The 72,089-nt window shown below is 40.3% G+C and overlaps 2 protein-coding genes and 1 pseudogene across 5 annotated transcripts; 2 read left to right on the forward strand and 1 right to left on the reverse strand.

The window, feature by feature from the left end:
- The first annotated feature begins 21,081 nt into the window (after positions 1 to 21,081).
- Positions 21,082 to 30,419, forward strand: TAF9B (TATA-box binding protein associated factor 9b). 4 transcript variants are annotated; one of them, XM_059050763.2, is made up of 7 exons: positions 21,837 to 21,959; positions 22,602 to 22,683; positions 23,492 to 23,628; positions 23,706 to 23,840; positions 24,853 to 24,928; positions 26,896 to 27,006; positions 28,393 to 30,419. In XM_059050763.2, the coding sequence occupies exons 1-7, from the start codon at positions 21,909 to 21,911 to the stop codon at positions 28,551 to 28,553; spliced, it is 753 nt and encodes a 250-aa protein (XP_058906746.1). In that variant the 5' UTR covers positions 21,837 to 21,908; the 3' UTR covers positions 28,554 to 30,419. The 4 variants fall into 4 exon arrangements, with proteins under 4 accessions (XP_066879189.1, XP_058906746.1, XP_066879190.1 ...); XM_067023089.1 differs by lacking the exon at positions 28,393 to 30,419 and adding an exon at positions 27,480 to 27,540 and having other exon boundaries at positions 21,851 to 21,959; XM_067023088.1 differs by lacking the exon at positions 26,896 to 27,006 and having other exon boundaries at positions 21,082 to 21,959.
- A 3,310-nt stretch (positions 30,420 to 33,729) lies between these two features.
- Positions 33,730 to 55,017, reverse strand: PGK1 (phosphoglycerate kinase 1). The gene is made up of 11 exons (XM_059050752.2): positions 54,545 to 55,017; positions 48,661 to 48,711; positions 45,180 to 45,335; positions 44,922 to 45,066; positions 41,598 to 41,701; positions 40,836 to 40,955; positions 37,497 to 37,611; positions 37,065 to 37,244; positions 34,972 to 35,149; positions 34,593 to 34,691; positions 33,730 to 34,220 (listed from the first exon to the last, which is right to left on the reverse strand). Exons 1-11 carry the CDS (start codon positions 54,607 to 54,609, stop codon positions 34,180 to 34,182), a joined length of 1,254 nt encoding a protein of 417 aa, XP_058906735.1. The 5' UTR covers positions 54,610 to 55,017; the 3' UTR covers positions 33,730 to 34,179.
- A 12,568-nt stretch (positions 55,018 to 67,585) lies between these two features.
- Positions 67,586 to 68,136, forward strand: LOC131748612 (guided entry of tail-anchored proteins factor 1 pseudogene; annotated as a pseudogene).
- The last annotated feature ends 3,953 nt before the right edge of the window (positions 68,137 to 72,089 follow it).

The raw sequence follows: 72,089 nt of genomic DNA on the forward strand, positions 1-72,089 counted from the left end.
AAGCTCATCGATAAAGGCAAACATACAGTAAAAAAGGGAAATCATTCACAACCAAATATAATATCAAAACCAGCAATTGTGAGAAGAAGAGAGTACAAATGCAGCATATTGGAAATGCATTTGAAATTAACAGACCAGCAATTTAAAACAATCTTGCATGTATATAGAATGCTATATCAAAACCTCATGGTTATCACAAACAAAAAATCTACAATAGATACAAACACTAAAAAGAAAAAGGAATTCAAACACACAATAAAGATACTCTTCAAATAACAAGAGAAGAGAACAAAACACGAAGGGAAGAAAAAAGACTTACAAAAACAAATCCAAAACAGTTAACAAAATGGCAATAAGAACATGCATATAGATAATTACATCAATGTAAATGGATTAAATGCTCCAACAAAAAGGCATAGACTGGCTGAATGGGTACCAAAACAAGACCCATATATATGCTGTCTACAAGAGACACACTTCAGATCTAGGGACACATACAGATTGAAAGTGAGGGAATGGAAAGAAGTAATCCATGCAAATGGAAATCAAAAGGAAACTGGAGGAGCAATACTCACATGACAAAATAGGCTTTGGAGTAGCTTCATGATGGCAGAAGAGTAAGATGCGGAGATCACCTTCCTCCCCACAGATACATCAGAAATATTTCTACATGTGGAACAACGCCTACAGAACACCTACTGAACACTGGCAGAAGACCTCAGACCTCCCAAAAGGCAAGAAACTCCCCACGTACCTGGATAGAGGAAAAAGAAGAAAGAAAAAACAGAGCCAAGAATAGAGGTGGAACCTGCACCAGTGGGAGGGAGCTGTGAAGGAGGAAAGGTTTCCACACACTAGGAAGCCCCTTCAAAGGCGGAGACTGCTGGTGGCAGAGTGGGGGAGCTTAGGAGCCATGGAGGAGAGTGCAGCAACAGGAGTGTAGAGGACAAAGCCAAGAGATTCCTGCACAGAGGATTGGTGCTGACCAGCACTCACAAGCCAGAGAGGCTTGTCTGCTCACCTGTCAGGATGGGTGGGGGCTGGGAGCTGAGGCTTGGGTTTTGGTCGGATCCCAGGGAGAGCACTGAGGTTGGCTGCGTGAAAACAGCCTGAAGGGGGCTAGTGCAACACAGCTAGCTGAGAGGGAGTCCGAGAAAAAGTCTGGAGCTGCTGAAGAGACAAGGGACTTTTTCTTCCCTCTTTGTTTCCTGGTGAGGGAAGAGAGGGGATTAAGAACGCCACTTATAGGAGCTCCAGAGATGGGCGTGAGCGGTGGCTATCAGTGCAGACACCAAAGACAGGCATGAGATGCTAAGGCTGCCGCCAAGAAACCTGTGTGAGAGCACAGGTCACTATCCACACCTCCCCTTGCAGGAGACTGTGCAGCCCACCACTGCCAGGGTCCCGTGATCCAGGGACAACTTCCCCAGGAGAACGCATGGTGCACCTCAAGCTGTTGCAATGTCACACTAGCCTCTGCTGCCACAGGCTTGCCCTGCATCTATACTCCTCCCTACCCGGCCTGAGTGGGCCAGAGCCCCCAAATCAGTTGCTATTTTAACCCTTTCCTGTCTGAGAGTAAAACAGACGCCCTCAGGCGACCTACACAGAGGTGAGGCCAAATCCAAGGCTGAACCCCAGGAACTGTGTGAACAAAGAAGAGAAAGGGAAATTTCGCCCAGCAGTCTCAGGAGCAGTGGATTAAATCTCCACAATCAACTTGATATACCATGCATTTGTGGAATACCTGAATAGACAATGAATCATCGCAAATTGAGGAGGTGGACTTTGGGAGCAATTTTATATATATATATATATATTTCCCTTTTTCTCTTGTTGCGAGTGTGAATGTGTATGCATCTCTGTGTCATTTTGTCTGTATAGCTTTGATTTCACCATTTCTCCTAGGATTCTGTCTGTCCATTATTTTTTTCTTACTTAAAAAAGTTTTCTTTTCTTAATAATTATTTTTTTATTTTAATAACTTTTATTTTATTTTACTTTATTTTCTCTTATCTTCTTTCTTTCCTTCTTTTTTTCTCCCTTTTATTCTGAGCCATGTGTAGGACAGTCTCTTGGTGCTCCAGCCAGGCATCAGGGCTATGCCACTGAGGTGGGAGAGACAAGTTCAGGACACTGGTCCACAAGAGACCTCCTAGCTCCACGTAATATCAACTGGTGAAAATATCCAAGAGATCTCCATCTCAAAGCCAAGACCCAGCTCCACTCAACGACAAGCAAGCTACACTGTAGGACACCCTATGCCAAACAACTAACAAGACACAAACACAACACCATCCATTAGAACAGAGGCGGCCTAAAATCATAATAAGGCCACAGACACCACAAAACACATCACCAGACGAGGACCTGTCCACCAGAAAGATGAGATGCAGCTTCATCTACCATAATACAGGCACTAGTCCCCTTCACCAGGAAGCCTACACAACCCACTGAACCAAACTTATCCACTGGGAACAGACACCAAAAACAACGGAACCTACGAACCTGCAGCCTATGAAAGGGAGACCCCAAAACACAAAAAGTTAAGCAAAATGAGAAGACAGAGAAACACACAGCAGATGAAGGAGCAAGGCAAAAAGCCAACAGACTTGACAAATGAAGAGGAAATAGGCAGTCTACTTGAAAAATAATTCAGAATAAATGAGAGTAAAGATGATCCAAAATCCTGAAAATAGAATGGAGAAAATAAAAGAAACATTTAACAAGGACCTAGAAGAACTAATCAGCAAACAAACAGAGGTGAACAACAGAATAAATGAAATTAAAAATTCTCTAGAAGGGATCAAAGCAGAAAAACTGAGGCAGAACAACGGATAAGTGACCTGGAAGATAAAATAGTGGAAATAACTACTGCAGAGCAGAAGAAAGAAAAAAAAATGAAAAGAATTGAGGACAGTCTCAGAGACCTCTGGGGCAACATGAACTGCACCAATATTTGAATTATAGGGTCCCAGAGGAAGAAGAGAAAAAGAAAGGGACTGAGAAAATATTTGAAGAGATTAGAGTTGAAAACTTCCCTAATATGTGAACAGAAATAGTTAGTCAAGTCCAGAAAGCACAGAGAGTCCTATACAGGATAAATCCAGGAGAAACATGCCAAGACACATATTAATCAAACTATTAAAAATTAAATACAAAGAAAAATATTAAAAGCAGCAAGGGAGGGCTTCCCTGGTGGTGCAGTGGTTGAGAGTCCGCCTGCCGATGCAGGGGACGTGGGTTCGTGCCCCAGTCCGGGAGGATCCCACATGCCGCAGAGCGGCTGGGCCTGTAAGCCATGGCCGCTGAGCCTGCGTGTCCGGTGCTTGTTGCTCCACAGAGGGAGAGGCCACAACAGTGAGAGGCCTGCATAACGCAAAAAAAAAAAAAAAAGCAGCAAGGGAAAAACAACAACTAACACATAAGGGGATCCCCATAAGGTTAACAGCTGATCTTTCAGCAGAAACTCTGGAAGCCAGAAGGCAGTGGCAGGATATATTTAAAGTGATGAAAGAGAAAAACCGACAACCAAGATTACTCCAACCAGCAAGGATCTCATTCAGATTTAACTGGAAAATTTAAAGCTTTACAGATAAGCAAAACTAAGACAATTCATTACCAACAAATCAGCTTTACAACAAATGTTAAAGAAACTTCTATAGGCAGGAAATATAAGAGAAGGAAAAGACCTACAATAACAAACACAAAACAATTAAGAAAATGGGAATAGGAACATATATATCGATAATTACCATAAATGTAAATGGATTAAATGTTCCAAACAAAAGACATAGACTGGCTGAATGTACACAAAAACAAGACCCATATATATGCTGTTTACAAGAGACTCACTTCAGACCTAGGGACACATACAGACTGAAAGTGAGGGGATGGAAAAAGATATTCCATGCAAATGGAAATCAAAAGAAAGCTGGAGTAGCAATTCTCATATCAGACATGAGAGACTTTAAAACAAAGACAATTATAAGAGACAAAGAAGGACACTACACAATGATCAAGGGATCAATCCAAAAAGAAGATATAACATTTGAAAATATTTATGCACCCAACATAGGAGCACCTACATACATAAGGCAAATACTAACAGCCATAAAAGGGGAAAACAACAGTAACACAATCATTGTAGGGGACTTTGACACCCGACTTTCACCAATGGAGACGTCATCCAAAATGAAAATAAATAAGCAAACACAAGCTTTAAATGGTACATTAAACAAGATGGACTTAATTGATATTTATAGGACATTCCATCCAAAAACTACAGAATACACATTCTTCTCAAGGGCTCAAGAGACATTCTCCAGGACAGATGAAATCTTGGGTCACATCAACACTTGGTAAATTTAAGAAAATTGAAATCGTATCAAGTATCTTTTCTGACCACAACGCTATGAGACGAGATATCAATTACAGGGAAAACTCTGTAAGAAATACAAACACATGGAGGCTAAACAACACACTACTTAATAAACAAGAGATCACTGAAGAAATCAAAGAGGAAATCAAAAAATACCTGGAAACAAATGGCAATGAAAACAAGATGACCCAAAACCTATGGGATGCAGCAAAAGCAGTTCTAAGAGTGAAGTTTATAGCTATACAAGCCTACCACAAGAAACAAGAAACATTTAAAAATAAAGAACCTACCCTTACACCTAGAGCAATTCGAGTAAGAAGAAGAAAAAAACCCCAAAGTTAGCAGAAGGAAATAAATCAAAAATATGAGATCAGAAATAAATGAAAAAGAATTGAAGGAAATGATAGCAAGGATCAAAAAAAGTAAAAGCTGGATTTTTGAGAAGATAAACAAAATTGATAAACCATTAGCCAGACTCATCAAGAAAAAAAGGGAGAAGACTCAAATCAATAGAATTAGAAATTAAAAAGGTGATGTAACAATGAACACTGCAGAAATACAAAAGATTATGAGAGATTACTACAAGCAACTGTATGCCAATAAAATGGACAACCTGGAAGAAATGGACAAATTCTTAGAAATGCACAACCTGCCGAGACTGAACCAGGAAGAAATAGAAAATATGAATAGACCAATCATAAGCACTGAAATTGAAACTGTGATTAAAAATCCTCAAACAAACAAAAGCCCAGGGCCAGATGGCTTCACAGGTAAATTCTACCAAACATTTAGAAAAGAGCTAACACCTATGCTTCTCAAAATCTTCTGAAAGATAGCAGAGGGAGGAACACTGCCAAACTCATTCTATGAGGCCACCATCACCCTGATACCCAAACCAGACAAAGATGTCACAAAGAAAGAAAACTACAGGTCAATATAACTGATGAACATAGATGTCAAAATCCTCAACAAAATACTAGGAAACCGAATCCAACAGCACATTAAAAGGATCATACACCATGATCAAGTGGGGTTTATTCCAGGAATGCAAGGATTCTTCAATATATGCAAATCAATCAACGTGATACACCATATCAACAAACTGAAGGAGAAAAACCATATGATCATCTCAACAGATGCAGAGAAAGCTTTTGACAATATTCAACACCCATTTATGATAAAATCCCTGCAGAAAGTAAGCATAGAGGGAACTTACCTCAACATAATAAAGGTCATATATGACAAACCCACAGCCCACATCATCCTCAATGGTGAAAAACTGAAAACATTTCCACTAAGATCAGGAACAAGACAAGGTTGCCCACTCTCACCACTCTTACTCAACAAAGTTTTGGAAGTTCTAGCCACAACAATCAGAGAAGAAAAAGAAATAAAAGTAATCCAAATAGGAAAAGAAGAAGTAAAGCTGTCACTGTTTGCAGATGACAAGATACTATACATAGAGAATCCTAAAGACGCTACCAGAAAACTACTAGAGCTAATCAATGAATTTGGTAAAGTAGCAGGATACAAAATTAATGCACAGAAATCTCTTGCATTCTTATACACTAAAGATGAAAAATCTGAGAGTGAAATTAAGAAAACACTCCCATTTACCATTGCAACAAAAAGAATAAAATATCTAGGAATAAACCTACCTAACGAGATAAAAGAGCTGTATGCAGAAAATTATAAGACACTGATGAAAGAAATTAAAGATGATACAAATAGATGGAGAGATACACCATGTTCTTGGATTGGAAGAATTAACATTGTGAAAATAACTCTACTCCCCAAAGCAATCTACAGATTCAATGCAATCACTATCGAACTACCACTGGCATTTCTTACAGAACTAGAAAAAAAATTTTCACAATTTGTATGGAAACACAAAAGACCCCGATTAGCCAAAGCAATCTTGAGAACGAAAAGTGGAGCTGGAGGAATCAGGCTCCCTGACTTCAGACTATCCTTTAAAGCTACAGTAATCAAGACAGTATGGTACTGGCACAAAAACAGAAATATAGATCAATGGAACAGGATATAAAGCCCAGAGATATTCCCACACACATATGGTCACCTTATCTTTGATAAAGGAGACAAGAATATACAGTGGAGAAAAGACAGCCTCTTCAACAAGTGGTGTTGGGAAATCTGGAAAGGTACATGTAAACATATGAAATTAGAACACTCCCTAACACCATACACAAAAATAAACTCAAAATGGGTTAAAGACCTAAATGTAAGGCCAGACACTATCAAACTCTTAGAGGAAAACATAGGCAGAACACTCTATGACATGAATCACAGCAAGATCCTTTTTGACCCATCTCCTAGAGAAATGGAAATAAAAACAAAAATGAACAAATGGGACCTAATTAAACTTAAAATCTTTTGAACAGCAAAGGATACCATAAACAAGACCAAAAGACAACCCTCAGAATGGGAGAAAATAGTTGCAAATGAAGCAACTGACAAAAGATTAATCTCCAAAATTTACAAGCACCTCATGCAACTCAATAACAAAAAAACACAACCCAATCCATAAATAGGCAGAACACCTAAATAGACATTTATCCGAAGAAGATATACAGAATGCCAACAAACACTTGAAAGAATGCTCAACATCATTAATCATTAGAGAAATGCAAATCAAAACTACACTGAGATATCGTCTCACACCGGCCCGAATGGCCATCATCAAAGAATCTAGAAACAATAAATGCTGGAGAGGGTGTGGATAAAAGGGAACACTCTTGCACTGCTGGTGGGAATGTAAAATGATACAGCCACTATGGAGAACAGTATGGAGGTTCCTTAAAAAAGTACATATAGAACTGCCATACGACCCAGCAATCCCACTACTGGGCATATACCTTGAGAAAACCATAATTCAAAAAGAGTCATGTACCAAAATGTTCATTGCAGCTCTATTTACAATAGCCAGGACATGGAAGCAACCTATGTGTCCATCAACAGATGAATGGATAAAGAAGAACTGGTACATGTACAGATGGATGGCGGAGTACAGGAGGGGGGCGGGGCCGGCAGGCCTGAAGCTGAGTTCGCCTGTTGCTGGATTGCTGATGGATAGGGTTACACAGCTGCTGTGACCGGCTGAAGGATGTGAGGGGATATTTTTGGAAGTAAGAGTTTCCGACGCAGGGGGCCGGCGACGGAAGACCAACGGTTCCTTTTACATCTGGAGCCTCATTTAGATTGGGACCACGTAAAAGGCTCGTTCCCTCGCCAGCCGTTGGGTGCCGCATAGAAAGACCTTTCTTAGGGTAAGCTGTGACGATGTGAGAGAGTGGCAGGGACATATACACACTACCAAATGTAAATTAGATAGCTAGTGGGAAGCTGCAGCATAGCACAGGGAGTTCACCTCTGTGCTTTGTGACCACCTAGAGGGGTGGGATAGGGAGGGTGGGAGGGAGGGTGACACAAGAGGGAAGAGTTATGGGAACATATGTATATGTATAACTGATTCACTTTGTTGTAAAGAAGAAACTAACACACTATTGTAAAACAGTTATACTCAAATAAAGATGTTAAAAAAAATAAAAAAGAAAGACCTTTCTTCCACCTCCCCCAGCGCCACGAGTCCGCCGCTCGGCCCATGTAGGTTCAGCCCGCTCCTCTTTCTTTGCACAGGTTCACTTCACCGCTTGTCTTTGTATTTGGTTACTGCTTTTCCAGCCCAGCCTTTTATCTCTCTTAATCTCTGATGGGTCACTGTAGTTCGGTCTCCTTTCCTATTCGGAACGCACTGTCCTGACTAGGAACTACCTGGAGAAAGACCTCCTTCTGTAGTCATCTTTTTTTCTACTTTCTACTTTCCTGGACTTTGCAGCCACTATAGTTTTCTGTGCAGTTAAAGTCTGGAGCTCTTAGGATTGGAGGACTGTTTTCAGTAAATCTTGTCTATTTCGCCCAGTGATTGTAACCTTGCTCTTTTTTTAAGTTTTCCATAGACATTGGTAAGTGAACCAGGTGCTTATTTTATTGAAGGGAGAAATGTAGATTCCTTGCAGAAGGTACACAGGAGCGTTGTCCAGTGCTAGGCACTTTGGGTTTTGTTTGTTTGTTTGTTTAACTGCCTAAGGGATCAGTATTTGTGGCTTAAGGTGGAAAAGTTGATCTACTTGTGAATCATTGTTTTTTTTTTCTTTATCTCTGCATCTCACCTTGAGGATACCCGTTATCACTTCTGTCAATCATTGACTTTCTAAAGCTAAAAAGAAAACTAACTGGTAATTCCCTTGCTTTTTCTGCCTGTACTTTATTTTTATTTTATTACTATTAAAGACTTACTTGGAAAAAAAAAGACTTACTTGAGTGGGCACCTTGTGAAATCCTTTCAATCAAATTTGTTTGGGTCTCTCTCAGTGGTACTCGTAAGTTTTTTCTTTCCCACTTGTCCTTATATAAGCAATCCCTTGAAAATAGGACAAATTAATTGTTTTCAAGGAGTCTTGATCCCAAATTCATTTAAGAAAAGTAAATGATTTTATCAGTATGCTGACAAATATTCAGAAATTAAGGGTCATAAGCATTCATTCATAACTTACAAGATCTTACAGGGAGAAATCAACACTTTCCTCCCTCCGGTCTCTGCACCACTAGCCCTTGCTCCTCCTGACCCCACTCCACTCTTGCCCACACTGCTCCTGTTCATTCTCAGTGACAGGGCTTTCATTGCCTGAATGGGACTGAGGGCTCCTTCAATATTTATTTTTGTCTGTGTTGGGTCAACTATGCCTTTAAGCCTGCAATTAACGGAATATGGCTCTCCCTTCAGGAAAAAGAATAGACCTTTATCAGGACAGTTCTGCTCACACTTTTAAGGGGCTACTCATTTGAGTGGCCTCCGGGAACTGCTGGTGGATGACTTAGTGTTTCATCCCAGAAGTCTCTGATATGGGTGAGAAATTGCCTTAATTTAAATTAACTCCAGGGCTACTCATATCCAATGATCAGAAACAACTTTTTGTTCTACCAGCCATCCACAGCACAGCTAACCATAGAAAGTTGATGAGGTTAAATGACTAACAAAGATTAAATACATAAAAGCATCCAGTAATACAATTCAGAAATCGTAGAAATGTTGCAAATTTGAAAGTACACCTTTGCCAGTATCAAATTCTTCACAGAGAAATTAAAAGGGCACACATTAAACGCTCTTATGAATTAAGCTCCCAAAATATTAAAGCCCAATTTTGAAATCAAGTTTCCTTGTTACTGTGGGTTAAAAATCCAAAGTCCTTTCTTAGAAGGTTGAAAGCATAGTGAATATAAGTGAAACATGATTCTTAATGTAGTATCTGTTTCATAAAGAGTGGGTGACAGAAATACCAAGGAGTTTTCATACTTTATTTATGTAAGTGATCACTACAATTTTTAAAGTACTGTTACTTAAAAAAATTTTTTTGCAAAGAATGGAAAATTAAATACTTAGAAACTTTTGTTTAAATTTATCTCTGCAAGTGATAATATAAATTGTTTTTAATCATATATAAAGGCATAAAGTATTCAGCCAGGGAGGCAGATTAAAAATACAGCTAAGAAGTGTACCCCGAGAATACTTTGAAATAACTCTCATTAACAAAATTAGAAAGTTTTATTTTATACTGCTTTTCAAGCTCAAAAATAGAAGACTTATTTGAAAAGTTTCTGATAATTTTTCACTTGACACTAAATCGAAAACTGAATGGCAAAATTAGCAAAGCATGACTTTTAAAAAAATTTTTTCCACCTGTTTTTATGTTTATCTCAGAGCAAGGATGTGGTGAAATATTTCCATGCAGTTCATCACTGCTGAGCACCATATTTTAGCAGAAGAGTAGGTACCTTTGCAGCACTGACCTCTTTTATAACAACTTTGAAGCACTTAACTGAAAAATTCCTTATAGCTCTTAATACAAATTGCTCTGCTCATAAGTACGAACCTGACATTCTAGGTCCCCAAATCCAGTTTTAAGGTCTAGGCAAAATTCTTTGTGTTTTATTCTACTAGAATTAAATTGACAAAGAAATTTGAATCTCAACGGTGCTATAAATTAAAATTGCAGTTCATAATGCAACTTGTTCTGGAAATATATGAAGAAAAGTAAATTTATACTGATCTGCTATTAAACTTGCCAGCTTTCACGGTCTCTAAAATCTTAACAAACTCTGTGTGTGTGTATGAGTGTCTGTGTGTGTGTGTATATTGGCTTTTGCTACTTTTTGTTTGTTTTGCTATGAGTTAGAGTTTGGCGATATCACCAGTAATTTCTTTTTTTTTTTTTTTTAGTCTTATCACACTTTTTTTTAACATCTTTATTGGAGTATAACTGTTTTACAATGGTGTGTTAACTTCTGCTTTACAACAAAGTGAATCAGTTATACATATACATATGTTCCCATATCTCTTCCCTCTTGCGTCAACCTCCCTCCCACCCTCCCTATCCCACCCCTCTAGGTGGTCACAAAGCACAGAGGTGATCTCCCTGTGCTATGTGGCTACCTCCCACTAGCTATCTAATTTACATTTGGTAGTGTATATACTTCCATGCCACTCTCTCACTTCATCACAGTTTACCCTTCCCCCTCCCCATATCCTCAAGTCCATGCTCTAGTAGGTCTGTGTTTTATTCCCATCCTACCACTAATCTCTTCATGACATTTTTTTTCTTAGAGTCCATATATATGTGTTAGCATACAGTATTTGCTTTTTTCCTTCTGACTGACTTCACTCTGTATGACAGACTCCAGGTCTATCCACCTCATTACAAATAACTCAGTTTCATTTGTTTTTCTGGCTGAGTAATATTCCATTTTATATATATGCCACATCTTCTTTATTCATTCATCTGTTGATGGACACTTAGGTTGCTTCCATGTCCTGGCTATCGTAAATACAGCTGCAATGAACATTTTGGTACATGACTCTTTTTGAATTATCGTTTTTTCAGGGTATATGCCCAGTAGTGGGATTGTGGGGTCGTATGGTAGTTCTATTTGTAGTTTTTTAAGGAACCTCCATACTGTTCTCCATAGCGGCTGTGTCAATTTACATTCCCACCAGCAGTGCAAGAGGGCTCCCTTTTCTCCACACCCTCTCCAGCATTTATTGTTTCTAGAGTTTCTGAGGATGGCCATTCTGACTGGTGTGAGATGATATCTCATTGTAGTTTTAATTTGAATTTCTCTAATGATTAATGATGTTGAGCATTCTTTCATATGTTTGTTGGCAATCTGTATATCTTCTTTGGAGAAATGTCTATTTAGTTCTCCTGCCCATTTTTGGATTGGGTTGTTTGTTTTTAGTTATTGAGTTGCATGAGTTGCTTATAAATTGTGGAGATTAATCCTTTGTCAGTTGCTTCATTTGCAACTATTTTCTCCCATTCTGAGGGTTGTCTTTTGGTCATGTTTATGGTATCCTTTGCTGTGCAAAAGCTTTTAAGTTTCATTAGGTCCCATTTGTTCATTTTGGTTTTTATTTCCATTTCTCTAGGAGATGGGTCAAAAAGTATCTTGCTGTGATTTATGTCATAGATTATTCTGCCTATGTTTTCCTCTAAGAGTTTGATGGTGTCTGGCCTTACATTTAGGTCCTTAACCCATTTTGAGTTTATTTTTGTGTATGGTGTTAGGGAGTGTTCTAATTTCATACTTTTACATAAGACTGTCCAGTTTTCCCAGCACCACTTATTGAAGACACTGTCTTTTCTCCACTGCATATCCTTCCCTACTTTATCAAAGATAAGGTGACCATATGTGTGTGGGAATATCTCTGGGCTTTCTATCCTGTTCCTTTCATCTCTATTTCTGTTTTTGTGCCAGTACCATACTGTCTTGATTCCTGTAGCCTTATAGTATAGCCTAAAGTCTGGGAGCCTGATTCCTCCAGCTCCATTTATCATTCTCAAGATTGCTTTGGCTATTCGGGGTCTTTTGTGTTTCCATACAAATTGTGAAAATTTTTTGTTATAGTTCTGTAAAAACTCCCAGTGGTAATTTGATAGGAATTGCATTGAATCTGTGGATTGCTTTGGGTAGTAGATTCATTATCAAAATGTTGATTCTTCCAATCCAAGAACATAGTATATTTTTCCACCTATTTGTATCATCTTTAATTTCTTTCATCAGTGTCTTTTACTTTTCTGCATACAAGCCTTTTGTCTCCTTAGGTACGTTTATTCCCAGATATTTTATTCTTCTTGTTGCAGTGGTAAATGGGAGTGTTTTCTTAATTTCCCTCTCAGATTTTTCATCATTAGTGTATAAGAATGCCAGAGATTTCTGTGCATTAATTTTGTATTCTGTTACTTTACCAAATTCATTGATTAGCTCTAGTAGTTTTCTGGTAGCATCCTTAGGATTCTCTATGTATAGTATCATGTCATCTGCAAACAATGACAGCTTTACTTCTTCTTTTCCTATTTGGATTCCTTTTTATTGCTTTTTCTTCTCTGATTGCTGTGGCTAGAACTTCCAAAACTATGTTGAATAACAGTGGTGAGAGTGGGCAACCTTGTCTTCTTCCTGATCTTAGTGGAAATGGTTTCAGGTTTTCACCATGGAGAACAATGCTGGCTGTGGGTTTGTCATATATGGCCTTTATTATGTTGAGGAAAGTTACCTGTATGCCTACTTTCTGCAGGGTTTTTATGATAAATGGGTGTTGAATTTTGTCAAAAGCTTTCTCTGCATCTATTGAGATGATCATATGGTTTTTCTCCTTCAGTTTGTTGATATGGTATATCACATTGACTGATTTGCGTATAATGAAGAATCCTTGCATTCCTGGAATAAACCCCACTTGATCATGGTGTATGATCCTTTTAATGTGCTGTTGGATTCGGTTTCCTAGTATTTTGTTGAGAATTTTTGCATCTATGTTCGTCAGTGATATTAGCCTGTAGTTTTCTTTCTTTGTGACGTCTTTGTCTGGTTTGGGTATGAGGGTGATGGTGGCCTCATAGAATGAGTTTGGCAGTGTTCCTCCCTCTGCTATCTTTCAGAAGAGTTTGAGAAGCATAGGTGTTAGCTCTTCTCTAAATGTTTGATAGAATTTGCCTGTGAAGCCATCTGGTCCTGGGCTTTTGTTTGTTTGAGGATTTTGAATCACAGTTTCAATTTCAGTGCTTGTGATTGGTCTGTTCATATTGTCTATTTCTTCCTGGTTCAGTCTCAGCAGGTTGTGCATTTCTAAGAATTTGTCCATTTCTTCCAGATTGTCCATTTTATTGGCATACAATTGCTTGTAGTAATCTCTCATAAACTTTTGTATTTCTGCAGTGTCCGTCTCCTTTTTCATTTCTAATTCAATTGATTTGAGTCTTCTCCCTTTTTTTTCTTGATGTGTCTGGCTAATGGTTTATCAATTTTGTTTATCTCCTCAAAGAACCAGCTTTTAGTTTTATTGATCTTTGCTATTGTTTCCTTCATTTCTTTTTCATTTATTTCTGATCTGATCTTTATGATTTCTTTCCTTCTGCTAAATTTGGGGGGTTTTTTGTTCTTCTTTCTCTAATTGCTTTAGGTGCAAAGTTAGGTTGTTTATTCGAGATGTTTCCTGTTACTTAAGGTAGGATTGTATTGCTATATACTTCCCTGTTAGAACTGCTTTTGCTGTACCCCATAGGTTGTGGGTCACCGTGTCTCCATTGTCATTTGTTTCTAACTATATTTTGATTTCCTGTTTTATTTCTTCAGTGATCACTTCGTTATTAAGTAGTGTATTGTTTAGCCTCCATATGTTTGTAGTTTTTACTGATCTTTTCCTGTAATTGGTATCTAGTCTCATAGCGTTGTGTTCGGAAAAGATACGTTATACGATTTCAATTTTCTTAAATTTACCAAGGCTAGATTTGTGACCCAATATATGATCTATCTTACAGAATGTTCCATGATCACTTGAGAAAAATGTGTATTCAGTTGTTTTTGGATGGAATGTCCTATAAATATCTAGTAAGTCCATCTTGTGTAATGTGTCATTTAAAGCTTAGGTTTCCTTATTTATTTTCAATTTGGATGATATGTCCATTGGTGACAGTGGGGTGTTAAAGTCCCCTACTATGATGGTGTTACTGTTGATTTCCCCTTTTATGGCTGTTAGCATTTGCCTTATGTATTGAGGTGCTCCTATGTTGGGTGCATAAATATTTACAATGGTTATATCTTCTTCATGGATCGATCCCTTGATCATTATGTAGTGTCCTTCTTTCTCTCTTGTAATAGTTTTTATTTTAAAGTCTATTTTGTCTGATATGAGAATTGCTACTTCAGCTTTCTTCTGATTTCCATTTGCATGGAATATCTTTTTCCATCCCCTCACTTTCAGTCTGTATGTGTCCCTAGGTCTGAAGTGGGCCTCTTATAGACAGCATATATATGGGTCTTGTTTTTATATCCATTCAGCCCGTCTCTGTCCTTTGGTGGGAGCATTTAATCTATTTACATGTAAGGTAATTATCGATATGTATGTTCCTATTACATTTTACTTAATTGTTTCCGGTTTGTTCTTGTAGGTCTTTTCCTTCTCTTGTGTTTCTTGCCTAGAGAAGTTCCTTTAGCATTTATTGAAAGCTGGTTTGGTGGTGCTGAACTCTCTCAGCTTTTGCTTGTCTGTAAAGTTTTTAATTTCTCCATCAAATCTGAATCAGATCCTTGCTGGGTAAAGTAGTCTTGAATGTAGGTTTTTTTCCTTCATCACTTTAAATATGTCCTTCCACTCCCTTCTGGCTTGTAGACTTTCTGCTGAAAGATCAGCTGTTAACCTTATGGGGATTCCCTTGTGTGTTATTTGTTGTTTTTCCCTTGCTGCTTTTAATATGTTTTCTTTGTATTTAATTTTTGACAGTTTGATTATTATGTGTCTTGGTGTGTTTATCCTTGGATTTATCCTGTATGGGACTCTCTGTGCTTCCTGGACTTGATTGACTATTTCCTTGCTTATATTAGGCAAGTTTTCAACTCTAATCTCTTCAAATATTTTCTCAGTCCCTTTATTTTTCTCTTCTTCTTCTGGGATCCATATAATTCGAATGTTGGTGCGTTTAATGTTGTCCCAGAGGTCTCTGAGACTGTCCTCAGTTCTTTTCATTCTTTTTTCCTTATTCTGCTCTGCAGTATTTATTTCCACTATTTTATCTTCCAGGTCACTTATCCGTCCTTCTGCCTCAGTTATTCTGCTATTGATCCCATCTAGAGTATTTTTAGTTTCATTTATTGTGTTTCTCATCATTGCTAGTTTCCTATTTATTTCTTCTAGGTCCTTGTTAAATGTTTCTTGCATTTTCTCTATTCTATTTCCAAGATTTTGAATCTTCTTTACTATCATTATTCTGATTTCTTTTTCAGGTAGACTGCCTATTTCCTCTTCATTTGTTAGGTCTGGTGTGTTTTTAACTTGCTCCTTCATCTGCTGTGTGTTTTTCTGTCTTCTCATTTTGCTTATCTTACTGTGTTTGGGGTCTCCTTTTATCAGGCTGCAGGTTCGTAGTTCCCATTATTTTTGGTGACTGTCCCCAATGGCTGAGGTTCTTTCAGTGGGTTGAGTAGGTTTCCTGGTTGGGGGGACTAGTGCCTATGTTCTGGTGGATGAGGCTGCATCTTGTTTTACTGGTGGGCACGTCGACATCTGTGGTGTGTTTGGGGACATTGTCAGCCTTATTATGATTTTAGGCAGCCTCTCTGCTAATGGATGGGGCTGTAGTCCTGTCTTGCTATTTGTTGGGCATAGGGTGTCCAGCACTGTACATTGCTGGTCCTTGAGTGAAGCTGGGTCTTGGTGTGGACAAAGAAAACTACAGGCCAATATCACTGATGAACATATATGCAAAAATCCTCAACAAAATACTAGCAAACAGAAGCCAACAGCACATTAAAATGATCATACACCATGATCAAGTGGGGTTTTTCCCAGGAATGCATGGATTCTTCAATACATGCAAATCAATCAACATGATAAACCACATGATCATCTCAATAGATGCAGAGAAAGCTTTTGACAAAATTCATCACCTATTTATGATAAAAACCCTGCAGAAAGTAGGCATACAGGGAACTTTCCTCAACATAATAAAGGCCGTGTATGACAAACCCACAGCCAGCATCATTCTCAATGGTGAAACCATTTCCACTAAGATCAGGAGCAAGGCAAGGTTGCCCACTCTCACCACTCTTATTCAACATAGTTTTGGAAGTTCTAGCCACAGCAATCAGAGAAGAAAAAGAAATAAAAGGAATCCAAATCGGAAAAGAAGAAGTAAAGCTGTCACTGTTTGCAGATGACGTGATACTATACATAGAGAATACTAAGGATGCTACCAGAAAACTACTAGAGCTAATCAATGAATTTGGTAAAGTAACAGAATACAAAATTAATACACAGAAATCTCTGGAATTCTTATACACTAATGATGAAAAATCTGAGAGTGAAATTAAGAAAACATTCCCATTTACCATTGCAACAAAAAGAATAAATTATCTAGGAATAAACCTATCTAAGGAGACAAAAGACCTTTATTCAGAAAATTATAAGACACTGATGAAAGAAATTAAAGATGATGCAAATAGATGGAAAGATATACTATGTTCTTGGATTGGAAGAATCAACATTGATAAAATGACTCTACTACCCAAAGCAATCTACAGATTCAATGCAATCACTATCGAACTACCACTGGCGTTTTTTACAGAACTAGAACAAAAAATTTCACAATTTGTTTGGAAACACAAAAGACCCCAAATAGCCAAAGTAATCTTGAAAATGAAAAATGGAGCTGGAGGAATCAGACTCCCTGACTTCAGACTATACTACAAAGCTACTCTAATCAAGACATATGGTACTGGCACAAAAACAGAACTATAGATCAATGGAACAGGATAGAAAGCTCAGAGATAAACCCACACACATATGGTCACCTTATCTTTGATAAAGGAGGCAAGAATATACAGTGGAGAAAAGACAGCCTCTTCAATAAGTGGTGCTGGGAAAACTGGACAGGTACATTTAAAAGTATGAAATTAGAACACTCCCTAACACCATACACAAAAATAAATTCAAAATGGGTTAAAGACCTAAATCTAAGACCAGACACTTTCAAACTCTTAGAGGAAAACATAGGCAGAACACTCTGGCATAAATCACAGCAAGATCCTTTTTGACCCACCTCCTAGTGAAATGGAAATAAAAACAAAAATAAACATATGGGACCTAATGAAACTTAAAAGCTTTTGCACAGCAAAGGATACCATAAACACAACCAAAAGACAACCGTCAGAATGGTAAAAAATATTTACAAATGAAGCAACTGACAAAGGATGAATCTCCAAACTTTATAAGCAGCTCATGCAGCTCAATAACAAAAAAACAAACAACCCAATCCAAAAATGGGCAGGAGACCTAAATAGACATTTCTCCAAAGAAGATATACAGATTGCCAACAAACAGATGAAAGAATGCTCAACATCATTAATCATGAGAGAAATGTAAATCAAAACTACAATGAGATATCATCTCACACTGGTCAGAATGGCGATCATCAAAAACTCTAGAAACAATAATGCTGGAGAGGGTGTAGATAAAAGGGAACACTCTTGCACTGCTGGTGGGAATGTAAATTGATACAGCAACTATGGAGAACAGTATAGAGATTCCTTTAAAAAGTACAAATAGAACTACCATACGACCCCGCAATCCCACTACTGGGCATATACCCCGAGAAAACCATAATTCAAAAATAGTCATGTACCAAAATGTTCATTGCAGCTCTATTTACAATAGCCAGGACATGGAAGCAACCTAAGTGTCCATCAAGAGATGAATGGATAAAGAAGATGTGGCACATATATACAATGGAATATTACTCAGCCATATAAACAAATGAAACTGAGTTATTTGTAATGAGGTGGATAGACCTGGAGTCTGTCATACAGAGTGAAGTCAGTCAGAAAGAGAAAGACAAATACCGTATGCTAACACATATATATGGAATTTAAGAAAAAAAATGTCATGAAGAGCCTAGGGGTAGGACGGGAACAAAACACGGACCTACTAGAGCATGGACTTGAGGATATGGGGAGGGGGAAGGGTAAACTGTGACAAAGTGAGAGAGTGGTATGGACATATACACACTACCAAACGTAAAGTAGATAGCTAGTGGGAGGCCGCTGCATGGCACAGGGAGATCAGCTCGGTGGTTTGTGACCACCTAGATGGGTGAGATAGGGAGCGTGGGAGGGAGGGTGATGCAAGAGGGAAGAGATATGGGAACATATGTATATGTATAACTGATTCACTTTGTTGTAAAGCAGAAACTAACAGGCCATTGTAAAACAGTTATACTCCAATAAAGTTGTTAAAAAGAAAAAACCAGTATGTGAGAACTAGTGACATTAGACCAGGAGACTTTTTGTATTTCTTGTTGAAATGTTTACTTTGAAAAATGTTTACTTTAATCATACTAGGTGAAGTGAGTCAGACATAGAGGGACAAGTATGTGATATCACTTATATGTGGAATCTTAAACAAATGATGCAAACGGATTTGTTTACAGAACAGAAATATACTCACAGACTTTGAAAGCAGGCTTATGGTTACCAAAGTGGAAACCTGGAGGGGAGGAATGGATTGGGGGTTTGGGATTGACAAATACACACTACTATATATAGAATGGGTAATCAGCAAGGATTTACTGTATAGTACAGGGAACTCTACTCAATATTCTGTAATAACCTAAATGGGAAAAGAATCTGAAAAAGAATGTATATATGTATATGTATGACTGAATCACTTTGCTGTATACCCAAAGCTAACACAACATTGTAAATCAACTATACTCTAATATAAAATATAAAAAGAAAGAAAAGAAAAAAAAAAACTACAAATAGAACTACCATATGACCCAGCAATGCCAATACAGGGCATATACCCTGAGAAAACCATAATTCAAAAAGAATCATGTACCAAAATGTTCATTGCAGCTCTATTTACAATAGCCAGGAGATGGAAGCAACCTAAGTGTCCATCAACAGATGAATGGATAAAGAAGATGTGGCACATATATACAATGGAATATTACTCAGCCATAAAAATAAACAAAAATGAGTTATCTGTAGTGAGGTGGATGGACCTGGAGTCTGTCATACAGAGTAAAGTAAGTCAGAAGGAGAAAAACAAATACCGTATGCTAACACATATATATGGAATCTAAGGAAAAAAAAAAAAGGTCATGAAGAACCTAGGGGTAAGATGGGAATGGAGATGCAGACCTACTAGAGAATGGACTTGAGGATGTGTGGACGGGAAAGGGTAGGCTGTGACAAAGTTTGAGAGTGGCATGGACATATATACACTACCGAATGTAGAATAGATACCTAGTGGGAAACAGCCACATAGCCCAGAGAGATCAGCTCGGTGCTTTGTGACCACCTAGAGGGGTGGGATAGGGAGGGTGTGAGGGATGGAGACGTAAGAGGGAAGAGATATGGTGACATGTGTATATGTATAACTGATTCACTTTGTTATAAAGCAGAAACTGACACAGCATTGTAAAGCAATTATACTCCAATAAAGATGTTTAAAAAATAAAATAAATAAAAATAAAAATTTACAATAATATGACCTAAAAAATTTAAACAACCAAGAGTTGAAATAAATTGCTGTGACAGGACAGAAATATGAAAAATATGGTTAAAACTAATTAGTCCTATTAATTACTACTAATTGCCACTGTTAAGTAGTCCTATTGTTTTATTTAAATAGCATGTATGTAACAGAAAAGTAAATACTACAGAAAAACACAATTTTAAATGATCATCTATTTTCATATTTTTATATTACAACAATAACACATGTATACAACTATTTATTACATCTTATGGGTCTTTTCATCTAGTACAGCTGTGTCCCGGGTTGGCTCTCTAAAGGTTGGTCACCCCAACCGTACAGTACCACTCGGGTAGGGGAAGAGATATAAAGAAGGTATTATTTGCGTATTAAATAGACAAGAAAGTGGTAAACAGTGATGCCTTCTGCGAAAGAGAAATGAGTGGCTGGAACAAGCCAGAGAGGCTTTTTCTTAGATTTTAAATATATTTTAAAATATTCATACCCTGCGTATACGCTACCTATTTGAAAATCATTATTAGTCTTACACAGAGGTTCCCCGCTCTAAGCTGGGAAAGGCGTTTGCGTAGCGTGGGGATCAGTGTTTCTCCCGGAACCACAGTGTTAAGAACACGTGGGTCGTGGGGAGACCTGCTCAGAGTTCAAGGTGGCTGTGTGGTGGATGGATTCAGACAAGTCCAATGAGGTAAGACTGTGGCCAAAACTGAAGGGCCCGCCAAGCCCCAGAAATCAGTTTGAATTTGTGTGTGTGTGTGTGTGTGTGAGGGAAGCCATTAGAGGGTTTTAAGGAAAGGAATGCAATTATTTGGTTTATGACTAAGAGATAGTTCCTGTTGTGTAAAAATGTGGGGGAGCACAATTTCGCGGTCCTCTTGCTGTAACCTTGGTAATTAAGGCTGTTAGCTTGGACCATTAGCATGGTAGCACTGGATGGAGATGCAGAGCCACGGACAGAGGTTTTGTGACTTTGGGAGGTCGCCCTGACAGGACTTGCTGCTAGACTGAAGTGTGGCTTGTACGGGACAGAGCATAGCATCGCTGACGTCTCTTCCCGCCTGGGTGGGTCAGAGTGCATTTCTCAGAAATGGAGGGCATTGGTGGATGTGGAGGAGGAAGAAAGAGTTCTCTTTGGGACACTTAAAGCCAGAGACAGTTAACTGTTGCATGTTTTTTGAAAGACACTCAGGCGGTTCTGTGGAGAGTGGGAAGAAGACGTTTGGGGCTCCAGCGGCGAATCTTTCAGGCGGTCAAAGGCTTTAGCTTTGCAGCAGTATGAAATGAGCAATTATGACAGGGCTTTGAGTGTGAGGAGAGCAGACCACAGGGTAGAGTTGCCAGATTTAGCAAATAAAAATAGAGAGCACCCAGTTAAATTTGAATATCAGATCAACAATAAATCATTTCGTAGTGTACGTATAGCCTGTGTAATATTGGGGATAAACTTATGCTAAAAACGTGATCATTGATCTGACATTCAAATTTAACTGGGCTTTCTGCATTTGACCAGGCAGCACTACCACAAAGGCAGGTGGAGGCAGGGACTCTGCAGACATTCAGGGAGATGGAAGGGGCCAGGGTGGCTGCAGGGGACGTGAGGAGGGCCCCAGAAAACACAAGGGTGGCCCTTTTCGTGTACTTTTTCGGGCAACAGCTCTGGAAGGCGACTTATCGGTCTGCCAAGTGTTGGCCGAGGGCTCTTCGGGGAAGGCTTCGGCGCCGTGGGCTCCCCGCTAGCCCGGCCTCCCTCTGCCTCCGCGGGGCGGGCAGGCGGCTGGGAAGCGGCAGCCAGCTGAGCAAAAGGACCGGCGCGGTAATCCCGCCCTCCGCGCCTGCAGGGGTGGAGCCTGAGCGAGGAATCCGCGAGCAGCACTCTCCCCGGATGACGAGCAGCAGGATAACATGGAGTCGGGCAAGATGGCGCCTCCCAAGAACGCTCCGAGAGATGCCTTGGTGAGTGCGAAGGATGCGAGGCGGGGTGCGAAGCTGGGCGCGACCGCAGCCGGGTACCTGAGAGCGGGCCCGGGGGGAGGACCTGATGATGGGCTCGCGCGTCGACTTCAGCCATGTCAGGGCTGCCAGAAGCTGGAGATTCGAGTGCCCTGGATCCCGGGGCTCTCTCCCGCCACCCCGGCGGCCCAGCTGGAGGGAGGCTTGCGGCCCGCCGGATGCGCAGGCCGGCCGCTCGGCTTTGTCTCCTGGGCCTCGGGCCCGGGCCGCCTAGTTGTCCCGCCCCGTCTGCGAATCCTGGCTCGCGCCTCCAGTGTTCTGATGCAAAGCTACCCCGGTCGCCACATCTGAAAATGACAACCAGCTGTAACCACCCCTACCTCGACTGGGAAAGCCAACCCGGGCCTTTTTCTTCTCTTTGCACCCGCCCCCACCCCCACCCCTGCCAAAAAAAAAAGTTTTCAGCAAAGGGATTAAGATGAGATTTGGTGTGAACCCGACACTCGCTTGGGAGGAAAAGGATGAGTACAAGTCTGGAACCCAGAGAAGGGGGAACCTTGTAGCATAAATATAATTACTACCTTCGGTCCAGTCTTGATTTCTATACCTAGATTATGCATCTGGCGTTTTTATTTGAATCCACAGGTGATGGCACAGATCCTGAAGGATATGGGAATTACGGAGTACGAACCAAGGGTTATAAATCAAATGTTGGAATTTGCTTTCCGTAAGTTAACACCAAAATTGCCTAACTTGTGAATTTTAAAAATCGTTCATTGTAAGAACATTTTCAACCAAAATACTTTAAAAGTTAATGTCATAACATGTCATTATACATTTGTCCAAACCCACAAAATGTAGAGTTCCAAGAGTGAACCATAATATAAACTACGGACTATTGGGGATTATGATGGGTCCGTGCAGGACTAACAAATGCACCAGGGAACATTGATAATAGAGGATGCTATGCATGTATGGCGTCAGGGAGTATATAGGAAATCTCTGTATATTCCCCTCAATTTTGCTGTGAACTTAAAACTACTCTACAAAAATAAAGTCTTAAAAATATGTGAAGAAAAAAAAAAACAGTTAATGTTACAGAATTCAGAAAGCAGTAAAAAGGAGCTCAGGCTAGGGAACAGTATATTGTGATATCTGTTTAAAATTGATCATATAGGGCTTCCCTGGTGGTGCAGGGGTTGAGAGTCCACCTGCCGATGCAGGGGACACGGGTTCGTGCCCCGGTCCGGGAGGATCCCACATGCTGTGGAGCGGCTGGGCCCGTGAGCCATGGCCGCTGAGCCTGCGCGTCCGGAGCCTATGCTCCGCAACGGGAGAGGCCACAGCAGTGAGAGGCCCGCGTACTGCAAAAAAAAACAAAAAAAAAACAAAAAAAAATGATCATATATATTGGACAATTAGATATTAGAACCAAAATTCATAAACTTTCTGGAAATTAGTGAAACTTTTAAAGAAAACTGGCCATAAATATTAAGCTATTTTCATATGTTTAAAATAATGTTTTGTTCTTAAAGGATATGTGACTTCAATTCTGGATGATGCAAAAATTTATTCAAGCCATGCTAAGAAACCTAATGTTGATGCAGATGATGTGAGACTGGCAATCCAGTGTCGGGCTGACCAGTCTTTTACCTCTCCTCCCCCGAGAGATGTGAGCAAAATTTTATTTGAAGTTCATTTTACTTATAATTTTAATTGTAATTCTAATAAGGATTTTTTTTTTTTTAGTTTTTACTGGATATTGCAAGGCAGAAAAATCAAACCCCTTTACCACTGATTAAGCCATATGCAGGACCCAGACTGCCACCTGACAGATACTGCTTAACAGCTCCAAACTATAGGCTAAAGTCCTTAATTAAAAAGGTAAGTGGGCTTCCCTGGTGGCGCAGTGGTTGAGAGTCCGCCTGCCAATGCAGGTGACACGGGTTCGTGCCCCGGTCCAGGGAGATCCCACATGCCGCAGAGCGGCTAGGCCCGTGGGCCATGGCCGCTGAGCCTGCGGGTCTGGAGCCTGTGCTCCGCAACGGGAGAGGCCACAACAGTGAGAGGCCCGTGCGTACCGAAAAAAAAAAAAAAAAAAAGGTAAGAATTTTTAGTCATCTTAGCTTAAAAAGCGTAAGATGTGTTAGAGGTAAATAGTGCAGTAAATTAAAGGCTAAGATAATTTACTAGGATTTTTTAAAATTTTGTTCCTTGAAAATACTATGTCTGCAATTAGCTGCTATGCTAAAATATATAATATATGATCCAAGATTTTTAGGGCTAAAAGGAACTTTATTGTTCATCTAACTCATCAGGAAAGTGAGCCCGAACTGATCTATGAAGTTAGTGGCAAAGTTAAGACTGATTCCCAGGTCTCATAACTCCCTATCTTTACACTATACCATAACAGAGTAAATGATATACCATCAGGCATTGGACTTGCTTTCTGAAATATGACCTAAGGCTCTCCCACTACTGAGAAAGTTCTCCCCACATTGGGCTACCTCTGTACCTCTGAAATTCCACTATAAGGAAGTTTCTTACTGGGTTAAGATATTGACTAGTTAAGATTAAAAGGAAGTTAGCTGTTATCCCCAAATAACACTCTACCTCAAACTTTAAAACTATATAGAATTATATATTTTATATATATATTCTTATCCATGTTTATACAGATATGTATTGTTTGTATTATATGTGTGTGTGTATATATATAGATATTTGTGAAAACCCTAGTTTAAATGTTGCATTAGAACACTGAACAGAAACAGGACATTCTTGCCATCAATTATCTATTAATAATTCACATCAGCAATCCTAATTTAATTTCCTGGTAAGTTTAGGTGTCAAGTCTGAACAACATTAAAACTAATTTGTTTTTTAAATCCCCTAGGGACCTAACCAAGGAAGACTAGTTCCACGGTTAAGTGTTGGTGCTGTTAGTAGCAGACCTACCACTCCTACTGTAGGTAAGTGTGAGAGGGAAATGGCTTTTCTGGCTGGTAAAGAAGTGCCTGAGCACTTGATTTTGAACTGTAATCCAAGTAAAAAGGTGAGTCAGAAATTCCGATACGTGTTGCCATTAATACATTTTCTCGTCCTCTAGTAAAGCTATAAACATATATTTTATCAGATTTCAAAATGAGAAAGCGACAAGGAATATCTGATCTCAAATGAGTATAGAATTGGGCGTTACCCAACATTGTTGCCGGTATTAACTATGGTAACAAAAACAGAAGTTTAAGCAGTGTTTGTTCTGGGTTTTATACAAATAAAGTTGCCAGACTCGCTCACAGCAGTAGCCTACTTATTATCAGAAATTAAATTTCTGAGTAAATTGGCAAGAGATGCAATCAAAAGAAATAAGTTTAAAGTATACAAAAAGTTTAAGACTATCCGAAGAAAATCATTTTTAATATAACCTTTTCAAAAGTAGTACTGATTATCCTGTGTTGATCAGTGAGCATCCCTTCAAACTGTTTCCTGTGTCCTTTGTGACAGGTCTCCATCATTCTTTGAGCATTTCTTGCTTCCTGGCACAAGATGTTCCAAGCTCATCTTATATTTTCCTTACCCCAGTCCTAGAATCAGCCATTTCTCCAAAGAGCCCTGGTTCCTCTTAGTGGAGAATGGCATTTAGAAACCATAATGTCATTGTTGCTTAGATAATAAGGAACACATAAATAATGGATTTAGATTTCCTGATTTTTTTGTCCTACGTTCCTGCTGGATTTCTTTCATAGTCAGTCTTTTCAGAAAAAAAATCGCCTTCTCTTTGTCAAGTATTGATTTCTTAGCTCTTATAACTTGAGTACTATAGATGTCATATAGCTCTAGTGTAAGCAGCATTTGATTTTTGAGATGTGTAGACAATCTCTTCATATTTTCAGGGTGTGAATTCACATTTCAGCATTTTAAAACCAGACTGGTATAGTATTAATTGTACACTTCTAATTATATGCATGTGACCTTTGTAGACAGGAGTTTGCATATATAATTTGTGTAACTTTTTGATCATATACTGTTTGTTTATCTGTGGGTTCATATATCTTAAGTGAATACCAACTTTTTTAAAACTCTAGGCTGTGTTAATCAGTTACACGTGTTGGCAAGTTAGCCAATTTTAGTTATCAGTTGTGATTTTTAATCCTAGTTAGAAATTTATTGTACATGTTTTAGAGATTTTTAAGTCTAGAGTGAGGGAGCTGCTAAAAACTACTATTAAAGATGCAAGTTTTAAACTTTAAAAAAATTTTAAATGAGTTTCATAAAGCATAAGACCTAAGCATATACTCTGTTCAACTTTAAAACCTGAACTCCATACTTACATAAATGTTAACAATTTCCTTATGGTAATGGACAAGAAAACATCCACCTACTGTGAATTTTCTTGACAAAATAAAATACTTATATTGCTTCACTAAGCTTCACCAAATTCTTTGGACCACTCCTTAATACATGGAAAACTTACCTGAAGATGGAGATATGTTAGGCTTTTGTTAGATACATGTTGATTTAGCTTCATGGGCATAGTAGACACCACCTCCTAATTCCCAGCAAGTGACAGAGATTAAAAGTACCACATAAGGTAATTAATAGAAAACTTGGGTCTTTGTTTATTTAAATGTTCAACTTCATGTAGCTAAAATTCAGTGCCAGATGCTGTGTGAAGAGTTTTACATGGATTATTTTCTCACAAGAATCCAATGAAACAGGTATTGTTATCCCCATCTGATAGATGAGAAAAGCACAAAGATTAAATAACTTGCCCAAGGTCACTCAGCTAGTAGGTGATAAAGCCTGGATTCAGACTCAAGCAGATCTTTCATTAATTCCCTGTGCTTTGAAGGTAGTTTCTGGTAAGCTAAAGGAGAGCAGAAATTGAACCTGTATAATAAATCACCTAACTAACATGGTCTGTTAATTACAACTACAGCAACCCCACAAACAGTGTCTGTCCCAAATAAAGTTGCACCTCCAGTGTCAGTGACAAGCCAAAGATTTACGGTGCAGATTCCACCTTCTCAGTCCACACCTGTCAAACCAGGTAACATGATGGGCAGGGCATGGGGGATTGAAAGTGGTTCTTTTAAAATATTTTTCTGAATTTTAAAATCTGTGAATGATTCGTGATAACGGAACAGTTTGTATTCCTATAGCAATAATTAAATTCTTTTAATATCATAACAGGAAGGTAGTCGTAATGCTGCAAATCTGGTTTCTTCAGAGGGGGTCTATAAACCCACTAAAATTGTATGAAATTTTACATATATGTAACATTTTGGGGGGAAGGGAGAGATTTCAACATGATCATCAGTCTCAAAGAACCCTGTGAACTAAAATAAGTTATGGCCTACAAATCTTAAGCAAAATCACTTAGCGTTAAAGCTCAAGAAAATAATACAATTTAGTATATATCAAATGAAAACTGTACTTTTATTCACTTCATGGAAGTATATGTAGAAAGAATAATATAAGTAGAATTCTGTTATAACGTAGTTTATTCATGAATATGTTTAGATTTCACATCTTCTGAAACCTAACCGTACACCATAATATTGGTCTGTAAGAAGCATGATTCCTGACCTTGAACATGTGCCTTTACTATGTTCCATGATGAATCCAGTGCACTGCTTCCCATGACTGAAAACTAATTGAAATTTTAAGTAAATTAAAAACAAAAAACTAACAGAACTTCTTTAACCTTATACTAGATACTAATTTAAGTACTTTAAAGCATTAAAAAATGTAATTTAACTCTTAATGCAGTATAATTATCTGTTTCTTCTGATATAGTTTTACTTCATGCTATTAAAATTGTTATTAAAATTACATTCAGCTTTGTTGAATACTTTTTACTCTTAGAAGCACTATACTTTGTGTACTCTTGCTTTATGTCCCATTTTAAATTGAACATTAAGGGAATATAGTATTTTAATCATAACTCTTTATCTAGAGGCCTGTTGCCATTTTTGTGATTTATGAAATTTTTGTCGCCAAAAAAGGCAGGATTATGTTTTTTCCTTCCAGAAAGTATGAGTTAGTATAGTGTATTCTTGGCTGTCAAAATACTCATAGCTTTGGGACTTTGAACTGGTAAATATTCATGTTGTGTGAAAAAGCATATACCTAACTGTATGATCTTAATTACATAAAAATGGATGCTTAGTTATGTAGATACACAAACGAGACCTAGAAGGACACATCAAATGGTAAACTGCTTGTGATTATGGATGACTTTGTTTTTTGCTTCTTGTGTTTTTTGGTTTCCTATTATGCACATGTTAACTTTTAAGAAATAAATGTTATTTTAAAAACCTTAAAAAAAAGAAATTATTATTAGAATTACATTTCAGCTTTGTTGAATACTTTTAACCATGTTTCTGATTCTGTGTAGTTCATAGTTTGGGGATGTTTTCTCCTCTGTTTACAGTTCCTGCAACAACTGCAGTTCAAAATGTTCTGCTTAATCCTTCAATGATTGGGCCCAAAAATATTCTTATTACCACCAACATGGTTTCATCACAGAACACGGCCAATGAATCAAACCCATTGAAGAGAAAACATGAAGATGATGACAATGATACTATGTAAAGAATATAGTGTAGTCTCTATGCATTTCAAACGTGTAGTTGGTTTTGAGCCCAGTATACCAAACTAGAACATTCTTGATCGAAAACTTAAATGTAGCTGCAGTATCTTTCACCTTAAAGTGTTATATTTATTTCTTAAGGGTAACAATGTTTTTTCATTAGGCTTCAAGTATAGAAGGTTAAGTGCTTGTTTTTTAATGGTTTCATTAATGTTGAGTCCTGCTACGGTAATTCTATTTTTGGAAGCAGTTTTCTGCAATGTATCTGACAGCAACACTTAAGTTTCACTTTCTACAGCCTGATCAGCAGACTAATCTTTAACAGAATAATTTCTAATCTATATTTAAATACTTCTTTTGTAAGATAAAATAGTCACTTTTATTGTCACCAACTTTTTTGACCGGATCTCTCAATTTAGCAAATATTTTTGGAGAGGTTGGATTTAGAGGGATTCTAAATCCATTTTGAATATATTTAAGCTGTTTCTTGATGTTCCCTAACCTCCCACCTCCTCAGCCCCGTTTCTAGATCCCATTCATTTTCTGCACCACCTCCTCCCCACAGGCTTAGGTTTCTCCCTATTGCTCTTAAATTTAAAAGGCCAAAACTGGAACTTTAGGAATATAATTCCTGATAACACAGCTCAGTGTCATTTTCATATTTTTCAAACCTGCTTTACATGCCTGATGGTCTATGGTTCACTTTAACCAGGTTTGCATTTGCTGTTTTTCTCTCCATACCAGAGGAGTTGGGTTTTATCCCTTGCCTTTTATGCCCATTGAACATTACTCTGCTTTTGACAGGTAGTTTGGGGTCAGTTACATTCAGTTTCAGTCTTATATTCCAAGTTGATAACTCCACCATATTTCACAATTTGAAATTTAACACGAAAGATGCTATAGCTTAAAATCTGCCTTGATAAGTATACTTACACTGGACCTAGACAAAACCACTGAAAAGCAAGTGTTTTCTTCCTTTTTACCATACATATATATGCTTTGATCACTACTGCTTGAACCCCCCTATTGGTATAATTCAGATTTTTCCAGATTATTGCTGAGGATGTCACACATAAGATGGGATCAAACCTGAAAGTTTTCTAATGGTTTTCCTTCCTCTAGAAGGCCAACACAAACAAATTAGTGTGATGTGACTTGTGTTTAGGTGCACTCTGCATAGGCTTCCCTGTAATGTTGCTAAACACCTTTCCCTATTTTCCACTTATACACATCTAAACATCTTATTGAGAAAGACTGCAAAGCTTTCAAAAATATAAACAGGCTTGTGTTGTTTTTGTTTGAGTAAGTTTGACATATTCAACATAGGAATACTTTTGCAGAATTTCTAAGATAAATTTTTATATCATAATTTAGAACTTATAGCCAAGGATCCTCAAAACTTAAAACACAAGTGAGTTTTATCTTAGGATGGTGCTTGATACATCAAAGAGAAATAGTCCAGTAACAGGGAAGAAATATCTCATCAAAACTGTGATTCAGTGTTTTTGGATATTAGGAAAAGGTGATATCAGACTTATAAAAATAGATCTGATCATCATAGGAGAGAAATGTTCATTATATAGCATAGGATGCCATTACTTGAATGTTCTCAGGGAGGCATGTCAAAAAGCCTAGGTTCTAGTCCTGGCTCCATCGCTAACCAACTGTGTGACCTTACTTCACCCATGAGCCTTGTTCTCCTCACTAGTAATAGGAAAATAACACCAACCCTGCCTACCTCACAGGGATGTTGTGAGGGTTTAATTGGTATATGTGAAAGTTCTTTCAAAATTGTAAAAATGCTATATAACTCTAAGGAATTGTTAACGTATTTGTTCCATTATTAATAAAAAATTGAACTTACTGTATTTCTCACTTTTGATTTAAGGGATTCAAAGAGGATGAACAAGGCCCAGTAATTCTGAGGTCCAAAAAGCAATCAAGATTTGCTTAATGGATGATTATAAATCAGGGAATTGCTTGCTTTTATTTGGAATCAGCATGTGACTCATCATAATGAAGCAAAATAAATATGAAAGGATATGGGTTCAAATCTGTTAATAACATAACATGCTCTGTCTTTTGTGGGAATTTATACATATAATTGAGGTTGCAATCTGAGTGTTCATTCTCTTAGCCAGCCAGTGGGTGGTTTGCCCTTTCAGATGAAGACTGCTTTATCTTGCAGATCTCCCTTTCCTAATTACATCCACCCATTCTAGCATCAAGAATGACTTAAGGGACTTCCCTGGTGGCACAGTGGCTAAGAATCTGCCTGCCAATGCAGGGGACATGGGTTCGAGCCCTGGTGCAGCAAGATCCCACATGCCACGGAGCAACTAAGCCCATGTGCCACAACTGCTGAGCCTGTGTTCTACAGCCCGTGAACCACAACTACTGAGCCCGTGCACTGCAACTACTGAGCCCATGTGCCGCAACTATTTAAGCCCGTGTGCTCTAGGGCCCACATGCCACAACTACTGAAGCCCATGCACCTAGAGACTGTGCTCCACAACGAGAAGCCACTGCAATGAGAAGCCCATGTGCTGCAACAAGTAGCCCCCGCTCACTGCAACTAGAGAAAGCCCACATGCAGCAACGAAGACCCAACGCAGCCAAAAATTAATTAATTAAAAAAAAGAATGACTTAAGGCAGCTCTTGTCCTCTGGCTTCTAGCTGGAATTTTTTAAAAAGATGTACTGATAGTAAATGAGGTGAGGACACTGTCGTCCCAAGTTCTTCCTTCTACAAGTAGGAAACAAGTGTCTTTGATCTGAGTAAGGATATAGGAATACAGCCACTATGCACGGAGAATGGAGGATGTGGCCTAAGGGGTCCAGAATGAAGAGAAGTACTCAGGAGGTAAGGAAAAAAAAAACATCAGAACGACAGGTACAAAGCAGTGTGTATAATTATACCACCGTACACCAACACGCGTGCGCACGCATACCCTTTTTATATGCACTAAGTAGCTCAAGATTGAAGGAAACCAGTCTTACAGTGATTGGTTGCTTCTAAGAAGGGAAACTGGTAGCTAGAGGACTAAGGTAGGAAATCTTCTCATTGTACCCCTTTTTGACTTTTGTATCATGTACTAGAGGGAAGTTTTGGACATGAAAAGAAAGGAAGCAGGAAACACTGAACTAAAGAAGAGATTGAACTCATTTATGATATGATTATAATTTTTTTCTATATACAGGCATACATATGTTGTCTGGGGGTTAAAAGTGAATTTGCTATACTTAAGCCTAAACCTTTGCAGTGTTTTATCAATAATTCATAACTATTAAATCAGGAAGCACATACTTGTACAGTTCTAGTTTATATACGCATAAGTTGTTTGTTATATACTGTCTTCCTTGACTAGGTTGTAAATTCCTTCAGGAGGTAAGTGCTATCATCTTATACTGCCTCTATTATGTCCTAAGCATATAGCAGGTACTCAAAATATTTGGCTATTTGCATTTCCCCATTCATTTTCTGGATTAATGATCAAAATAAATGGGGAAAAGATCCTGGAAGCAGAGTCTGGTAGAAATTACTTGTAAGGTACAATCAGGGGTTGATGGATGGACCAATGGCAGTTGTAGAGTCTAAGTGTTAGGTTTATGGGTGTTTACAATTCTTTCAATTCCTCTGTACATTTGAAATAATAAAATGTTGAGGGAAAGGTAATCAGTAGGGGAAGAAAGTCATCAGTATGCTAAAGTTCTGGTCCGGCTATGACATTAATTCTCTGGATCAATGCGTAGCATCTCTGGGCCTCACCTACGAAAAAGATTGTACTAGAATTCCTGCTTCTCAAACCAGGGTAGAGCATGCCATTAGAGATGTGCAGAAATATGTTTTTTAAAATTAACTACAACTATGGGGACAGTATTAAAATACAAATGAATTTTTAGAAAAAATTCAAGCCTTCAAAATTTGTTTTGTTTAAAGCAGCCACCCAAATTTTCTTTTGCTGTTCTCTCCAGAGTTAAGCAAAAAACGCCCTAGTCTGGAAGAATCATTTCAGGGAGTGAGGCACATTGAAAAAGCACCAGCCTTTGGAGTCAGACAAACCTGGATTTGAATCCCTGCTGTTACTGGCTCTGTGATCCTGTCCAATAGTTTAACTATTTCTTTATCCATAAAGGTGAAATACATACTCTAGTATGTAAAATGCCCAGCAGAAAATTTCCGGTTAAACACAGCCTTTTGAAATTGCACCGTTTACCTCTGCTCATTCCTGAAACTCCCATTAAAATGACAGGAAAGAGAAAGGAGGGCAAATTACAAGGACAATAAAAAAATAAGAATGTCATTGAAATCGCTTTGGCCTTTTGACTAAGATCAAGTGTAGGATGTCATTAGATTTTCAGCAATGACAGTGAATCAAATGCTTTATGTCTGAGAAACTGATATGTAGGCTGAAATTCTACATATAACCAAACAGGCAAATATAAGAGTTGAATAAAGATATCTTCAGACATACAAAAAATTTTGCCTCCTACGCCCTCAATTTCTCAGGAAGCTAGTGGAGTCTTGTGTTTCACAAAAAGGAGAAGTAAACCAAGAAAGAGGAGGAAAACAGATCCAGGAAAGGGAAGGTTCAACACAGGAGGTTAAAGGAATCCCCAAGAGTTACCCCACAGGGATTTCCTCTGGAAACAGGAAACCCCAGGGCAACAGCTGTACAGCCAACATAGGGGGCAGCCAGTACAAACTGGAACAGGAACACAGAGGACTGCAGGAGGGACATCTCTAATAAAAATGAACCAACTGTCCCATATGTTTGAATATGTTGGGAATGAACCAGTGATAGATACATAGAAAAAAATGAAACTAATTTTTAAAACTATTTTTAACTCCAAAGAAAACTAAAAGATACATAAGTAAATATAATCATGGCATATGACATAGCTCAGCTGTGAATAATATTTATAATCACAATGTAGACTATTGATCAAATCTAAAATTATGACAAAACTATACTGGGAGAATGAAGAAGGAGACGTACATATGGAACAGAGGCTATAAGAGAGCTAAATCTTCCCATGCATGAAATTAATAGAGATCTTTTTTAGAAAATCAGGAAGTTAACAGTTTAAGCATGTTACTTAGAAACATGGACGTAGATATCTGATCCCTTCCTCAAGATTCTGTTCTCACCCTAACAAAATATGACAGGAAAAAAATCCCAGTTTCAATGGATATTTTTATTATTTATTTAATAGATCACCAACTTCATCTCCCTCCTTACCAACAACTGGAATTTCATTTTGTTTCCATGCTGAGTGATGAAACTATGACAAAGCTAATCAGAATAAGCTACTTCATAAAGAGAACTAAGCTAACACAGCTCACTTTCTTTTAACAGGCATAATACAAATATATGCACTCTAGAATGCACAATGGTTTAATCTCTAAGAAATTCAAATGGGATCTTGAAGAATGTAGGCAAAGCCAGGGTGCAGTAAAGGTGAGCTGAGATGCCATACAACTGTTTAAGGGTTCCTGGTGCTACATCTCTTGGCCACTAGCCGAATCTTGACATAGGGGAAGATATTAGCTAATGCCAAGTGGAGATGCAGAAAGCACTAAGTTGACTTAGGGGCTATGCACAGGAACCAAAAGGCAGGAAAGTACTAAACACTGCTGAGAGCCTCCACCCCAGGAAGGACTTTACCTGTTTTTGAGAGAACACACACACACAGTCAGCATTACTATAGGATCCACTAAGCCAGATCTGTCCCCTTCTATCCTCCCAATAACATATCAGCTCTTCTCTATGGTATATGGCCAGGAGTTAGGTAAGTTTTACATTTTGGGTCCCAGGTCCACTAGAGCATAACCTCTTTGAGAATAAGTCTTCCCATCTGGCCCTCCCCACCTCAAATGGAAGCCAGGAGCTTTATTTGAAACTCCTCCATTTGTACTGCCCAGCTAATGACTGCTAATGACAACACTATCTACCATCTCCACTCCATTCTACTCACCTCTCACTGCATAAACCCCATCCTTCCCCCAAATAAGTCAAAAAAACATTAAAGAACCTCACCTTCCAGGAGCTCTAAACTGGCACCACCTCCGGTGCTCACATGGCTGACTTTATCCTCTGTGTTCCATTTGGCACAGCAAGTAGCAGTGTCTCCACCACCTGTTGAATGAAAGCCAAGTAAAAAGGGGAAAGGAGAGAAAAGAAAAAAAAGAATGGCACCAAAATTATAAGGCAATGTGCTCTCAAGCCCAAAAGGTAGCCAATAACCCCCCAAGTCCATCTCATTTAGAGCTTCCTCCATGAATTATATACCCATTTAGTTCTCAAGATTCACCTGGCACCAAGGCACCTAGGAAAAGTTAACCGTTTCCCCTCTACTTTCCCCTGATCAGAATTCTGCCAGCTCACATTGGCAATAGCTTTGTACAGGACCCCTTACCTATGATGGTGATGCAGCCCCTGGAAGTGGCTTTCACCACCTCATCCATGAGGGCTTTGGTTCCTCGGGCAAAAGCTTCCCATTCAAATACACCCACAGGTCCATTCCACACAATCTGCTTAGCCCGAGCAACAGCCTCAGCATACTTCTTGCTGCTCTCAGGACCACAATCCAAGCCCTAAGGGGCAGAGTTAAAAGAGAGGATGAGCTACCAATAAAAGCTACTTAGAGGAGCAAATTTCATACCTCCACCAAGACCAGAACTCAAGGCTGAACACCAGAGTGTCTTCTAGAACCAAAAGATACCCCTCATTCTTTACAATTATAAACCTGTTCATATCCTTAATGGAAGATCAAGTCTAAGGGAAAACCTCAAAAGTTATTTGATAAAAACATTCTTAGACACACTATTTTATGATTGTGTGTAACTAGATAAGTGGTTTTCAACTAGGGTTAATTCCATCCCTCCCTAGGGAACCTATGGCAATGTCTCAAGATATTTTTCACTGTCATGATTTGGAGATGGTAGGGATCTTCTGGAATCTAGTGGCCAAAGATGCCTTAAACATCCTATAATGCAACAACAGCCCTCCATAACTAAAACTACCCAAGATGTCAATAGTGCCGAGGTTGAAAAACACTAAACTAGATCAGTGGTTCTCAAACCTTGTTGTGCATCAGAATCACCAGGATGGCTTGTTCAAGCACAAATTTCTGGGCCTTACCCCCAGAGTTTCTGCCTCAGCAGGTCGGGGGCAGGGGGCAGGAATCTGCATTTTTTAATGAGTTTCAAAATGATGCTGATGCTGCTGTTCTTTATTTTTGGCTGCTTTGGTTCTTCATTGCTGCGCACGGGCTTTCTCTAGTTGCCACCAGCGGGGGCTACTTTTAGTTGCAGGGTGCAGGCTTTTCTCATTGCAGTGGCTTCTCTTGTTGTGGAGCACAGGCTCTAGGCTGGCAGGCTCAGTAGTTGTGGCTCCCAGGCTCTAGAATGCAGGCTCAGCAGTTGTGGTGCACAGGGTTAGTTGCTCCACAGCATATGGGATCTTCCGGGACCAGGGATCGAACCCATGTCCCCTGCACTGGCAGGCGGATTCTTAACCACTGTGTCAGCAGGCAAGTCCGATGCTGCTGTTCTTGAGACCACACTTTGAGAAACACTGAACTAAATAAAACCCACATGCCTATCAAAAGGAAAGTGATGGGACTTCCCTGGTGGTCCAGTGGTAAAGAATCCACCTTACAATGCAGGGGATGCGGGTTCAATCCCTGGTCAGGGAACTAAGATCCACATGCCACAGGGCAACTAAGCCCATGTGCCACAACTACTGAGCTCACACACTGCAACTACAGCCTGTGTGCTGCAAACTACAGAGACCACATGCTCTGGAACCCACGTGCCACAACTACAGAACCCATGTGCCACAACTACAGAGCCCACGCACCCTGGAGCCCAAGCATCACAACTAGAGAGAAGCCCACGCAGTGCAACGAAAGATGCCACATGCTGCAACTAAGACCCAATGCAGCCAAAAATAAATTTTAAAAATAAATCCTAAAAGAAAAAAAAAGAAATATGAAAGTTTAAATAATTCTAAAAAAAACGGAAAGCGATAAGCAAATTAGTATGTCACCATTAACAATTCTGTACAGCTATTAGAATGATAAAATATGGAGAACATTACAATCAGCTAAATAAGTCTTTAATATACACATAAATTATTCCCTGCTTGCAATAATTATACTTGTACTATCTCAATGTTTTCCTATAAGAAAAATTTCTTATACAGGTTTCTAGGTAGCAACATAATCCAGAACAGCCCAAACCATGAAAGTACATCATCCCCAGCACACAGTCAAGTACTTAATAAGCATTAAATAGATGAAGAAAGAAAAAACAGTTTTGCCCCCACATTACTAATGAAAAGTCTTAGCAGCAATCTGATACCACTGCTTTTCCCCATGGATTCTCCCTGAAGGAGGGTCTCACTCAACATTTGTAGCCCTTCTTTTAAAATTCCCATTGGTTGGTTGAATGAATGATACCAAAATGTATTTGTTCACTCATACTACCAACCACCCAAGTGACTCACCATCCAGCCAGCAGGTATGCCAGAGGCCACAGTGGCTTGGCCAGTCTTGGCATTCTCATCAAACTTATCAGCAGTGACAAAGTCAACAGGCAAGGTAATCTTCACGCCATTCTTCTCAGCTTTGGATATCAGGTCTTTGATGATCTTGGATCCCTCTTCATCAAACAGAGAAGTGCCAATCTACATAGGAAAGTCAAGATGATGAAGATCAGCCTCTATACTAAGAATGTGATTACCTCACAAAGCAGACAGGAACAAAATACAACACAATACAAAGGAATAATTCAAAGATGAAAGAAAAACAACTTGCAAAATAAATAAAAATGGTAGTTTTTAGGGCTCATGTCAGAAGCTAATTTCCTTTTTAAATTTACATAACCAGCTATTTCTCATGGAGAGCTATTTCACATCCACTTGGCATTGGTTTCCTACCTCCATGTTGTTGAGCACCTTAAGGAAGGTAAAGGACATTCCACCACCAATAATCATTTCATTGACTTTGTCTAGCATATTACTGATCAGCTGGATCTTGTCTGCAACTTTAGCTCTGGAAGGGAAAGCAAGAATCATCACCCAAAGAACAAACAATGGACTGAGGAACTGATATTACATAAAGCCTGAATTTTGATATTAAGAAACAGGAACAGAGAAATGTCCCACAGAGTGACAAAAGTATTGGCTAACTTTGCCCTACATTTCTCCAACCCAGAAAGCCAATCCATTACTAAGAAATCCTTTTAAGGTGTAGCTCTTGGTGAAGAAGGGCTTAGAAGACTTACAATCATCTAAAGAAATCACAAGTTCCAAATAGATCTATTTTGCCCCTTCTCTCCCCCCAAAAATCAAAGGGTCAAGATTGCTAATTGTACCTGAGAAAGATTGCTAATTGTGGGATCCCTGAGCTCCCTGAGAACTGTCCTAATCCTAGAGCAGGAACCAGATTATATACCAAATGAATATATACTGAGCAAAAATAGATATTCACACTCTTAGGTCCATGCTCAGTTGCTGGAACATTTGCTTTATGGCATTTGTTATTCTATTGGACCACTTGATTCAGCACACTGATTGAGCACTTACTCTGTGCCAAGGTTCTAGGTCTCTGAGAAACATCACTGGGCAAAAGAGAAGATCCTTACCCCTTTGGAGCTTATACTCTAGTAGAGGGAAATAAGATAATAAACACAGATGTACCTTTCACCTCCAAGAGAAAAAAAATATCTAAACAAAAGAAAAACATTCACTTGAAGCACAACCTTTAAAATCCTTCACATATGTAATAACTTGCCTTCCACAAATATATATCTAAATCCCACTTAAATGAACCAATCACCTTGGGCCTATCTACCTCGTCATTCAATAAACAAGATGATACCTACTCTGTGAGAGGCCCTATGCTAGGATTTGTGAAATGGAGGTTCAAAACAATAGCGATGTGGGAGAATGGATGGAAAGAAACTATAGATATCTCACTTGTAAAGACTGGTCACCACCAAGGGTAAGAATGGATTAACTGTTTTATACAGAAACAGACACACACAGAAAGAGAGAGAGAGACAGAGAAAGAGGGAGAAACGAGACTCAACATATTCTAAAGAATGTGGGATGTTCTACAGATCAAATGCCCTGCTTCTTCAACAAATAATTGGAATGAAAATAATAATGAAGAGGAAACTATTATAGAATAAAATATACCTAACAACCAAATGCAATGCATGGACTTCATCTGGATCCTTATTCAAACAAACTGACTGTAAAAAGGCATTTCTGAAATGATGGAGAATTTCTGAATACAGACTGGGTATTAGATGATAGTAATAAAATTGTTAAATTTTGTTAGGTATAACACACGATGGTTATTTAAAAGAAACCTCATCAGTTATGAGATACCTACAGAAGTATGAGAAATGAAATTATATGATGCCTAAGGCTTGCTTTCAAATACTCCTGACGAAAAAAAAGGATTAGAGGACAGATGAAACAGGATTGGCAAAAATGCCAATAATTATTAGAGCAGGGTGAGAGGTACCTGGGGGGTTATTATACTATTCTTTCAACTTCTATAATGTTTGAGCGTTTCCATAATAATGGGTTTTTGTTTTTTTTTGCACCGTGTGGCTTGTGGGTTCTTAGTTCCCCGACCAGGGATTGAAACAGGGCCCTCGGCAGTGAAAGCACTGAGTCCTAACCACTGGACCACCAGGGAATTCCCAACACAATGTTTTTTAATAAAATGTAAAATCTTCCCCTAAATTGTTAATGTTCTAAGGAGACTACATTGCAAAAAAGGTGGCAAAAAAAACCCCTCCACATCAACTTCCCCAAAATAGCTATTTTAGGCAGAGTCCAAACCCTAATCATAACCCCTAGGTGGCACTCACTTCCATATTTCAGATCTACGGAAGGTTGGAGAACAAAGCCCAACTCCTAATCTCCAGAGAAGCAAAGATCAGAGTCTGACCTTTACAAACCAGAGCACAAGAGGGGCAATGATTCCAGGACACAGATAACAACCTATACCCACGTTAACTATTTTTAGGACCCTGAAACTGGGCTCATGAACCTGGAGAGCAACTATGCTATCTGAAATTGACACCCAACTCCAGAGTCAGCATTCATAGGGAAATGCTGAGTGTGTTCACTTCCATGGAAAAAAAATAGCCCCACTCATAAGAGGGTCAGGAGCATCTAGCCATAAAGAGGCTGCCATCTAGATAGCCATGCCAAGTGACAAGATTTTATCCAAGCAGTCCCAGGTCTCTCTCCCTACTTTATCACCTAAAATGTACCCTCCTAGCCTTCTTTTTTTTTTTTTTTTTTTTTTTTTGCGGTACGCGGGCCTCTCACTGTTGTGGCCTCTCCCGTTGCGGACCACAGGCTCCGGATGCGCCGGCTCAGCGGCCATGGCTCACGGGCCTAGCCACTCTGCAGCATGTGGGATCTTCCCGGACCGGGGCACAAACCCATGTCCCCTGCATCGGCAGGCAGACTCTCAACCACTGCGCCACCAGGAAAGCCCCCTCCTAGCCTCTTGAGTTGCACTTCTGAAATTCATATTTTTAACTAAGCCAGTAGAATATCACTATTCACAGGGTATCGTTCCCCATAGGAGAAAATATAAAAAGGTATGTGAGCTGGAGAAATGAGTTCCAAATGATATATTAAACACATATGAGGAGGTTTTCATATCTGAGAGGCTGAAGTGCTTCAAAAATCGTTAGATGAACAATGGTGAATCTTTCCGATTCTTCCCTCCAGAGTCATTTTCTATCCTTTCCAGCCCTGTTCTCTGTCCCAGGAGGCTGACCTGAGTGGACTGCATCAAGGAGTTCCCTTGCCCTCTGACGTCCAGCTAGGTTTCAGCCCATTGTGGGTAGGAGGGGGTACATCAGCAGGACATTAAAAGGAGATCAGAGTATCTATTTCCCTGGCTCCTTCCCTGCTAGATGACTATCCCTACATCCCTTGACCAAAGGCTACGGTTTCTATCAGAGGGACCTCTCCACGCAACCACCCTCTCTGGATTTTGGCAACCATCCCTTTCCTTTTTCCCTTCAGGCCTAAGGATGGTGATGACTGTTGCCCCAAATTACTGTACTGTCCCTTCTGGGTTTCCCTAAACCCTACCCACACCTTTGTAGACAGTCCCTTTATTAAATTCTCCTCAGTCACCCAGTTTGATTGTGCTATCTGACAATAAACCACCCAAGTTATGGCCTACTACCGGGCAAAAACACTACTTAAAGCATGATCTTGAAGAGTTCTCCATACCCGCCCAGAATGGCCAGGAATGGTCGCTCTGGGCTCTCCAAGGCCTTGGCAAAGTAGTTCAGCTCCTTCTTCATCAAAAAACCTCCAGCCTTCTCTGGCAGATTTACTCCCACCATGGAGCTAGAAATGAACAGAGACATTCAAATGTTAGGTCAATCCCTAGCAATTCTCCCAATTCTAAAGGCCATCTCCTTATCACTGAAAATACTTTCACTTTTGAGATGCCAGGCCACCACAGTTTTCATGCCCAAACTGCAACAAAACACTTAGGTACAAGATAAGATTTTTGACTAATAATGCAGGGTCAAGGGGAACAAGTGAAAAGCAATGACCTAAGGTAGAATTTAAGATACCCAATTAATAGTCTTCAGGCCAAGGGTTTAACCACAATAAATAATCAGCCAGGTGACGACAACAGGAAAGGATTCCTCGGTTTGCTTCCTACTGACAGCCTAAGATTCTGCTCCCACAGCATTCACAAAGGGAGCGCTCTTCATGAAATATCCCAAAGTGAGACAGAGGAACATCTCCCTGAAGCTCAACAAAAAGCTCCACAATTCTCAACATTTGCTTTTATTTCCTCTTTAGATCGGAGATACTCATCAAGAACCTCAGTGTAATTTGTAGCTCCAATTAGAGATAGAAGCCAAAAAGATCACAATATAATACAGAAATATCCAAAAGCAAGCCAGAGCTTGGGCTGCTCAACTAAACAGAGAAATAATGCTCCCGGTTTGACAATGAGCAAAAAACTTTTAGTACCTATGGGCTCGGTGAGCAGTGCCAAAAGCATCATTGACATAGACATCCCCTAGCTTGGAAAGTGAAGCTCGAAAGGCTTCTATTTTGGCTGGCTCAGCTTTAACCTGCAGAGAAAAACAAACAAACAAACAAACAAACAAAAAACAACACAGGAAATGTTGATGGCTCCAAAGACAACTGTAAAAGCATTTCATACCAAGAGTCCTCTTCAACACCTCTAAAGACCCTGAGTTGGTAGAACAGCAGTTTTTAAAACTAACAACAGGATCTGTTCTTTCTTCCTAATATTCCAGGTCTTTTGGTCATTTCTGCATGTTTCTGCTCTCCTCCACCTTCCCTCAAATTGCAAGCCTAAGATTCCTGAACCACAGCTTAACCCCTAATCACATCCCACTGGCCTCTCTCCAGATCCTAGGACAAGACTCAAATTATCCTTCTCTCTCCTTATCTTGACTCATTTCCTCATTTTAACATAGTCTCCTTATAAAATTTAGGATTATACTTGAGTCAAGCTGCTGGCTACCAAGACATTTCTGCAAAGGGAAAAAGGTCCTCATACGTATTCCTCATCAAAGCAACAAGGGCAGGCTGGAACAGAGAAGGCAGATGGAAACATGACAACAGAAAAAGACTTCAGAAACATTTTATATAATAGCAAAAGGAGATAATTCATATAGCCATCCCTGGAAGTTAGGCATCTGATAAAACAATACACTTCTACAAAAAAGAAAGAGGAACAAAAAGTAGAAATAAAACACAGGGCTTTGAATGTTGGCTCACTAGCCAGGGATAATACCCCCCATGCTCCCATAGGGGAAAGAAAGCAGGGCAGCAGGATGAACAGAGTCTCCAGTAGGAAATAAAGCAAAGATACACAGGAAGCCAGATAAGAGGGACATGGCAGAGAAGAGCATAAAACAGATGTTTCTTTCAGTCACTGTCCACTCCCATTCTCCCATGTACTGAGGAGAAGGAGGCTGCCAGATAACAGGTGCTTTCCTCTAATGAACCAAAGAATGCAGGGGCACTAATGCTAAAACTGAAGACTGTAGAGCCCCCATAATCTCTTTACAGTGGAATATCATCTGCCACTGGTGACTCAAGATGATATGTGTAGTAATGAAAACACTGCCCAAATGGCAGGAGAAGTGGGTTCTAGGACCAGGTCTGATGCTAATTTACTGTGTAACCTTTGTCAAGTTGTTCTCTGCCCCTGAAATCTTCCCATCTATTAAACAGGGAAGATAACCCCTCTATTTTAGAAGAATTATTTGAGGAAAAATGAGACAAACTGAAAGCTCTTCATGGAAAAGGTACTATAGAAATTAATAGTAATAAGAACCCATTTCTCATTTTTGATCTGCCAATAACTAGAAGGAAGAGAATGCTCCTAAAAAAATCAATGCAGGGCACACTGGATAACGGAAAAATTTCATGCCCTCTCCTTGTTTTTATCCACTTTGAACTTATGGCTGGCTCCTGAAATTTCAAGCATGAAAAGCCATTGGACATTAAATGTAAAGTAAACTAACTAAAAAAGACATAGACTAGCGTAGTTGGTTCATCACTTCCTGAATAAAAGGTTTTGCCTCAATTTGCCAGTTACCTCCTGCCATTTCTAAGCCCGAGCGTCTAGCAGGTTGAGTTTCAGTCTAAAAGGGCACCAAATTTTAGGTCAGCATTTGACTCATACTACTGTAGCAAGACCATGCCAAAGGCAAGATAAGGCAGGACCAGAGCCTGTAGTGCTAAGAAAAGAAACTGCTTGAAAGCAGGCACTGTGATGACCTTAAGAAATGTCAGAAGTACAACAGGAGGTTGAGACGCTAGCCTCACAGCATCTTGTTCCACAAGATACTAAAGACCTTAAGAGTGGAAAGTACTTAAAGGGTGCTTTCAGCTTCCCTTCTACCAATAGGCAAATTCCAAATCATCCTCAAAGAGCCAGCTTTATCATTTAATATCTGAATTCTGGTTGTCGGTCACAGTAATCTATTTTGTGGGTTATCTATGGTTGCCTTTTAAAAATTTTTTTGTTTTTTTCCCTATGGTTGCTTTTGCACAACAATGGCAGAGCTGAATAGTTCCAACAGAGACCACATAAGGTTGTGGCTGACCGTATGGTACGCAAAGCCTAAAATATTTATTGTCTGGCCCTTTACAGAAAGTTTGCTGACCTAATGGACTGAGCTCTATATAAGGCCCAGCAACAGTACCACTACCTCTAATCAAATGACTGCTTTTCTGAGACCTAGGGTTTTTTTGAAAATATGATGATATCTGTACTTCCTTAAGAAGAAATTCAAAGAAAGATGCTTTACACTTCTTAAGAAAAATGTCTTAAACCCAAGGCAGTATCATCATGACCATCATTTACCCAACTATAATCAAATGTCCCAAATAGTCCCTTTCCACTTGACTTAGGAAAGTACTTTTTCTGCTCACATGATTCTTTTATAAGAAAATCCCAATGATATCAAATTTAATTTAGTGTGTTAAAAGTACCAAGCTCAAGCTTTTAGTTAATTCCCCCTCTAAATAAAAATACAGATTGTCCTTCCATAACACACCAGGGCCTGTTGCTTAGAAAAACAGTTCCAGCCTTGACAGTGGCTCTGCTGGAGGAACACCTGGTGTATCATGGATACTCACCCCCATGTCCCCAGCCAACAACCACCTGTGAATGTCTGCTCTCAGCAATCACAGCCTCCCCTTTTGATAGGATATTATCACATACTATTAGAAAAAACAATCTTAATGTATCACAGGCCAGGTGTGTAACAAAGGGACAATTAGAAGCAGCATGTTCACCAAATCCTCGTACACCCAAATGGTGCTCACGTATTTTTCCAAGGTATTTCAAAACCACTTGAGCATGATGAGGGCTTCTGGGATGCTGACATATCCTATTCTCTGACCTAGGTGGTGGTTACACAGGTGTGCTTACTTTGTGATAATTCATCAAGCTGTGCATTTGTGCATTTTTTTTTTTTTTTGGCGGTACGCGGGCCTCTCACTGTTGTGGCCTCTCCCATTGCGGAGCACAGGCTCCGGACGCTCAGGCTCAGTGGCCATGGCTCACGGGCCCAGCCGCTCCGCGGCATGTGGGATCTTCCCGGACCGGGGCACGAACCCACGTCCCCTGCATCGGCAGGCGGATCCTCAACCACTGCGCCACCAGGGAAGCCCGTGCATTTTTAATTGTATGCTGTACTTCAATAAAAAGCTGTCAAAATAAACATGAACTTCCTCTACTCTTCAATCACAGTCTCTTATACACTCAGCCCTCCTCACCCCCACTAATGTCAAAATCACAGGTCCTACCTTGTTCCCAGAAGCATCTTTTCCCTTCCCTTCTTCCTCCACATGAAAGCGAAGGTTCTCCAGAAGGATGACAGACCCAGCAGCTGGGTCAGCACAAGCTTTCTCCACTTCTGGGCCCACGCAGTCCTTCAAGAACAAAACATCCCTGGGGAGAGCACAACATGGAAAACACTTGAGCAGTCAGAAGTTAAGAACCAATATCAATATGCTTGACAACATCTGTCACAGAGTCCACCAGCACCAGAGCCTGAAACGTACTTGCCCAGCAGAGATTTGAGTTCTACAGCAACTGGCTGCAAGGAGTACTTGTCAGGCATGGAGACACCATCAGGCCGGCCCAGGTGGCTCATAAGAACAACTGACTTGGCTCCATTGTCCAAGCAGAATTTGATGCTTGGAACGGCAGCCTTGATCCTGAAACCAAAAAGAGACAACAAATAGAGTAAGGTTACTCCTAAGAATTAGTGGGAACTATTCTATTTATGGCCTCATAAAACATAAAGCCCCCTTTCTTCTCCAAATTCCTTCAAATCTACTGTCAAAAACTCAGCGATTGGCCTCAGGTCCATGTGCAGAGGAAGAAGTTAATTAGGATGTCAACCCTCCCCCTAGGATTATACAATCTCATCATGTTTTGCCCCTTGTGCAGAAAAGAGTTAATATAGCAGGGCTGAAGCTGCTATCTTCAGAAGGACCTGCTTGCAAGGTTGGCCCTTGGCTGGTATCTGGGAACTTGGCTTTTGAAGTGGTCCCTCAGTTCTCTGACAAGGGCTGCTCACAGTTCCTAGACTGTCTGTACAAACAAGGTGATTTACGCTCAACAATGCTTCCCTCTAGGAGGAATTTTGGTAGTCGCTGGGCAGAGGGTGCCTATGTGATCAGCTGCCAGTAAAAATCTTGGGAGTTGAGTCTCTAAAGGGCTTCTCTGGACAGAAACATTGCACACAATTATTGCATTTTTCACTGCTGGAGAAAGGAGCATGCTTGGTGTGTCCCATCATGAGAGGGAGAAAGCATCGAAGCCCATGAATGGATTTCTCCAAATTCTGCCTGTGTCTTTCCCCCTTGCTGATCCTGTCATGCATCCTTTCACCGTAATAAACTTTAGCAGTGAGAACTATATGCTGGGGCTTCCTGGTGGCGCAGTGGTTGAAAGTCCGCCTGCCGATGCAGGGGACACAGGATTGTGCCCCGGTCCGGGGGGATCCCACATGCCGCGGAGCGACTAGGCCTGTGAGCCATGGCCGCTGAGCCTGCGCGTCTGGAGCCTGTGCTCCACAACGGGAGAGGCCACAACAGTGAGAGGCCTGCGTACAGAAAAAAAAAAAACAAAACAAAAACAAAACTACATGCTGAGTCCTGTGAGTCCTTCCAGTGAATCACCAAATATATGGGTGGTCTTAGGGACCCCTGAAACATCCTAAGTGTTTGACTGTGGAAGAAATATAAAATTCCCAAATCTTGAAACCATTACAAGAAATTTAGGGAAAACTGAAAAACATGTAACTTTTCTGCACCCGTTACAGATCTTAAGTCACTTTTTTATGTAGGTAAAAATAAATACATTATATAGAATGTGGTTTACATAATGCATCTCATTTACTAAATTATAGTTTAACCTAACATTTATTAAACCTCCTTTAAACACTTCAAATTTTTGTTACAAACCCAATACTAACTTTCCATTCTTGGCAGTCTTTAAGAAATTAAAATTGATAACAAAGAAAATCATTTATTTATTCAACAAATATTTATTGGATGCTTCTTTTGTGGCAGCTACTATATCAGATTCTGAGAATACAATAGTAAATGAAATAGTCTCTGCTCTCATAGAAGTGGTAAGTACTATGGAGAAAATAAAGCAAGGTAGGGGGACAAGAATGACTGGAGAATAGTGGTGAAGGGGATTTTAGAGAAGGTGGCCAGGGAAAGTCTCTCTGATAAGGTGACATTTCAGCAGAGAATGGAATAATAAAAAGCCAAGTTGTGTTTCTAAAGTATCTTATGCTATTTGGCAGATATAAAAACTCATTTATACCAAATAAAGAAGAAATCTTCATCAGGTACAACATTTGCCCAATGAAACCAAATTAATCTTCAGGGCTATCCCTTATTGGCCAAGTTCTATTATTTCTAATGCTTCATTTTGTTAATCAACTCCATGGAGTTCTGAAAATGAAAAGACCTACTCAGACCTGTTTCTCTGTTTTTTACTTATAAAATACCTTGATAGGCATATTTCCAATCTTTTATGTGTGCTACAGAAAATAATGAAAGTCAAGAAGGGTCAGAGGTGCCTTGTACAAAGACCTTCCACTATGGTGCAGCAGGGATGTGCTTGGCACAATGCCAGGCTCTATTCTGGGGCCAATATCTGAAAGTGTTCTGGGTCTATACCTGCACTGTACAATATGGTAGCCATTAGCCACAGGTGTCTCCTGAATACTAGAAATGTGATTAGTCCAGATTGCTATGTGCTGGATCTCAAATAATACCAAAAAAAGTTAAATGTTCCTTTGATTAATTTTTAATTGATTACATACTGAAATGATTATTTGGGGCTTACTGGATTAAATAAAATATATTATTATGTTCACCTGTTTCTTTTTACTTTTTTAATGTGGCCACTAGAAAATTTTAAATTACATGTGGCTCATATTATATTTTTATTAGACACTGCTGGTCTATACCATTGGAATGTACCTTTCCAGCTCAAACCTTTCATTTAAAATTTAAAATAAAAACCTATTACAATTGAGTCAAAAGCAAGAGCAGTACTATCACTTAAAATTTCTGCTTCTGAATCTAGGAGCCAAGACATTTGGAGCAGCCTAAACTGACTGAAAATATTACTTCTGAAGTCTTTTCCCTTAAATCAAAATTCTCAAAAACTGATTTTATCGGGGCCAGCTAGAATAGGGGCTTGTAAAAGTACATGCACAAGTTCTTCATTTTGCAAGGGAAGCCAAGTAACCTTAAACCTTTATATTCTTTTTTTTGTTTGTTTTGTTTGGGTTTTTTTTTTTTTTTTTTGTGGTACGCGGGGGCCTCTCACCGTTGTGGCCTCTCCCGTTGCGGAGCACAGGCACCAGATGCACAGGCCCAGCGGCCATGGCTCACGGGCCTATCCGCTCCGCAGCATGTGGGATCCTCCCAGACTGGGGCACGAACCCGCATCCCCTGCATCGGCAGGCGGACTCACAACCAGTGCGCCACCAGGGAAGCCCAAACCTTTATATTCTTTAAAAATGCATAACCCCCCAAAAATGCATAACCCCAAATTCTTCAAATTTAAAAAAATGGTGGGAGAAAATAATCGCTTTCTCTCTCTCTTTTTTTTTTTTGTGCAGCATGCAGGTCTCTCACTGTTGTGGCCTCTCCCGTTGTGGAGCACAGGCTTTGGACGCGCAGGCTCAGCGGCCATGGCTCACAGGCCTAGCCTCTCCGTGGCATGTGGGATCTTCCCGGACCGGGGCACGAACCCATGTCCCCTGCATCAGCAGGCGGACTCCCAACCACTGCGCCACCAGGGAAGCCCAGAAATCGCCTTCTTACAATGATTTTTTTTTCAATTTCTAAATTATCATAAGAAGGCAAACCACATGGTGGATTGTTGAAAGCCAAGATCACATGGCTTAAGTTGCCATAGTTCTACAATAAGGAAGTAAAACCATTTCATCCCATATACTCAGACCTAGGTACATCGTAAACCTAGCTCAAGGATTAGCAGGGACATTACCTCTGGTTGTTTGTTATCTGGTTGTTCTTCATAGGAACATTGAAGTCCACTCTGAAAAAGAAACAAAGTGTTGGGTTCAGAGCCACGATCAATTTTTCATTCCCCCAAAGATTGGGAGAGGGACTTTTAGTGAACCAGTTAAATAAGCTGGAAGTTTAAAAGTCACCTTAAAATTAATCAGCAGTATCAGAAGATGGTGATTAGCCATGGGGAGGAGGGTGGGAGTAGTGACTGGGATACGACACCAGAGGGAGCTTCAAGGGTTCTGGTAATGTTCTCTTTCTTGACCTGGGTGACAAATGTGCTCCTTTAGTGATCGCTCTTTGAAGCTTATGATTTGTACCCTTTTAGGTACATATCTCATACTTTTTAAAAGAGAAATTTTAAAAAATAAAAAACAACTTAAATCACAGGAACTAGCCCTGAAGACCAGGGAAGCTAAAGCCAGTTTCATCTAAAAAGATTTCTAAGTCAGCCCAGCATGATAGTATCTAATAACAGTGGCAGCTGGAGGAGTGAGGGGCTATAGGGAACACGTCTGGATTTTGATTCCTTTGATAGTATTTCTGGGTTCTAAGGAAGCAAACACTACTCAAAAGAAAAAAAATAATTGGAACAATAAAACACGTCAAGAGAATATCATTCTTTTGGGAGAAAGGCTGGGACCTCGGGACCAGAAAGAAACCCAGTATCCAAGACCAAGTTCAAACAGTATCCTTCAAGCAAAACACAGACAATAACAAAAAGATAGCCTCTTTCTAAAAGCCTGAGAGGACACTTTGTTGTACACCTGAAACTAACACAACATTGTAAATCAACTATACTTCAATAATTTTTTTGAATTAAAAAAAAATAAAAGCCTTAGAGGAGAGGATGGAACATGTGACCCTGCCCACCTGACAAACAGGCAATTAGAAAAGAAGTGATTCAGATAGCACAAGCAGGAAATTTCCTGGCGATCCAGTGGTTAGGATCCACTGGTTAGGACCGTGGGGGGCCAGGTTCAATCCCTGGTCGGGATCCCACAAGCCACATGGTACAGCACACGGCCGGGTGGGGGCAGGGGCGGGGGGGAGTCGGGGTGTGGATAGCAATTTACTGCAGTCTCCTTTCTTACCCAACAGATTGCTGCTTTACCATTTTTAAGAACTGGTCATTCCTTCCCCCTTCTTGCAAACTCCTTAGAACCTCAGGCTACTTCAATCTGACTGAAAACAATGATATGTGATAGCTGTTTGCAAGGTCTGAGTTTTGCCTGACAAGATCCTTTTTAAGTGATTTTTTTCTCATCTTTAGAATGGGGATGATACTACTATCTACTTCACAGTTATTGTGAGAATTAAATGAGTTACCAATTTGGAAAGTGCTTTGGAGAGTAACTGATACACAGTAAGTGCCATAAAAGTGGTAGCTATTATTGTACATGCTAAGGCTTCTCCAAAACGTGATTCTGTGATCTAAAAGGCAGATCAACCATTACTAAAAACAGCTAGCAACACGCACTAAGGGACTACTGTGTAAGTATGACCTAGTCAAAAAGACTGCTGCCATGTTTGACCACGAAGCTCCGTCACTAGGCCTTCCTCTCTAAGGCTGAGGCTTCGCAGACAATTAGAAAATCCTAGACCTACTAAGAAGACCACCAATTTCCTATGTCCCCTAGGTCTGTACTCTAGTTCATGAAGAACAGCTTTACCAAAGGTGAGTTGAAGGACTAATTCTATATTCAAACATTTTAATTAAAATCTTTAAAAAATAAAGGCAGTATGCCTCTAAAGAAATACAGTCTACTTAATTTCAGGCTACTCAATTCTGATTCTAAGCATCTTCTTTAAATATCCTGAACAAGGCTCCTGCCAGCCTTAAAGTACATTCCAAAGAGGATAGAGTATCCCATTACCAAGAGTCATTTTCTCCCACACCCTGCAGCCTCCCAGAAGGCCCACATTCAAAAGGGCTAATGGCAAGGGGCTGAGCATAAGCCACCCTTGCAGTGCTGCTCCCTACCCCCAAACCCTGACAGAGAGGAAGTTCTTTGGAAATATTCAAGAATCTCTCTCATCTATCCACGCTGCCATGGCATAGCTTACTGATGAAAATTGGACTTGTACTCTCTTCTCATTTATCTTCCCTCATCATCTCCTAGACTCTCAACAGGTCTGCTTTTTAGCTTCTCCTGTCTAAGGACTCCACCACAGAAACTGCTCTGACCTACACATTCCACTTGTTCTGTGTAAAATCTGCACCCCCTCCTTTTCCACTTCCCTTAAACAATCCCAAGCTTAGCCTCAGGCACAAAGTCAGATATCACTACACACCAATCATAATGGCTGAAATTTAAAAATGACATCAAACGCTAGTGAGGATGCAGAGCCATTGAACACTCATACACTGCCAGTAGGAATGTAAAATGATGCGGCTGCTTTGGAAAACAGTCTGGGAATTCCTCAAAAGGCTAAGCATATGACCCAGCAATTCCACTCCTAGTTGTCTACCCAAAAGAAATAACAGCATATGTCCATACCAAGACTTGTGCACAAATGTTCAACAGAAGCTTTATTTGAAATAACCCCAAACTGGAAACAACCCAGATGTCCTTCAAACTGTGGACCATCCATACCATAGACTACTACTCAGCGATACAAGGAATGAACTATTGATACATGCAACAAACAACATGGATGAATCTCAAGGGCATTATGCTGAGTGAAAAAATGCCATCCCAAAGGATTATATACTGTGTGATTCCACTTATATAACATTTTTGAAATAACAAAATTTTACAAATGGAGGAGAGATTAGTAGTTACCAGGGGTTTAGGAATGGAGGGAGAGGGGCCATGACTCTAAAGGAGTAGCATGAGGGAGATCTTGGCAGTGCTCAAACAAAACTAGCTTTGTATCTTGATTGTGGTGGGAGTTACACAAATCTACACATGTGATAAAACAGCAAAGAACTATATACTTTATTCCAATGTCAACTTCCTTCCTACTCTTGATATTGGACTATAATTATGTAAGATGTATCCAATGAGGGAAACTGGGTGAACACAGGACCTCTCTATACTATCTTTGCAACCTCCTGTGAATGTATATAATTATTTCAAAATGAATCTTAAAAATATTAATTTAGTTGTAATAAAGATACCAAGACTATCACCTGAAATCGCAGGAGTCCAGGCCCAGTTCCATTAAAAGCTCTCAGAGGAACCATTCCCACCCTCGCTTTACTGTCCCTGACTAGAAAATTGGGGTATTATGGCTCCCTTAGAGACTTTTTTTTCTCCCCTGCTCTCAGTTTTTCCTCCCTGTTTCTTCTTCCACTACACCAAGGCTGTTGCTTAACAAGATACCAGGTTAGGGAAAAAAACAGTGAGGTTTAAAAAAATGGGAGGAGGGAGAGAGGTGGGGGAGAGCAAGCAAAAGGGAAGTGCTTCACAAGTCGGCAAAGGAGTAAGACTGGCAACCTATGAGAGGAAAAAAGGAAATGACATTGCAAGATTAAACAGGAAATTTACTCAAAGGGCTATAAAGTAAAATGGAGTCCTAAAAAACTGAGGTAGAACCTGGTAATTAGCCAGTCAGAGATTTCTGGCTATCTGAAGTTTCCTCAACAAATCAGTCAATTTCCCTTGGCAAGTCAAAGCAGGGGCCTGAAGACTACAAACATCACAGCTCCGTTTTGCAAGACAAGGAGAGGAGGCAAGTGAAGCAGCCAATACTCCGGAGGCCCCACTTCCGGAACATTGCCAGCAAGCACCACATAAAGGCAATTGAGACAAAAAGAAATTTGAGCTGACGAGGCATGGCTGCCTCTGTTCTAGAGCTACATTAATAATCTGAGAAAAAAGCAACTTCCTGTTCTCAGGCCAAATAAATTCTATCCAGATTACAGGGAAAAATTATTGACTGCAACCTTCAGCAGACAAAGGTCTATTTTAACCTGTCCCTATTCACTATGTCCAAGAATTTAGAGAATCTGGTTGGTAGCCAAGGAGACCCAAATTCTAGTCCTGGCTCTACCACCAACTTGCTAGTTCAGTAACCTTGGACAGGTTATTTTCCATCAGCAAAACAGGACTAGCCAATCATTTCAAGGCTCAGGGTTAATCTGTGTTAAATGAAACTTTGAGCCCTTGGGCAGAAACATATTTCGTGTTAGGTCCAGAGGGAGAAAAGATAAGCACCTCCTCTAGTCTCACTCCCAGCCAGCCCAGATAATTCCTCAAGCCAGTTTCCCTGGGAAGAGAAAAGATAAAGCCCAAGACTGCAATTGTAGGAAGGTAGCCAAGATGATGCCCCACCTCTTGTCTTTCAGCTGGTGCCTGCATCTGGAAAGGTCAGCCTTGAGCACAGTGGAGATGGGAGGAAATCACTAAAATCTAAGATCTAGTTGCATGCCAATGTCCACTTGTCCTGTTTTCCATAGGGTCTATCCCCCTTCCTTAAAAGCATGTGAGGAGTAGATAGGGCCCTTATCTAATACTAGGATGGCTATGATTCCTACTTTGTCCAGATTGCAAAGGACTAGGTGATTTAGCAAAGGGGGGACACCAGGTGTTCTTCATGGTCATAAGCCATTGAGTTCTTCTAATTATTTCCATAGCAGGGCAGAGAAGGCCAGTTGCAAACTAACAGTGGCCATAATGAAATTAGAGGGAAGGGGAGAGCTACATGAACTTTTAGGGTGTCCATACAGTTCACTAATTCACAGTGCCTACCTTCGTTTAAGCCTTAGGTAAAGGGAGATCCCCTACTGCTTTCTGCATCCATTAATATCCAAAAGTTGCCCTCCCTTGAACCAGCCCAAATTGGGAAAGGGGCTGGATCACATCATGCACATGCCTGCCCATCAATCAACCACTTCCCTAAAAGGACAAGACTACACAACGCTATCAGTGCAAGCCCTTATGGCCCCCACAAAAGCACCACCCTTGGATCCTGTCAAGGTCAAGTCCATCAGTTACATACCTAACTGAATACCTGCACTTAGCTCCTGGCATGCACGAATGTACATGTTACAAAGAGGATAAATGTAAAAGCTCCACACATTATACTAGTTAATTCTGGCAAACAAGGGAAAAGCCATGTTGGTAAGTGACCAGGAATCCACATGTTTGGAGTAAAAGACCCCAAAGCGCACGGGGAGCCTTCCCCACTTCTAATATCCTGCTTCTCTAGCCACCTGTGGGGGTGAGGTTAGAGATCAGCAAGAATGAGCAGCCACACCCTGCTCTAGCAATACTCAGTATGTGGCACAATCCTGGTTCAAAACCCATGGCCTGTAGTCCAAAGACATGTAGAGCGGCAGCGGCCTGTTACATAAGCCCTGCAGGGCCTCCTTCGGTGCGCCCACCCTACCTCTCCCTCCCACCCCCAACGCTTTAGTGGGTTCTACTCCTGAACAACGAAATCAACATTCTCTGGGAAAGATATCCTTTTGTGCAGGGCCATTTCTGATTTGTCTGGGACGGTCTACGGTGGTGGGGGAAGGGAAACTAACCAAATGACCTTTCAAGGTCCCTTCCCTGGGGGTCTAGGGATCTGCAGGCTAAGCATCACATCCCACCTCGCCAACTGGGAACTGGAGGCGATAGAACTGCCTTTCAGAAATTAGAGAAGAGAGCAAAATGGATCCCTGCAATCTGAGCCCTTCCTGGGTGGATCCACCCCTGCAAAGGGCAACTTCGGCTCACTTTTTGGGTTGGGAAAAATGAGGTTAGAAACCGTTAAACCCGGGCAAAGCTTCAGCCACAATGGTGGGCAGCCCAGTCCTGCAGGTCTAGGACCCATGGGGCCGAGACAAGGACTAAATGCCACTTTGGGCAGGAGGGAAAGCAAGTCAGCCCCGGCCGAAGAGGCTGCGGCAGAGTCCCGAGGATTACCTCATGATGACCCTCTTCCCCTTCACGTCCATCTTGTCCAGAGTCAGCTTGTTAGAGAGCGACATCTTGGCAATTCAGCGGCAACGAGAGACCGGGGGAAGAGACTGTGCAGCGACAGCGGCAGAGACTGCAACCGACTCGTGCTCAGAACGCGTGGAAACCGCCGAGCGCCTAACGCCTAGCGTGCCCGGTCTCCCCGCCTCCCACCTCGCCCCACCCCTTTCCGTCCGCCGCACCCTGCTCGCCGGCCACGCGGGCAGCTATAGGACGCGGCCCGAAGGCGCCTGCGCGCTGCTATTGCTCCAAGGCGCTGTCAGTCTGCGAGGGCGCTGGTGGGACGTGCTGCTGCCATCTGTCACGTCCGGCACGCAGCGAGCCGCTCGGAATCTTAGTACCCGGAGGCAGGAGGCGTTGCCTCCGGGCCCGCAGGTGGAGGGAAAGGGAGAGGTTGACGCTGAGGGGCGGACGTGGAGAGAGTCTGAGGCCCTAGGCCGCCGTCTCGGTCCCTGCGGCCGCGCCCAGAGCAGCTGCAGCGCCGTGCAAACCCACGACCGCCTGGGGAAAAGCGCCACCCCGCACGAACCCCATGGAATTGCCCGCAGCCATATCAGGATAGATGCAAATGGCAGCTCCTTTAGGAAATTTTCTGTTTTCCTGGCTCCCCCAAATAGAATTCTCCGTAAGACTGCTAAGGGGCCTTTAAGAATTGAGACCTCTCAGAAGTTGGGAAAGGCCCTGGTTCCCCCTGTTCCCGTCTCTCACCTTTTTTGTAATAAGTACAGTGTAATTGTTTGGTTACACATGAAGCTAATGGCAAACGCTTAGAGCATTTTTCTTTCCTTTTTTCGAGCATTTTTCATACATTAACTCACATTTCTCACAAAACTCGCAATCCTCATTTTACACATGAATTAACTCATGTACAAAGAGGTTTAGTGACTTGCTTAGGGTTTCAGATCTTGTAAATGGTGGATTCAAACATAGGCAGTTAAGATGCAGAGTCCATACACTTACTTAACTATAGTATAGTACAGATAACCATTGCTCAACTAGGCACTCGGGTCCAACGTGCTTACAGAGTTGGCTGGAATGAAGTAATTTGAGTCAGAAACAAACATTTCCCACATGGCACTCAAGGTCCAGGTAAGATGTAGGAAATATTAATTCATAGTGCATAGGTATTGAGACACAAGTTCAAAGTTATAAGATAAGCATTGGTTTCTTTTAATCCTGTTAATGTATATTTGGGAAATCTTCATGGAGTTACTTCCAACTGAGTGTGCATTTGAGGCCCAGATGGGCCTTCTGGCCTCCCGGTGATAAGCTCTGCATATATTTAGCACTTATTTCATTCCATCTGGGTTACTGTGGTAGTGGGAAGCAATTCCTTTTGGTTAAGATAGAAGAGCAACCAAGGTGTCAGCAAAGAAGGCAAAACAAGCATACAATCTGACACACTGAATTTAATAATACTTCCCAATTATTGAGTGCTTGCTGTATGCCAGACACTCTGCTAAGGACTGGACATACTTAACTCGTTTACGACTCACAAAAGCTTTGAAGTAGGGACTCTTATTATCTCTATTTTACAGATGAGAACAGGGAAGCCCAAAAAGATCAGAAAGCTTTATCCACTACACATCTGAAACAGCATCAGAGACGAAAAGATCCTAAAATGGGAAAGAGCCTGAGGCAATATAAAAAGTCCAGTGTTGCTGGAAAATAGAGTGGAAGGAAGAGAGGTCTAGAATTATAATGGTGAGGCAAGGTAAGGAGAGACCAGATCCTGTGGGCTTATAACCATGATAAAGATGTGATTTTTATCCTAAGAGCTATGAGAAGGCATTTGTTGCACTCACTGTTACCTTGTATTCATGATATATAAAGAACTCTCAAAACTCAATGGTAAGAAAACAAACTCAATTTTAAAAAATGGTCACAGGATTTAGACACTTCCCTAAAGAGAATATACAGGTGACAAATAAGCACATGATAAAATATTTAATACCATTTGATATTAGGGAAATGCAAATTAAAACCACTGTGAGGATGTATATGTATAACTGATTCACTTTGTATAAAGCAGAAACTAACACACCATTGTAAAGCAATTATACTCCAATAAAGATGTTTAAATAAATAAATAAATAAAAATTTAAAAAGCACTATGAGGGGCTTCCCTGGTGGCGCAGTGGTTAAAACTCCACCTGCCTGAGGGAGGAACACTCCCAAACTCATTCTAAGAGGCCACCACCACCCTGATACCAAAACCAGACAAAGACGTCACAAAGAAAGAAAACTATATGCCAATATCACTGATGAACATAGATGCAAAAATTCTCAACAAAATACTAGCAAACAGAACCCAACAGCACATTAAAAGGATCATACACCATGATCAAGTGGGGTTTATTCCAGGAATGCAAGGATTCTTCAATATATGCAAATCAGTCAACAAGATATGCCATATCAACAAACTGAAGGAGAAAAACCATATGATCATCTCAATAGATGCAGAGAAAGCTTTTGACAAAATTGAACACCAATTTATGATTAAAACCCTGCAGAAAGTAGGCATACAGGGAACTTTCCTCAACATAATAAAGGCCATATATGACAAACCCACAGCCAGCATTGTTCTCCATGGTGAAAAACTGAAACCATTTCCACTAAGATCAGGAACAAGACAAGGTTGCCCACTCTCACCACTCTTATTCAACCTAGTTTTGGAAGTTCCAGCCACAGCAATCAGAGAAAAAAAAAGCAATAAAAGGAATCCAAATCAGAAAAGAAGAAGTAAAGCTGTCACTGTTTGCAGATGACATGATACTACACATAGAGAATCCTAAAGATGCTACCAGAAAAATACTAGAGCTAATCAATGAATTTGGTAAAGTAGCAGGATACAAAATTAATGCACAGAAATCTCTGGCATTCCTATACACTAGTGATGAAAACTCTGAGAATGAAATTAAGAAAACACTCCCATTTACCATTGCAACAAAAAGAATAAAATATCTAGGAATAAACCTACCTAAGGGGACAAAAGACCTGTATGCAGAAAATTATAAGACACAGATGAAAGAAATTAAAGATGATACAAATAGATGGAGAGATATACCATGTTCTTGGATTGGAAGAATCAACATTGTGAAAATGAATCTACTACCCAAAGCAATCTACAGATTCAATGCAATCCCTATCAAACTACCACAGGCCTTTTGTACAGAAATAGAACAAAAAATTTCACAATTTGTATGGAAACTCAAAAGACCCCGAATAGCTAAAGCAATCTTGAGAACGAAAAGTGGAGCTGGAGGAATCAGGCTCCCTGACTTCAGACTATCCTTTAAAGCTACAGTAATCAAGACGGTATGGAACTGGCCCAAAAAAAGAAATATAGATTGATGCAACAGCATAGAAAGCCCAGCGATAAACCCACGCACATATAGTAACCTTATCTTTGATAAAGGAGGCAGGAATGTACAGTGGAGAAAGGACAGCCTCTTCAATAAGTGGTGCTGGGAAAACTGGATAGCCATATGTAAAAGTATGAGATTAGAACACTCCTGAACACCATACACAAAAATAAACTCAAAATGGATTAAAGACCTAAGTGTATGGCCAGAAACTATCAAACTCTTAGAGGAAAACATAGGCAGAACACTCTATGACATAAATCACAGCAAGATCCTTTTTGACCCACCTCCTAGAGAAATGGAAATAAAAACAAAAATAAACAAATGGGACCTAATGAAAGTTAAAAGCTTTTGCACAGCAAAGGATACCATAAACAAGACCAAAAGACAACCCTCAGAATGGGAGAAAATATTTGCAAATGAAGCAACTGACAAAGGATTAATCTCCACAATTTACAAGCAGCTCATGCAGCTCAATAACAAAAAAACAAACAACACAATCCAAAAATGGGCAGAAGAACTAAACAGGCATTTCTCCAAATAAGATATACAGATTGCCAACAAACACATGAAAGAATGTTCAGCATCATTAACCATGAGAGAAATGCAAATCAAAACTACAATGTGATATCATCTCTCACTGGTCAGAATGGCCATCATAAAACATCTAGAAACAATAAATGCTGGAGAGGATGTGGAGAAAAGGGAACCCTCTTGCACTGTTGGTGGGAATGTAAATTGATACAGCCACTATGGAGAACAGTATGGAGGTTCCTTAAAAAACTAAAAATAGAACTACCATACAACCCAGGAATCCCACTACTGGGCATATACCCTTAGAAAACCATAATTCAAAAAGAGTCATGTACCAAAATGTTCATTGCAGCTCTATTTACAATAGCCAGGAGATGGAAGCAACCTAAGTGTCCATCATCCGATGAATGGATAAAGAAGATGTGGCAAATACATACAATGGAATATTACTCAGCCATAAAAAGAAACAAAACTGAGTTATTTGTAGCGAGGTGGATGGACATAGAGTCTGTCATACAGAGTGAAGTAAGTCAGAAGGAGAAAAACAAATACCGTATGCTAGCACATATATAGAGAATCTAAGGGGAAAAAAAGGTTATGAAGAACCTAGGGGTAAGATGGGAATGGAGATGCAGACCTACTAGAGAATGGTCTTGAAGATGTGGGGAGGGGGAAGGGTAGTCTCTGACAAAGTGAGAAAGTGGCATGGACATATATACACTACCGAATGTAGAATAGATACCTAGTGGGAAACAGCCACATAGCCCAGAGAGATCAGCTTGGTGTTTTGTGACCACCTAGAGGGGAGGGAGGGAGACGCAAGAGGCAAGAGATATGGGAACATGTGTATATGTATAACTGATTCACTTTGTTATAAAGCAGAAACTAACACACCATTGTAAAGCAATTATACTCCTATAAAGATGTTAAAAAAAAGAAATAGCAAATCACTATGTTGGGCACAGTGTTATAGGTCAATTATACTTGAAACAAACTCAGAAAAAGAGTTCAGTTTTGCAGTCATCAGAGGCAGGAGGTGGGGGAAGGGGGATTGGATAAAGGTAGTCAAAAGGTACAATCTTCCAGTTATAAAACAAATAAGTACTAGGGATGTAATGTACAACATGATAAATGTTATTAACACTGCTGTATGTTATATATTAAAGTTTTTAAGAGTAAATCCTGAGTTCTCATTACAAGGAAAAATAAATAAATAAATAAATAATAAATGCTGGAGAGGGTGTGGAGAAAAGGGAACACTCTTGCACTGTTGGTGGGAATTTGAATTGGTACAGCCACTATGGAGAACAGTATGGAGGTTCCTTAAAAAACTAAAAATAGAACTACCATATGACCTAGCAATCCCACTACTGGGCATATACCCTGAGAAAACCATATTTCAAAAAGAGTCATGTACCAAAATGTTTATTGCAGCTCTATTTACGATAGCCAGGACATGGAAGCAACCTAAGTGTCCATCATCAGATGAATGGATAAAAAAGATGTGGCACATATATACAATGGAATATTACTCAGCCATAAATAGAAACGAAATTGAGTTATTTGTAGTGAGGTGGATGGACCTAGAGTCTGTCATACAGAGTGAGAGAATGACAAATACCATGTGCTAACACATATATATGGAATCTAAGAAAAAAAATAGGTCATGAAGAACCTAGGGGTAAGATGGGAATAAAGACACAGACCTACTAGAGAATGGACTTGAGTGTATGGGGAGGGGGAAGGGTAAGCTGTGACAAAGTGAGAGAGTGGCATGGACATATATAAACTACCAAACGTAAAATAGATAGCTAGTGGGAAGCAGCCGCATAGCACAGGGAGATCAGCTCCGTGCTTTGTGACCACTTAGAGGGGTGGGATAAGGAGGGTGGGAGGGAGGGAGACGCAAGAGGGAAGGGATATGAGAACATATGTATATGTATAACTGATTCACTTTGTTACACAGCAGAAACTAACACAGCATTGTAAAGCAATTATACTCCAATAAAGATGTTTAAAAAAAAAGAATCCACCTGCCAATACAGCGGACACGGGTTCGAGCCCTGGTTCGGGAAGATCCCACATGTCATGGAGCAACTAAGCCCATGTGCCACATCTACTGAGCCCGCACACCACAACTACTGAAGCCAGTGTGCCTAGCGCCCGTGCTCCACAACAAGACAAGCCACCGCAATGAGAAGCCCGTGCACCGCAACGAAGAGCAGCCCCCGCTTGCCACAACTAGAAGAAAGTCTGTGCACAGCAACGAAGACCCAACGCGGCCAAAAATAAATAAATTAAATTAAATTAACATTTTTTAAAAACCCACAATGAGATGCAACTTTATTAAGATGGCTGAAATAAATATAAAAATACTAATACCAAGTGTTAACAAGGAAGCAGAACTGTGCACTGGAACGCTCTTACTTTGCTGGTAGAAATGCAAAATGGTACAGCCACTCTGGAAAACAGCTTGGCAGTTTCCTATAAAATTAAACCTATACCCAGCATATGACCCAGCAATCTGCCACCCAGGTATTCACCCTAGAGAAATGAAGATTTATGTTCACACAAAAATCTGTACATACATGTTTATAGCAGCACAATTCGTAATTGCTCAGAAATGAAAACAATGCAGAAGTCCTTGAATGGATAAGCAAACTGAAGTATGTTCATACAATGAAATACTGCTCAGCAATACAAAGGAATGAACTATTAATACAAGCAACAACTTGCATGAACCTCAAGGGTATCATGCTGAATGAAATAAGGCACACTCATGAGTTTCATGGTGTGTAAGATTCCAAATGTATGACAGTCTGGAAAAGGCAAAGCTAGAGGCATGGATATCAGATCATTGGTTGCCAAGGACTAGGAGCCGGTGGAATATGTGACTACAAAGGAGATGCATGAGGAAGATTTTTGTGGCAATTGAACTATTCTGTATTCTGAGTGTGATAGGGGTTGCATGAATCTATACCTGTATTAAAACTCATAGCCCTGTCCCCCAAATAAAATAAGTGGGAAAAAAAGAAAAAGCTCTACAGGCCAATATTGCATAACTCAAACAGAACATCTACCAGCTAGATTCAGCCCATGAGCTATGAGGTTTTAACCTCTGCTCTTTAGTTTGTAGTGCTCATATTAAAATACAGCACCTCAAAATAATCTATGGTGTTAGAAGTCAGGATAGTGGTTTCCTTTGGGGAAGAGGAGTGGGTAGTGACTGACGATCCATATGAGGGCTTCTAGGGTGCTGATAATGTTCTATGTCTTAATCTGGATGGGTTAGGGTAACCAACCATCTAGTTTGTCCAGAACAGAGGGGTTTCCCAAGATGCAAGTCTTCCAGTGCTAAAACCAGGACACCCCTAGGGAAATTGGAACAGTTGGTCGCTCTAGCAGTTATATGGGTATGTTCACCTTGTGAAAATTCATTGAGCTGTATAGTTGTGGTTCATTCACTTTTCTACATGTGTGTTATAAATTACTTTGCCTTCAGCTGGGCACAGATGAGGTCTGGTTAGCACACGGTACACTAGAACTGTTATTTACAATAACGTAGACTTCTATTAACTCAACTTAAGGTTGCATTATCATTTTTCTCAGTCATGCCATAGAGCTAAATCTGTGGTAAATTAAACCTCTCATATATTTTTCACATGAACTGCTTTTTGGACATGGCAACTCTTTGCTTCATTTATACAAGTAATTTCTAAACTTAGAGAGAGGACTTTAGTTTTTTTTCACCTATTAAAGTTCATCCTGGGACTTCCCTGGTTGTCCAGTGGGTAAGACTCTGCGCTCCCAATGCAGGGGGCCCGGGTTCGATCCCTGGTCGGGGAACTAGATCCCGCATGCATGCTGCAACTAAGAGTTTGCATGCCACAACTAAAGAAGTCTGCATGCCATAACTAAAGATCCCACATGCCACAACTAAGACCATGTGCAGTCAAAATAAATAAAAAATAAATAAATATTTTAAAAATTCAGGGGCTTCCCTGGTGGCACAGTGGTTAAGAATCCGCCCACCAATGCAGGGGACACGGGTTCAATCCCTGGTCTGGGAAGATCCTACATGCCCTGGAGGAACTAAGCCCCGTGCACTACAAATACTGAGCCTGTGCTCGAGAGCCCACAAGCCACAAGTACTGAGCCCGCGCACCTAGAGCCCGTGCTCCACAACAAGAGAAGCCACCACAATGAGAAGCCTGCACACTGCAACAAAGAGTAGCCCCCACTCGCCACAAATAGATAAAGCCCACACACAGCAATGAAGACCCAATGCAGCCAAAAATAAATTAATTCATTAAAAAAAATTCGGAAAGCAGCAATGGAATTAAATTGTCGAAAACAAATAAAATTCAACCTGTTTTTGCTCTTATTCTATTATATTTTACTGAAATATATGTTTGGCTTTGGGAATTTAATGTCTTAGCCTGGACCTGCATGATATTTTGCATGCTATTTAAAGGCATGAAAGAGCTCTCATCCACCAAATTCTATCCCCTTCACCCACCCTTGACATTATATATCAAAGCCACCACTTTTTTCTGAGTAGCCCCTCCCTCATTGACTCACCTGCCAATACAGTTCCAAACCCTTAGAACACTTTTGTTGTTATAAATTCAACTAAATTTTATTCATAGTAGTTAGGAAATATATGTACTAATTAAGGAGATTTTTATGGTTAACCAAGTGTAATGGCAATGTGACATTTCACTCAGAACCCCCTCTTCAGAACTAAGGCACTCATTCCTAGCTGCTGGGAATACTGGTTGCCGACTGCTCACAACTGAGTACCTCCTCAGACATTGTCCTGTGTCAAAGGGACCTGCCTTGCCTAAGGTCATGCCCCCTTCTCAGGGGCAGCCCACATGCAGTGATTGCTCAATGAGGGTCACAAAGGCCTAGTTTCTTTGCTTCATTTCAGGACATTTCTGAAGGACCATCTCAGTCTGTGAGATTGGTTGCAACCTCTTTGCAGCTTCTCCCTCTCTATCCAATTCTGATTTCCCTACTCCTTTACAGGTGTTGTTCCCAAAAGCAGCCCCCAATAATCCACCTGCACACAAATCTCAAACTCAGAGTCTGTTTCCCAAGGAACCTTGGGAAAAATTCTAAGATGACTCCCATGATCTTCACCTTCCAGTATTCACATCTTTGTATGATCCTCTCCCCTTGAGTGAGTGGGGCCTGTGACTTGCTTCTAACTGATGGAATATGCTGAAGATGATGGCATGTCAGTCCTATGATTAGATTACAATGTTGATATAAGACTCCCTCTTGCTGGCATGCACTAGAGAGACTCCCTTCCTGGCTTTGAAGTAAACTGCCATATTGTGAAAGGGACTATGGAGAGGGTCACATGGAAAGGAACTATGGGTGGCCTCTAGGAGCTGAGAGCAGCCGTTGGTAAATAGCTAGCAAGAAAACAAGAACCTCAGTCCTACAACTGTAAGGAGATGAAGTCTGCCAACATTCTGAGAAGAGTGGATCTTTCCTTAGTTGAACCTCTGATGAGACTGTCACCCTGGCCAACACCTAGACTGTAATCTGGTGAGGCTTTGAGCAAATTACCCAGCCAAGATGAGCCCAGGCTCCTGACTTATAGAAACTGTGAGATAATAAATGGGTGTTGCTTTAAACTGTTAAATTTGTTACACAGCAATAGAAAACTAATATACCAACCTATGACACCAAGAGCTAATACATACACTTGTAGAAAGAGTCAAGGAAGACTGGAGAATGAGAAGCTTTCATGGTGTACAACATTTGATTTTGAAATTATATCAAACTGTTCTTAGAGATATCTCAACTTGTAAAGAAAATCTTTTGATGGGAATTCTATTTTTAATTAGGTAACTTAATATTCTGCTCCAGAATGGAATGAAGTTGAGACATCCTAAAATTTTGCAGTATCTAAATTTGTCAAAACAGTCAAAGGAATTAAAAGTAGAGATAACTTAATGGACAAGATTTTGTCTTATAAAAACATTAATCAAGGAGAGGTACTCTGAATGGAGGCAAAAAGACAGAACCTGTGAATATATTTGAGCTGAAGTATATATACTTTCTAATAAAAATATTAGTATTGAGAATGTTTTCCATTTAGTAGAATTTTTTTCTTCTCCTGTAGAGGATGTTTTCTCAGTTAAAAACATTGGGATGAGAAGAATCAATTGAAGATGTTTGCAATTTCAAATTTATTAACCATAAAACGCAACTGTGAAACAAATTGCAGGCAATTTTATGAAATAATTTAAAACATTATGACCATATTGGAAAAAATACGTTTTCAGAAAAATATTGGTAACGTGGTGTTAGAGACAGGTGTGGCTAAGAAACTGATTAAAGTATGTGAATATATACCAAAAACATTTTGCTTGTGTTATTTTTTAATGTTCATCTGAACATTAATATAAGAACATTAATATAATTAATATAACATTAATATAATATAATAATATATTATATTAATATTATTAATATAATATATTATTAATATACTATAACATATATATTGATTAATATAATCAATATAAGTGGGTTTTGCTTTAATGTACAGTGATATATGTTGTTTTTATTTTTGAAATTAGTTTTTAACAGAACTATTTTATAGCCTACCAATATAATAAAGCCAATTTGTTGATCAATAGGTAAATATTTCATATATACTGTATTGCTTTAGTGCCTCCTTTCACTCTCTAAAGTATTCCAGTTTAGTTAATATAGTCTCCCTAAGGCTTTAGGATCTTTTCTTTTTGGCTTTATCCCTATCCTTTAGCTTAGCAGTCTCTATTACCCAGATCTCATTTCATATGCAAACTTCATCTTCTGCAAATGTAAAAGGGTCACTTATTTGGGCCACTTAAGCTATCCATTCTTTATCACATTCAAGTGGGATAACAAGGAAAGGGATGTAGGAAGTTCAGAGGTATAAACAGGTTCTTGTTTTTGTTCTCTGGGAGGCCTCTTTTTGCCAATTAATTCATTAACAAGCCCCAAGAGTTGCCTCAGAAAAAGATTGATATCTCCAAGGACATGTGAGTAAAGCAATGAGAAAAGAACAAGTAAAAGGAAAAAAAACCCACACACATATGAGAACACATACGGGGGGGGGGGGAGCTCTAACAAACAATAAATATGATTCTGAGAGGAAAAAACACCAAAATTGTGAGGGCAGGAAGGTAAAGCCTATATGAACCCTAGACACCTTTGCATTAGTCCCCTGGAGGGAAGAGTTTATGCCATTCTTCAGGTTACAGTGCCTCACTGTTGCAGGGAGGGGGACCCCTTCCAGGGCCCAAGAGTGAGCACTTGTCTAACACTTGGAAATGGATTGTCTGAGGAGGCACGTGCTGACAATGCAAGAGACTTTATTGGGTAGGGGCACCTGGGTGGAGAGCAGCAGGGTAAGGGAACCCAGGAGGACTGCTCTGCCATGTGGCTCACAGTCTCAGGTTTTATGGTGATGGGATTAGTTTCTGGATTGTCTCTGGCCAATTGTTCTGACTCAGGGTCCTTCCTGGTGGTTCGTGCATCACTCAGCCAAGACGGATTCCAGCGAGGAGGATTCTGAGAGGTTGGTAGAACATATGGACTGGCATCTCCTTTTGACGTTTCCCGAATTCTTCCGGTCAGTGGTGGCTTGTTAGTTCCGTGTTCCTTACCAGGACCTCCTGTCATAAAATAACTCATGCAAATGGTTACTGTGGTGCTGGCCAGGGTGGGCAGTTTCAGTCAGTGCTTCCCCTAACACCACTACCTTCAACACTGGAGTCCTTTGCATCAGGCCACCATTGTAGTAAAGACCATTTCCCCCTATTATCTAATAGAACTCCTAAATTGTAGCCAGGTAGACGGCTATCCAGCAAGAGACTACATTTCCCCATCTCCCTTGTGGCTTGGAGTGGCCAAGTGACCAAGTTCTGAAAATCATTGTGAGCCATTTCCACATTGTGACACTGAAAGGGAAAGTTCATGCTTTCCTTTGGCCCTTTTTCCCATCCTGCTGGCTAAGAGATGCCAAAAGATGAAGCAGCTACCTTGGACTCAGACATGGCAGAGCTTCTTTACCAGCCCTGGACCACTTACCTCTACTCTGTTAACCCAAAAGAGAAACCAACTTTTATCTTGTTAAACTACTTGTGTACAATCTTGGGTCTCTTTTATAGTACCTGCACCCTCCTTAATAAAATCATGCTGAGCTAAACTTGCAAAATTTAAAAAGCACACACTGAGTCACTGGAACATGAGTAGACAGACCAATGGGACAAAAGAGAAAGTCCATCATAGAACCAAATACATACAGAAAATTAGTACAAAATCAAATCAGTGGGGTAAAGATGGACTTTATTTTTTAAATGAATAGTGTTGACATAGCCAGGTGTCTACACTATAGAAAAAGATAAAGTTCCATCTCTTCCTCACACCATATAGCAGGTTAAAACTCTAAGTGGAATGAAGATTTAATTAATTTACCCTTTGAGCCAATAGTTTCATTTCTGCAAATTTATTCACGATAAGGACATATCTGCACTTTATGGATAATGTATGTACATTTTCTCATTGTTTGTAATAGCAAAAGACAGGAAAAAAACTTGTGTCTACCAATAAGGGATTAGATTTTTAAAACTCTAGTATATAATTGAATGTTATACTATATGAAGTTGTAAGAAAGAATGAGAAAGCTCTGTATTTTCAGGATGTACTTAGATGAAGAAAGCCGGATGCAAAAATAGTGTATAGTACTATGCTACCTTTTGTATAAGAAAGGGGAGAAATGAAAATATATATTTATTTTTGCTTGTATCTGTATACAGAAACACTGAAAGGATATATCAGAAACTAATAAAATGGTTAGCTATGAGAGTGGAAAGAGTGGGGTAGATGGGGACAGGAATGGGTATGGACGTTCTAAATCTAAGTATTATGTAAGTAATAATTATTACTATTATTAAGTATCAATAGGCAGTGCACAGGCGCACCTCTGCGGCGCGCTGGGCTCACTGCGCACGCGCGGCCGTCCTCTTGGTCCCAGGTGGAGCTGTTTTAGCCCAGCTGGCGCAGCAGTGAGCCTCCAGAGATGAGCGTGGCAGAGACCGACCGCTGGGCTTGGCTGCTGGTGCTCAGCTTCGTGTTTGGGTGCAATGTGCTCAGGATCCTCCTCCTGTCCTTCTCCTCCTTCATGTCCAGGGTGCTGCAGAAGGACGTGGAGCAGGAGTCACAGATGCGAGCAGAGATGCAGGGTATGAAGCAGGAGCTCTCCACCGTCAACATGACGGACGAGTTTGCCAGATAACGCCAGGCTGGAGAGAAAGATCAACAAAATGACTGATAAACTCAAAACTCATGAAAGCACGGACAGCTCAGTTGGCCAAGATAAAATGGGTTATAAGTGTTGCTTTCTACATATCGCAAGCTGCCCTGATGGTCACATTCATCTGGACATACTACTCTGTCCCTGTGACCATGGTGCCGAGTAGATGTATAACTCCACTAGGCCGCCTGGTAGCATTTCCCACTGGAATAGCAGGGCTTGCAGAAAAGGAACTAACGTCTAGAGAACTTACGTGTCCAGTGTCACCGAAATGTGAAGTAGCAGGGCTACAGTTCAACCCAAGCCTGCCTCCGTAATCCAAGCCCAATACCTGGGGTCTGATACTCCGTTTTCAACACCACCTCTGGTTCCCAAATTCTGTGACTCCTTTTCAATTCACACTATGCTTAGCCCCTCTGCAGCATTTCCGGCTATCGGCCATTCCTTCACTTCTGAAAGAATTTCTTTTGGGTGTTAAAATTAGTACATGTCATCGCAGAAAGATTAGAAATATAAGAAAAAACTTTTAAAAAGACTCAGTAGCTATGGATAACACCTCTTAACATTGTGGTATATTTTTTCCAGTCTTTTCTATTTACTTTTGTATGGTTAAAGTTATCTGGCACATACAATTTTTTACCCCTTTTATTATGTAAGCCTTTTCCCATATCAATAAATTTCTTCAGATTAGGAGATGGACATGCTGCTGGCTGTGCTGAGAGGGCAGCTTAATAAATTTCTTTATTAAGGAAAAAATATATATATATATGTATTTGTTTAGTGTCAGGAAGTACTTGGTTAACTCTACCACTATTGCTTATTCTGAGGTATCTCCATATTTTTAAATAACAGTATAAGAACATTTTTCTATATTGACCTTTAATTAGATTTCCACCATGAATTGACTTTAAATACTTTAGACTGATGAACAAAAAAGTTCTGTTAAGAAGTATCTTCTGGGCTTCCCTGGTGGCGCAGTGGTTGAGAGTCCGCCTGCCGATGCAGGGCATACGGGTTCGTGCCCCGGTCTGGGAAGATCCCACATGCCGGCCGTGAGCCATGGCTGCTGGGCCTGCGCGTCCGGAGCCTGTGCTCAGCAACGGGAGAGGCCGCTACAGTGAGAGGCCCGCATACAAAAAATAAATAAATAAATAAATAATAAACTCAAACTTTAAAAAAAAAAAGAAGTATCTTCTGTATCCGTGCTAAAATCCAAGTACCATGAGCTCCAAGACCAGTGGCAGTGCTGCCACTCTATTTGGTTCTGTCAAAGTCCCTTACATCCTTTAGGACCAAACCCATTCACCCATATTTGTTCAATTTATAGCTGCAGTTCCTGTAGTGATTCAGCATGTATCACAGACTCACTGTATATATATCTACAAATTTTTAAGCCTAACTGCTTGGGAACAAAAGTTGAAATAAACATAGAGGGAAAAATATTTAGCTTCAGGAGGCAAGATTTTACTGAGCTAGATGAATACAAAAATAAATATGATGTTTGCGCTTTTTTATAAATAAATTTATTTACTTTTGGCTGCATCTGATCTTTGTTGCTGCACGGGGGCTCTCTCTAGTTGCAGCAAGTGAGGGCTACCCTTCGTTGCATTGTGCATGCTTCTCACTGCGGTGGCTTCTCTTGCTGCGGAGCACGGGCTCTAGGCATGCGGGCTTCAGTAGTTGTGGCTCGCAAGCTCTAGAGCGCAGGCTCAGTAGTCATGGCGCGCAGGCTCAGTAGTCATGGCGCACAGGCTTAGTTGCTCCTTGTCATGTGGGATCTTCCTGGACCAGGGCTTGAACCCATGTCCCCTGCATTGGCAGGTGGATTCTCAACCACTGTACCACCAGGGAAGTCCCTGTTTGTGCTTTTTAAGAGGTGGTTATGCCACCTAAATATTTATGCACAATTTTTGAGAGTTCAATATGTATTTATACATATAAAGAGGTCACATATACATATTCTTTAAAATCTTGAGTCAATTTAGAATTAATATTTGTGAAAAGTATGTATGTATATATTCATAGTTCCTACTTATTTTGCTTAACATCTCACATAAAAGCATTTTTCATGTTATGGTACACTTTTCATAAACATATTCTTTTATTACTATAAAATATTTCATCATATAGATGAACCATAATTCACTCAACTATTACTTTCTAAAGGTAGACATTTGAGTTGTTTACAAACACTCAAGAGCACCATAAAAAAAGGACATAAGGAATGTCTTTGTGCATAAATCTTCCTGTATTCTGATCATTTCCTTAAAATAGAGTTCTAGACTTAGAATTACTGGATGGAGGTATATGATAAATACGTAGAATTGTTCTCCAAAAGGATTTTACCAACTCCACCAGGCTCACCAGCAGTGTTTGAGAGTGCCCATTTCCTTATACATATAGAGGATTTTAAGGGTTAGGACCACTCACATTCAGTTATTAAAAACAAACAAAAGTTAAATCTTAGCTCACCACCCCTTTCTTGTCCTTTCTATACTCTCTCCTCCACACCATGTGCCCAGAGTCATCTGTGCTGCTTCCCAACCACCCAGGGTCTCTCACTGAGCTGTCCCACCCAAGCTGGCCTTCCCTAGAAAAGTTGACACTCTAGAGTTTTCCCTCCTTATCTCATCCCCACACCCAAATTCAAAACTCTATATCCTGCATCCTATCCTCTTGGCCTGACCTGGCCAGCAGATCAATCTTTTTTTTAATTATTTTTTAATTTTTAAATTTTTTTGTGTGTGCTAGGCGGGCCTCTCACTGTTGTGGCCTCTCCCGTTGCAGAGCACAGGCTCCGGACGCGCAGGCTCAGCGGCCATGGCTCACGGGCCCAGCTGCTCCGCAGCATGTGGGATCTTCCCGGACCAGGGCACGAACCCGTGTCCCCTGCATTGGAAGGCGGATTCTCAACCATTGCGCCACCAGGGAAGCCCAATCTTTTTTAAAAAAATAATTTTGTTTTTATTAAACCAAAGAAACTTTGGGTCTTCATTGCTACACATGGGCTTTCTCTAGTTGTGGCTCACGGGGTCTTCTCTTGTTGCAGAGCACAGGCTCCAGGCACGTGGGCTTCAGTAGCTGTGGCACGTGGGCTTAGTAGTTGTGGCTCACGGGCCCTGGAGCACAGGCTCAGTAGTTGCGGCGCACGGGCTTCGTTGCTCTGAGGCATGTGGGATCTTCCCGGACCAGGGCTTGAACCTGTGTCCCCTGCATTGGCAGGTGGATTCTTAACTGCTGCACCACCAGGGAAGTCCCAATCGATCTTATATATTCATTACCAACAATGTATAATAAATGATAATAAAGAATAAATGTATTAGGCCAAAAAATGGTCCCCAAAAGATATTCATATCAAATGCCTGGAGCTTGTGTATGTTGCCCTATTTGCAAAAGTCTTTGCAGATGTCTGTTGAATTAAGCATCTTAAAATGAGGAGAAAATCCTTGATTTTCCAAGTGGGCCCTAAATGCCATTACAAGTGTCCCTATAAGAGAGAGGCAAAGGAAGATCAGGCACACAGAACAGGAGAAGACCATGTGAAGAGGCAGGCAGAGATTCGAGTGATGCAGCCACAAGCTCAGGAACAGCGGCCAGCAACCAACAGAATCTGGAAAAGGCAAAGAACAGATTCTCCCCTAGCGCTTCTAGAGGGATCATGGCCTCACCCACACCTTGATTTTGGACTTCTGGCCTCCAGAACTATGAGAGAATAAATTTCTGTTGTCACCATCTTTGTAGTAATTTGTTACAGTAGTCACCAGAAACGAATACAGTGCATCACCACGTTCTCTCCGTTAACACTAAGGCTGTATTTTAGGACAAGACTATGGGAGGAAGAGATAGTGTGGTTTATTAAATAACCACCAGGTGGCAGTACTGTGCAGGGGCTAGCAAGGAAACCGGTTTTGCTACTTCACGTTCTCTCTGGTCCCCTTTCCTTTCATCACTGCAACTCACTGATGCCAATCTTCTTTCTAACCCTAAAAAGCTGCTGGCTTGGGCCTTGGGCATCCACAGGTACTTTAGATTATAGAGATTAGGTTGGGCATGTCAGGTGATGGTAAGTAATGAAATTAGATCTGTCTTTTAGTACTCTACAAAGCTTGAAGTACCGTCAAAACTGAGCTGTATCCTTTGAGGGAAACAACCCAGGTCTCCCTTTAGGGAGGACCTTTAGCAAATGGTGAAATGGACAAAGCTGGTGGCCTCTATGTTTCTAGCTACTCCTTTTCAGTAAGCCCATCCTCACACACCCAATGTTCTTTCT

Source organism: Kogia breviceps, chromosome X (genome assembly GCF_026419965.1).
Source record: "Kogia breviceps isolate mKogBre1 chromosome X, mKogBre1 haplotype 1, whole genome shotgun sequence".
In the NCBI taxonomy this organism is placed as follows: Eukaryota; Metazoa; Chordata; class Mammalia; order Artiodactyla; family Physeteridae; genus Kogia; species Kogia breviceps.

Bases quoted from the DNA above. Each gene is read 5' to 3' on its own strand.
- PGK1 (XM_059050752.2), bottom strand. From the start codon at position 54,609: ATGTCGCTCTCTAACAAGCTGACTCTGGACAAGATGGACGTGAAGGGG. The intron at 45,067-45,179 runs GTACGTTTCAGG...TGCTCTCCCCAG, and splicing joins CTCAAATCTCTGCTGGGCAA to GGATGTTTTGTTCTTGAAGG. The intron at 40,956-41,597 runs GTACTAAAAGTT...GTTCATTTCTAG, and splicing joins ACTGCTCACCGAGCCCATAG to CTCCATGGTGGGAGTAAATC.
- TAF9B (XM_059050763.2), top strand. From the start codon at position 21,909: ATGGAGTCGGGCAAGATGGCGCCTCCCAAGAACGCTCCGAGAGATGCC. The intron at 23,629-23,705 runs GTGAGCAAAATT...TTTTTTTTTTAG, and splicing joins CCTCTCCTCCCCCGAGAGAT to TTTTTACTGGATATTGCAAG. The intron at 27,007-28,392 runs GTAACATGATGG...CTCTGTTTACAG, and splicing joins GTCCACACCTGTCAAACCAG to TTCCTGCAACAACTGCAGTT.